A 60,948-nucleotide genomic window follows, 5' to 3' on the forward strand; every position below is an offset into this window, starting at 1 on the left:
CGAGTCCGAGTCGGAGTCCGAGTCCGAGATAGGTCCTAAGATTGAGTCTAAGGAGTCGGTGTGTTGAAAATACCCCTCCCCTAGCTTTCCCTTCCTATGCACCTTTTCCTAATGGTGGTATTCCGGCCTGTCCCGAATACCCTATCTCGCCACCGAGTTCGATCGGTTGGCTCAAATGTTAGCGCATTTCGCGCAATTTCAAATCAATAATAATATGAACCAGTTTGCTTACGACTTGTCTTACTTACATTGCAATTCAATTTTTGAAAATGATTGTTTTAATAATGACATTGAGACTGAGGTCGAGGATGAACAGTTGGTCGAAGAAGAAGAAGAAGAAGAAATGGAACCACCTCTACAGTTGATAAAAGGGTTGGAAGAGTACGAACAGAAAACCTCGGTCATCGAAGATACCGAAACCATCAATGTAGGTACAACCTTAGCACCACAGGAGCTTAAAATAGGAACTACTTTAAGTCCCACCGAAAGGCAGGGGTTCATTGATTTGTTGCATGAGTTCAAAGATGTTTTCGCATGGTCCTACAAAGACATGCCGGGCATTGATAGGGAAATTGCAGAGCACAGATCCCAATCAAGCCGGGGTATAAGCCGATCAAGCGAAGCTACGCAAAATGCACACAGATTGGTCTTTGAAGGTCAAAGAAGAAATCGACAAGCAACTCAAAGTGGGTTCATCAAAGTGTCGAATACTCGACCGGGTGGCTAACGCTCGTTCCAGTACCTAAGAAAGATGGTAAAGTTCGGGTTTGTGTTGACTTCCAGGATTTAAACAAGGCAAGTCCGAAGGACGATTTCCCATTACCTCACATCGACATCCTGGTGGACAACACGGAAAAACACGCGTTACTATCCTTTATGGATGGATACGCCGGTTATAATCGAGATCAAGATGGCGGTAGAAGATATGCATAAGATCATGCGTTCGAACGCAATGGGGAACCTATTGCTACACAAAGAATGCCTTTTGGGTTGATAAACGCAGGGGCTACATACCAGAGGACCGCGACAACATTGTTACATGATTTGATGCACAAGGAAGTCGAGGTTTATGTCGACGACATGATTGTCAAGTCAAAGGAGCGTGATGGCCACCTTGGTACGTTACGCAAATTCTTCGAGCGATTGCGCAAGTATAACATGAGGTTGAATCCACAAAAATGCGCATTCGAGTCACATCCGCAAGCAAAACTGTTGGGTCACATCGTTAGCCACCGTGGCATCGAGGTGGACCCATCAAAAATAAAGGCTATAATGGAAATGCCTCACTCGAAAACCGAGAAGGAAATTCGAGGCTTCCTGGGAAGAATCCAATATATAAGTCGGTTCGTGGCAAGGCTAACTATGATATGCGAACCAATTTTCAAGAAATTGAAGGTCGGGAACACGTCGTATGGGATGATCACCACAAGCTGCGTTCGATAAGATCAAAGAAATACTATCTTCCCCTCCGTGCTCACCCACCAACGGCCGGGTTACCACTTTTGTTGTATCTTACGATTCTGGATACGCAATGGGGGCAATCTTTGGCAGCAGATAGTCGATAAAGAGGAAAGAGCGATTTACTACATTAGTAAAAAGTTCTTGGAGTATGAAATCAAGTATACTCAACTCGAAAAGACATGTTTGGCTTTAGTATGGGCGACGAAGAAGTTACGGCACTACATGCTCGGTCATAGTGTCTCGCATCCACTCGAAGATGGACCCGATCAAATACTTGTTTGAAAAACCAGCTTTCGAGCAGGTGTCAAGATGGACTTTGATGCTTTCCGAGTTCGACCTGAAATACGTACCGCTAAAAGTGATAAAGGGAAGGGCGGTTTCAGACTTCCTGGCGGATAACCCGATAGAAGAAACTGAGGTTGTGGATACATGGTCGTTTCCCGACGAAGATATCGTTCACATAGACAATGATACGTGGGACCTCTATTTCGATGGAGCATCGAACTATAGGGGATACGGGATAGGAGTTCTACTCATTTCGCCAGAAGGTGAACATGTTCCTATTTCGATCAAGTTGGACTTTAACGTCACTAATAACGCGGCTGAATATGAAGCATGCCTACTCGGTTTGCACAGTGCTCTCGAGTTAGGCATCAAAAAGCTTGTAGTGCATGGGGACTCGTCACTAGTGATCAATCAAGTGGCCGGGACGTGGAAAACCCGAAGTGATAGCTTGGCTCCGTACCAAGCAAAAATCGAAGAACTAGAAAAGTTGTTCACCGAGGTCAAGTATGTGCACCTCCCCGAGATGAAAACCAGTTTCTTTGATGCACTATCAAAGCTAGCCGCTTCCGATCAACATACCGATCATATGGATACTATGCCGATATGTGTCGAACGAAGATTATCACCTGCTTATGTTAATGTAATCGGAGACACAGAAGAAACCGAGGCCGAACCTTGGTATCATGCTATTTTGAAATTTAAAGAATCAGGAGAGTATCCACCCGACATGGATAACCGCGGAAAGCGCTATTCGAATGCTAGCCGCTCAATTCGTTAGAACCAATGACGGACAATTGTACAAGAAGACTCGCGCAACATCCTTCGCGATGCATAGACTCACCAATCACGAAAAGAGTCATGGAAGAAGTCCATGACGGAGAGTGTGGCCCACACATGAACGCCCATATCTTTGGTCCGTAAAATCATGAGATTAGGGTATTATTGGACCACGATGGAGACAGATTGTCGCCAATATGTCAAACATTGCCATAATTGCCAAATCTTCGCAAACATACAAAGATGTGCCACCGTCATCGTTATATACTCGACATCACCATGGCCTTTCTCAACATGGGGAATCGACATTATCGGAAAGGTCAACCCATCTGGAACAATGGGGGCATTGCTTCATGTTAGTCGCCATCGATTACTTCACGAAGTGGGTGGAAGTGAAATCGTACAAGATTCTACAAGCAAAGCAGGTAGCAAAGTTCATTCAGAATGAAATCATTTGCAGATATGGGGTGCCGCATGAGCTCATTAGCGATCATGGCACTCACTTCCAGTGCTGAAACTCGCCGTAATACTTGAAAAGTATAAAATCAAACACCACAAGTCGTCACCGTATCGACCTCAAACAAATGGTGCAAAGGGAAGCCGCCAACAAGACAATCACCGTGATCCTCGGAAAGATGATCGACAATTATCGCGAATGGCCGAAAAAGATACCATTCGCACTATGGGGGTATTGAACGTCTATTCGCACACGACCACGGAGCAACTCCGTTCTATTTAACATATGGGATAGAAGCAGTCCACCTATCGAATTAGAGGTACCTTCTTTAAGGATCCTGTTAGAAAGTCGTCCTCTGAAGTGATCGGCTGCAAGCCGTATGATTCCTTGGTTATGCTCGACGAGCGACGGTTAAATGCATTACACCATGTTCAACTCTATCAGAAAAGGATACAAAGGGCATTTAACAAAAAGGTGAAACCTCGAGGAATAAAAGATGGAGATTTAGTCCTAAAGTCCGTTCGCGCTTTACTACCAATTGACCCGGGGGAAAATTCAAGCCGAATCTGGGCCGGTCCTTACAGTAAAGAAGATATTATCGGGAGGCGCAATCGATCGACGATCTAGATGGAAATGACTTTGCGAATCCGACGAATTTGGATCAACTGAAGAAATACTATCCGTAGAACTCATTCTCAATGTCGTAAAATAAAAATTTTGAATTGCAGTGCTCGTGAGCGAGTCTAGGCCGCGGCACTTTTGCTTCGCTGCTTTTTTTGTGCGTTATAAATCGATGATTGTAGCGCGTCTGTGGAACTACGAGCTCGGTTTGATTCTGTTGATAACAGATACGTAGGCAGCTCTTTAAAAGAGTACAACCGACCCTTCCTTGAATAAAATGAAATTTTATGTAGAAACTGGAATTTTTAATAGATAGTAAGTCTTATTAAAGATCGGGCGATGCCCATTACATCTTTCAAAAGAAAAAAAAAGAAAAACAGCTAGCAAGAAATAATAAGTAGTAGTATCAAATAATATATTTGGAGTCGAAGGCTCCTACATCTTCGTTTTCCCTTTGCCTTTTGGGTCACGTGACCGAGGCTCCGGAGGGGGAGGGGTAGTTGTGTTCTGTCTAGCACGCTTCTTAGGAGGGATCGTCATTTCCTCCCGAGGGCCCAGCCTATCTTTTACACTCAAGCGAGGACCAAGCCTCCCTTCTAAGGCTGAGCCCGAGTGTGCCTTTGAACCCAACCGTTTCCACACACCTGTCGCCTGTGAGTCAGTCTTAGGAGTCTTCTCAGTCTTAGCACTCGACGTAAGCTAGGACGAGGATATAGGTTCAGATGAGTAGTGTCAAGTCTCGAAATGAGCTTTATCTAACGGTTTAGGCAAAGATGCCGAGTCATATAGATGTAGGTTTGTGTTGGGAACATAAAATATGAAAAACCCGCTGAAAAGAAAGAAGGCGTGGAAGAAAAATAGTAAAAACCCGCTGAAAAGAAAGAAGGCGTGGAAGAAAAATAGTAAAAGCCCGCTGAAAAGAAAGAAGGCGGTGGCAAGAAATGATGAATACTCGCTGAAAAGAAAGGAGGCGAGGAGAAGAGTGACAGAATGTTCCCAACAAGAGTGACACGTGATGTCTAAGTGTTCTCATAAAATTAACCTGTGTTTAGTGTCTGGGCAAAGCCAACGTTGTTCCTCTGTGAGTTTAATCCACCTTGTCAATGCCAAGTGATCTTGATTCCCATGTGCCCTCGGGAGCACGCCCATGCCATACGATATCTCCGTCCCAAGTTCGACGACCTTGTGATTCCCATTTGCCATATTTTGGCGCCGGAGCGGCCGATTTACATTTTCTACCCTCGACAAGTCCATATTTGAATTAAAGCCCGTGCACACTTACGGTTTTATTTTCTTTTTTGTTTTTGCGGTAGCGGGCTACGCCCACGTTGTTTACCGGTCGTATAGAATGTCTGAGTTGCATTTCATGCTCACCCATCAAGGTTCAAACTTTCAAAATTTCAAAAAACTTTTTGGGTCGACGACCCAGCATCCAAGTGTTTCATTTCAAATTCAAAATTTGGGTCGATGACCCAGTCTTTCAAATTCAATTTTCGGGTCGATGACCCAATCACTCAAAATTTTCAAATTCAATTTTCGGGTCGATGGCCCAATTATTCAAAATTATCAAATTCAACTTTCGGTCGATGACCCAAAGATTTCAAAATGATCCAATTTCAAGATCGATGATCCAAATGTGCTTATGTGATGATTATTGCTCGTACATTTTCTATGTTTCAATATAGCAGGATATGCTTCAACTGGGGGCTCTAAAGTCTTCGACTTTAGAGCCATTGCAAACTGGGGGCTCTGAAGCCGTTGGCTTCAGAGACCATTATCAAGATGAAAGGGATGACATCCGCCCAAAATCCAATTCAATACAAGAGTATGAAATGGAAGAATTCCGCAGCTGAAAGCAAATGATGAAAGTGGCGGCAACCTCCTCGGAAAGTCCCGTCCCATTTTGGCACTGCCAAATGATGATAAATTTTGGGCAAGTGTCGTGCAGATGATGAATTTTGGACAAATGCCAGCAGATGATAAACTTTGGGCATGTGTCGCGATTGCTTTAACTACGACGCGGTTTGATTCCGTCAAAAACGGATACGTAGGCGCCTAAGGATAAGGCTCAACCCACCATTTATGCAACTTATGGGTCGATGACCAACGAAGATAATTCGACGCAATGAAGGAAGAGTTAATCCCCGACGAAGTTTCGGTATGATCTCTTCTTATGGTCAAGAGCTTATATACGCAAGTCTAATGGACTATAAACGACCCGAGAATCCTCGGTCGAAAGGGACCTGGGGTATACTTTGACTTTCGCCTTGTCCAAGCCTCGGTCAAAGTGGGGGCTCAGAGATACCCGTATCCGTCGATATTGGAATTTATAGAGAACCCGACAAACACCCGATGATGATAGGACACATGTATTCTTTAGTTGTCATTGTCATTATTTGGAGCTCGTTTTACGAGTAGAATGGGCGTCGTCGATGAAGTATTTTATTAATTTAAATGATATTTAAATTAATGTTTTTTTAAAGGGAATTCATTTTATTATTTTAAATGATATTTAATTTAATGTTTTTTAGTGAGTTCTTTTTGTTAATTTGAATGATATTTAAATTATGGTTTTTTAGGTAAATTCAATTTATTTTATTTTGAATTTATTTCCCCAAGTTTATTTTATTGAAAATAAAATAAATAAGTGATTTGAAAAATCATTTTATGAGTATATTTGATTTGAAAAGTCATTTATTTTAATTTATTAATTGATTTGAAAAATCGATTTTAAAAGCGAAGAACTCGTTTTTAACCGTGTGTTTTGAGCTCGATTTTAGCTCGGTTTTTAAGCCCGTTTCCTTTGCGAATTGGCACGAATCTCGAGTACATTAACCCACCTAGACCAATACCCATCCACCCATGTTCGAACCCCCTCACAAGCAGCCCAAATTCTCATCCCAAACAGGCCGCAAGCAGCCCGCAAAACACCAATGCAGTCCCCTGTTTTTGCGTGTCAATTCGCGAGCCCAAACCCGCTCCAAACACTACCAAGACCCGTACCCATTAACCCTAACCCATACCCTAGTATCCTACCCATATTATCCTAGCTTAATCACCAAGAAAACCCCCCTCAAACCCTCACAAAAACCGATGGACAGCAGCCATACGGGATTGAGCCCGACTGCCTCCTCCTCTCTTTTAACCTACTTTAACTCCCTATAAATACCACCCCTTCACCATACATTCATTCCTCTAAGTTCTACATACATCCAACCATCACCCACAAGCTTTAAACCTCAGAAACAAACCCTAAACATCCTTCAAAAACCCTAAACAAAACCGACACACAAACTGAAACTGTTTGTGTGTCCTCTTCGAAAACCCATTCGTTCCTCCATCAAAACTCCATAAAAATTCGAGTTTCTTGTTCCTAATTAACTACATAACATCCATCTACACATTAGACAAAGATTTACGAGCCAAATTGCCCTTGAGAGTACACGAGATCCCTCGAAAAACAGAGTGAAATAACACTCTGTTTTCGCGGTTTACTCTTGTCTGTCCAGTTCTGTTTGTGCTCGTTTTTCGTGCCCAATAACCCAAAACGAGCAGAGGTTGCTTTAAGATCCTTGTTCTCCTCTCTTTCTAGTTTCCAAAACATCTTTCGGATCGAATTTTCGTCGTGAAACGAGGGAGATATCACTGTTTTAAAATCGCTGTCCAGAAACTTTCCAAAACGCGTGTTTGCTTTATTCTTCGTCGACGACGGCCTCTCGAGATAAAATCTACCATCGATTACGACCCAAGACGGTGTCAACGATACATGTAGGTTGAGGGTGCATCAAATCCCCTTTTCTCTCCTTTTTTTATTTCGTTTTTTTTTATGCTTTTTTATAGTTTGTTTTTTGTTTGTTTTCGTTTTGTTTATCGCTTGTTTTAATTAACTACGAAACTAGTTAGTCCGAGTATGAGTTAAAGTACCACTATGAACACCCGCGTTGACTTGAGATGGGAAAAGAAACCGCTACATCTGTCGGTCGTACACCCCCGTCTCATTTACATATCCTCGTGTTCAAAGTAGGGCATAAATAAAACAATTATCTAACTTTGTTCTTCGTTTTCGACCCCCTTTTGTTTCGGCCAAATCGATAGACCCTAGGACCCGTTTCATGTTAGTTTAACCTCTGGTTGTTAACCTATGACGTATTTAGATGACTTTAATTTAATTTAATAACCTAATTAGACACGATAGGTGGCTTCGACGTAAGTTATAAAATCAATCGACGATTCTGTAAATAATTGAATGCATCTCTCTCTTTCACCTAATTTCTCGCTAGTATAAGAGTGCGTGATTAGCACCTTCTTATTGACACTCGATGAGTTAAATTAATTAGCGAATTTGACCTAATTAGACCCTTTAGGCCGTGTAGAATGCACCCTTGCGCGACAATCAATCAACATCGTTTTTTAACTCGTTTTCTAACTTGTTTCCTATCCCTTTTCGCAATCATTCGATCTAACCAATGAATCTAACTTAGGAACTAGGTTGGCTTTATCTTGGCCGTTGGCTTGGGCCGTGGGGTGGCCGTTTTATTTACCCTTCTCGTTTTGTTTTTATACCGTTTGTTTCCTCGTTGTTTCATTGTTTGTAATTTATCGTTTGTTATCGAGTTGTATTTTCTTTCAAGTTAGCTTTCTTTTATTGAGTCAAAACCTCTTCAAAAACCTTGGTCTTGTTTGGTTAGACGGTTGTTCCCCAATGCTTGTAGGAGCGTAGTAAACCGCATGTTGTCTAAAGCAACATGGCCCGGTTTATGCTAATGCATGCTTTGGTGCGTAGCCTTATGTCTAATTCGATGAGATTAAGCGCGAGCACGCATTACGAGGAGTGACCCAAGGACCGTGGGTCATGTGAGCCGTGGGCCACCCCCATGTGCACGGTTTTCAAGGCCCAATGGCCGTGTGTTTTGTGTCGTGTTTTGAGTTGTATGTAGCAATTGTAATTAGATCGAGTTGTAATTTATTTATCGTTGCGTCGGCATGAAATGCCTGGTTTGTAATAGGTAGATCCCAACGGCTCCCCCATTCCTCCTTAAGCCTTGTTTGCTTTGTTTTGTATGTTGCTAGATCAATCAACCCACATGCTAAATTACAACTTTGACAAGTTAGTTTAAGTTGCATCTAAAACGACATAGAAATTGTTGTCACATGATAGGGTTAAAACAACGTTTGCATATCATACATCGTAGTAGCTATGACCTTGTTTGAAATCCGACACTTGACTTAGTAGAGGCCGTTATTGACGGGCGGGGTTGGGTGTCCTTATGGGCTTCCCAACACGTACCCTCACCCCTTACTCAAGATCTATGGTTTGCGGATCCGTCTAAATACCATTGGATTACGAGAGTCATTCAAATCGAGTGATATAGGGTACAAGTCTTTATCTTTAATCACTCGTAGTCGATTGGCTTTATGCTTTTCGATGAAAGGTGTAAAGTTGACTTGAACGGTTCCAAGTTCCCAAAAAACTTGGTGGCGACTCTAATATGTCTTAATTCGATTCGAAAGAACCTCGAGTCGATTATGCCTGGTGTGGATCCCGCGGACGCAGTTCCCGAGGGCCTTGTCCACAGTGCTCTTACCTTTTTCTGCCACCACTACCGCCACCAGAGTCGCCTATGAACGTCGACAAATGCCCCTAGCTCTTCCCTGCTGTGCCGTCAACAACCACACTCTCTCTCTCTCTCTCTCTCGAATTGCGTGAAAAAGGTGATGGTGTGTTGTTCGATGTAGGCGGGTGAAGGGGGACGGGTAGGGTTTACAAGCTAGGTTAGAATTAGGTTAAACTAAAATGGGTTTGTGGGTTAATTGGGTTAGCACGGTTAAAACATGGGTAAACGTAATTGGGTAAAAGGGTGATACGCTTCTTGACCCAATAGACAAAATGTGGTATAGCCCAACTCAACATATATGATATAAACCCAACTTAATAACATTCACGATATTACGATGCAACCAACATAAAATGTATAATAACTAATATATAATAATATCCGTTTAATCGATTATATAAAATACGGGGTATTACAGTCTTCCCCCCTTAAAATGAACTTCGTCCCGAAGTTCGCTCCCGTACTCAAACATCAGAAGGGGTATTGTATATCATACATTCGGACGTCACGCATTTCTAACACAGTTAACACACACTTTTGACACATCAATTAAACATAACAGACACGAAATGTTACATTCTACCCTCCTAAAAATAAACTTCGTCCCGAAGTTTAACTCATCTTCCCTTAACCCAACTAACTACAACCAATAACTACCTGAGAACACAAATGTATAACAACTAAATAATCACCTGAGAACACCGTCATCTTCCATCTAAATTTCGATCTCAAACTCAAGTAACTCAATAACCATGGTCACATTAGACCGTGAACATAACTCCCGTAAACATAACTCGGCTCATAGGCCCCATAACTCATAACTCAATACCAGTAGTTTAAGCACACTCCCTTTTACACATTAACCAACTAACAGAAGTAGGAACAAAACATATAGAACTCATTTACATAGGTACCCCACAACGAAACATCAACTTGATCAAGACTACAATCTACAAACAAGTGCAACATAAACCTTAAGATTTTACAATCCTACCCAACTAGAAACATGGTTACGTCCTCGTAACCTCTTTTCAACCTTCATATACATATGCAACAAAATCACTGTCAACCACATGTAACAGGAAAGAACACATGATAAGAGATTGCGCATTAACATTAAAGTCGAAAACAAGGTTTTATTTATGGAATTAATTGATTGTCACAAGTAACACTTATTACTTAGCTCATGCTTAACTTAAAAACACAACATCAAACTAAAAGAACAACAAGAAGGGAGCCAAAGGTTTACACGGTTTCACAACAGACCGATCATGGTGTTACTAGCTCTACCCTAACAGTCCTAGGTCGCGCTTACTCTGATTCTGGTGACTTCTATGTCATTCCCTTCCTGGTTCACCTCTTCCCCAAAGTCTGGTTTGGGTGGTTCAGTCGTACTTTCGGCATCAGGTACATACCGATCCCCGGTAGACATTCCCTAATAAACCGGACTGTTACCATCTCGGTTTCCCGAGGTAGTGAATAACAAATTAAACTCCAAGGCAAATTACATTGTTTCTTTAACTTAACCTTTTTACAAAACCTCATTTACATCAAATTACAAAGAACTAACATAAATAAAAGTGAAAGTCTTCTAAACAACGATCTAGCTACTAAGTCTTCTGATCCAGTGTCTCACGCCCATCAAGCTCCCATCCTATCTCATAAACCTGTCAAGTCTGCTCCCCAATATTTGGATCGTCACAGGTGTTCACGAATACACAGGGTCAACCACGAGGTTGAGTAGGGAATACAATGAAACAATCAAAATATGATATGCATGCTCCTCCGTCACCTCCACCTCCATCTCAACTCATATCTCATAACCCGGAACGCCCAGCCATACCGATCCCCGGTAGACTATATATCGACCGTAGCCGATCTGCCAGCTCGCAGCTGAGGACACCAGGTCAAGTCCTGCAGAACCCGCCTGGGCCTTATCACAACATCATCATCACCACACCACATCACCACCACATCCTCCATCGCCAATGCATATGAATGCTCAAAAGAAATTAATGCAACACAATATGTATATCATTGAACTGATAAATCATAAAATCATGTCGGTTACCAAATGTTGTGATAATATACTCAATACGATCAATTCAGTCAATCACATTCCAGTATATGAATCATAACATAAATCAACAACCACGAATCAAGTCCACGTTCACAGTTCGGTCATATGAAACATAAACAAGTCAACACGATTCAACAACAACGATAAGAAGTCAAGTGTATTTCCCTACCTCAGTACCGCAGTCAAATAGTTGGGTGCTCAGTAATATTCCACAACAATTCGCCCTCTGAAAGATAAATAAACGATAAACAATTACTTAAACCATTCCCGTTCCCAAAATAGAAAGTTACTAAAAATAGAACTTCTTAAAATGAAACTTTCCCGATATAGCAACTTTTTCATTTTAACAAACCCGTCTCTAATTATTTTAAAAGACTCGGGAATTAAATTAGCTAATTAAGAACACGATAATTAAAAGATAGAACGAGTTATATGATCAAGAGAATCGAAACAACATTGAATAATCCTATCAACCCGACTCTTACAACCCGCGCCTTCACTCTCGCCCACACCCCTCACGCGCCGCCTGAACCACCACGACAACCACCAGGCCTGCTCCCCTCTTCGACCCCACCACCAACAACCGACCCCAACCTGGTCGACTGCCGCCGGCGAGTCGAACCAGGGCCGTCATTTGGCCTGGTTCACTACCGTGCCTCACCAAACGCCCCCTGTCCTCGACTCACAACCACCGCAGCCATCACCTAACCCCTGCCAAACCACCACAGCCCTGCTCGCCGTCAGACCACGCACCCAGACGCCGTGGCACCGCCGTTTCGACCTCCCCCGAGTCCACGGTGGTGCCACCCAAACCTAACCATCTAAAATCTGCCTGAAACCCGTAACCAAACCCGTTTTGCCCCTCTTAATCGATACTGCCTGCCTCTGCCACCCTAACCACCTACAACCACCTCAACAACCACCACGTCACTCGTCACACACCATACTACTCATATACCCCGTCAACAACCAACAGTAACGCCTCCCTAAGACACGCAACCACCAACCAAACTGACAGAGATGCGAAAACAGAGGAGGAGGGTTGTGCTCTTACCTTTTTCTGCCACCACTACCGCCACCAGAGTCGCCTATGAACGTCGACAAACGCCCCTAGCTCTTCCCTGCTGTGCCGTCAACAACCACACACACTCTCTCTCTCTCGAATTGCGTGAAAAAGGTGATGGTGTGTTGTTCGATGTAGGCGGGTGAAGGGGGACGGGTAGGGTTTACAAGCTAGGTTAGAATTAGGTTAAACTAAAATGGGTTTGTGGGTTAATTGGGTTAGCACGGTTAAAACATGGGTAAACGTAATTGGGTAAAAGGGTGATACGCTTCTTGACCCAACAGACAAAAGGTGGTATAGCCCAACTCAACATATATGATATAAACCCAACTTAATAACATTCACGATATTACGATGCAACCAACATAAAATGTATAATAACTAATATATAATAATATCCGTTTAATCGATTATATAAAGTACGGGGTATTGCAGTCTTCCCTCCTTAAAATGAACTTCGTCCCGAAGTTCGCTCCCGTACTCAAACATCAGAAGGGGTATTGTATATCATACATTCGGACGTCACGCATTTCTAACACAGTTAACACACACTTTTGACACATCAATTAAACATAACAGACACGAAATGTTACATTGTAGATACCTCATTTCTGCACCTCTCGCAAACCACCCGGTGATGATTGGGCCGCATGTTTGATACGCGGAACGATTTGTGACAGTTCGTAAGTTTGTCGTCAAGTGATTGCTCAAACACTGATGTCTACCTCTTAGTTGTCATCTACGTGCCGATACGGTCGTTTTGACAGTAATTAGAGTACATTTGGAGCCCGAGCCTAAAACCGTCTTCATTTTCTGATAACCGTTAAATCCCGAGTCAGAATGTTCTGGAATGTTCCGGATATTTCTAATCCATATTTTATAAATATTTCACAATCTTTAATCTTTGGTAAACAATTTCCCGTAATATTCATACAAAATATTAAGGAAAACCAAATTATCCCGTTATTCCATAACTTAAACGCGGAAATCTTTCTTCCGCAAGAGGAAATCACTTGGGAACAGACGCAGCAGGTGCTGCGCCTCTTCTAAGAGACGCAGTGACTGCTGCGCCTCTTCCCAGGTCCTTTTCTGCGTGTTTTTCATATCTTTTTCATATCTTTCCGAGATTCACTTCCAAAGTCTCTCCGAAAACCCTATTCCTTCACGTGATTAGTATAAATAGGAGCCTTCGCTCCTCATATTTCTCACGCGAGTGTCCGCCCTTCTCTTCTCCCTTTGCATTCTAGACCTTTGTTCTTACTTTTTGGTGTCTACGTGCTTGAACATTCGACCACGTAAGCTCGGATCCTTCTGAGTACCAGCCTCGTTTGCATGACCGACCAATTTGACCAACTCCACATCAATCAACTTAATTAATCTAATCGTTTTCCTCTTACGAGGGCACTTTCGTCTACATTCGAGTCGAGCATCACTAATCGTAAACTTTGTTCATCTCGTTTCGTCAAACATGTAAGTCTGAGGGTGTGAATCTCTCTCTTTATTATTGTTATTTACCTTTTTGTATCATTAATGTAAGGTTTATGTCGAAAACACCTCTTAAAACCGATTTATAAACCGTGCTTTAAAACTCTTTTTTACGGATTTCCAGAAGACAAACCGCCGAGAAAGGACGCAGCAACTGCTACGCCTCTTCGAAGGAGCGCAGTACCTGCTGCGCCTCTTCGTGAGGCTGCCGCAGTTCCTGCTTCCTTTCTTCTTCCTTCGTCCTCGGTAATTCGTTCGTTTTTATTTTTTTCGTTTGTTTCTTGTTAATTCTTTGATATGATAACATATTAATTTCACATGTATATTATTCATCATTAACACGTATTAATTCATCGTTAACTCCGACTTAAATCCCTTATAATCTCATATTTGCGGGTTTTCGTCATTAAAATCAATCCGGGTTGTAGAAATTCGATTCTTTCATAATGAGTTTCTGGAATTCGACCTTTGATATATTTCCATCTGTCTATTATGACATTCGTCATTAATTTGTCATTAATTCGTCATGTTTAACCTATTTTGTTCACTTATGTCACTAATCAATCATTCATCCATGTAATTAATTTGTTTGCATCCGTCTCATCCATGTTTTATTGCTTTTATGACCATCAATCACATGTAAATAATCTGATAATCACTTCCATCCGAGTAAATATATTAATCAATCCTTAAATTCACCAATTAACGTTAACGATTTGCAGTTCCGGCTTCACAGCCAGAACTCACCCTTGGAACAGACGCAGCAACTGCTGCGCCTCTTCCAAAGGGCGCAGTCCTGCTGCGCCTGTTCCTGGCTGAGTTCTGTCTCTGAACTTCCATTTTGCCTTGACCTAGTTTATTAGCTTACGTATAATTGGCTATTATTCGTATTATCACCTACTGACCGTTCGTTAATCCTTCTTTTATTCTTTTTCTCAAATTATCCGTTTTAAAGGTATTTTCGACATAAATCGCTAAATCCCATTGTAATTATTGTAATTTTCGTTATTGTAATTTTGTTTATTGTATTTTGTATCATTAGTATGTTTTCACATGTAATTGAATCTAAATTCCTACTTCGACCTTAATTGTATGCTAAATTACATGTTAACCGACTTAGTCTAATCTTCACATGTTAGGATTAAAACTTGGATGTTGCATTGCATGCATATAATCGACGATATATCGAGTATAAATGATGTCCCTAATCATTAGTAGAGGCCGCTATCGAGGCGGGCGGGATTAGGTGTTCGATCAAAAGAGCTTCCTAATACGTACCCTCACCCCTTACTCCAGATCTCTGTGAACATCCGTGTTCATTGGCATCCACGAGAGTCATTCTAGACATAGAATGCTAAGGGTAATGTTTGCTTGGTGTTCATGTCTCTACTTTGTGTCTTGACATGGCACGAGGTATTCGAACGGTTCCAATTTCCCATAAAAATTGGTGGCGACTCCACAAAATGCAAACGCTTGTTCTCTCTCCCAAGCGCCCCCGTGAGCCCATTGTCCACACTCGTAACAACATCTTCTTTGGTATTCTCTTTCAGCTTACCTCCTTTTCCAGTTGAAGAAATGGTAGTTGGTATGAACTCACTAGAAGTACCATTTCCTTCAAAGAATTTTGCGTCAGCGAAGAAAGAGTCAGCCTTAGTGAAAGGTTTGGCGTCTCCATTTATTTTCCTTTCACCGCCGCGATAATACTTCAAGCATTGATGAAGGGTTGATGCAACGAGCCCATTTTCATGTTTCCATGGTTGACCTAATAATAACTTGAATGATGTCTTGGCCTCGATGACATGGAAGAGTGTTTCAGATGACAAGCCGCCCATGCTAAGGTTTACACGAATCATGCCAATATCCCGCTCTCCATTTAAGTTGAAACCGTGAATAACTGTTCGACTGCTGGAAAGTTCATCAACCGTGATGCCTAGCTCTTTCATAGTTGCTTTTGATATGAGGTTTACTCCTGAGCCTCCATCTATTAAGATTCTATTGACTTTTTGTCCTCGAATGTAGCCTGACACATAAAGCGGCCTATTGTGAGGCTTGGAACCAAGAAGAAGATCTTCATCTGAAAAGGTCAAGGCTGCATTGCAGGAGACACATTGTGTTGACTACTCTGCAAACTCTCCTACATCTTTCATCTTGCCAGCGTATAGTTCTGGTTTATCAAGTCCTTGGAGTATTTTCTGACGCTTCTCTTTTGGCAGGTGAAAGATTTGCCTCCACCCCATATTTGCAGGAAGGGCGTTGAGAGCCTTTACAACTTCATTTTCCTTTTGAGGGTAAGATTGCAATTGTTGTGATGGTACCGCATCATCTGCTTCGTTTTCCTTTACTTTTTCTTTATCATCATGGCCTACTGCAGAAATGGTACATACGGTAACATTGTTCAAGAAATCTCTTGGAAGGAATTCTTCTAGAGCAATATGACTCAACGATTTTTGCTTAGGCGTATTGATAGGCAAGACACGTGGTTTGACCACTGTTTCAGACTTCTTATCCCTATCAGACATGCAGGACTTCATCTTCTTTGATTGCTTTCGTCGATGATGGACATGTTCGACTGCTTGCCATACTTGTTTCTTTGTCTTCTTGCGAGTGACTAAGGTCCACCCTTCGTCATCATCATCTACATTCTTTTCATCTTGAGGACCTAATCCTGCTTTGGAGGATATCGATGAAGATGGCTTTTGAAACCATATAGCAACAGGTTCAAGGCTCCCGAATTGCAACATGCATACATCCCACCCTTGATGCATCGTTGGCTCCTCATGTTCCTCATGCTGCTCCAATACTGTAGTAGTTTGATTTGTAGCTACTGTTTCATCCAAGTCAAGGATAATTTTTTCGTCTCTGGAGAGCTGCATAATTTTCTCTTTTAGTGTTATACACTTTTCAAGGGGATGACTTACCAGTCTGTGATAGCGACAATAGTTGGGATCACTTGTCTTGTTAGCCTGATCAGGTCTCTTGAACTCTGGCAGTTGTATAACCTTTTTCTCCAGAAGGTCATCTAGCATTCCGGATAGGTCAGAGTCTGGGAAAGGGTACTTCTTAGCTTGTAACTCTTTTAACGTGGGCTTATCCCGCTGATAGTAAGTATATGAGTCCTTCTTCTTTTCATACTTAGGCTTTGATGAGATTTTAACGGGTGAGCCGCTGGTTTCGACGACCATTGCCTCCTTTCCTATCGACTTGAAGCCTTTATCTGTCTTTCTGAACTCCTTCTTTTCACTTGGCATCTTAAAAGAGGTTGATCGAGCATTGCCACGCCCTTTGATTGTAATTTCCATATCGTGAGCGAGGGTTGCCAATTCTGGAAAACTTTTTGGCTTGATTCCTTTCATTATATAAAGAATATCCCAGATCATCCCGTTAATGCACATTTCCACTGCTGAGGATTCACTCAAGCGATCTTTGCATTGCAGACTCAATGCACTCCATCGATCGATGTAGTCGACGACAGGTTCATCCTCCCACTGTGCTGTGTTTGTTAGTTCACTCATGCTGACAATACGCCTAGTGTTGTAGAACCTGTTAAGAAATTCGTCTTCCATGCGACCCCAACTGTCAATTGACTCTGAGTCCAAGTCTGTGTACCAATAAAAAGCAATTCCTTTAAGAGAACGTACGAACTGCTTGACTAGACGATCACCATTAGTTCCAGCATTGTTTCATGTCTCGACGAAGTGGGCGATGTGTTGTTTTGGATTTCCCTTTCCATCGAACTGTTGAAACTTTGGAGGCTGATAACCAAGAGGCATGCGCAGACTGTCAATCCTCTTAGTATAAGGCTTGATGTAGCGTCCACTTCTTGTCGAACTTTCACCTAGCTGACTTTTAATTATCTTAGCTATCAACTCTTGAAGCTTCTCTTCAGTGAAAGCGCCAATTTCATTGCCAGAAGTCTTTCCAGTATCATCTTTGTCATCGTCCTTATCAGTATCATCATCCTTGTCAGAATCAGTGTGCTCACTTGAGATCTTTTTCTCGCGAAGCTCCACCACTTCCTTTTGAAGTTCATCAATCTTCTTGTTCTTTTCTTCATTCTCCTTCATCATCTTTTCAAGGAGCTTGTTCATGCTTTGGATTTGCTCCTCAAGTGTAGAACCAGCAATCACCATGACTAAAGCGCTGATAGGAGTGGAGGCATCCTTCTTTTTTGGTGATGCCCGAGGTTTGCAAGGGGAAGAGTTTTTGTCGACCTTAGAAGTTCGAGTCTCTTCACGCGAAGGAGTAGAGGCAGCAAGGATAGCTGTAGCAGCAGCAGCTATGGAGGCAACAAAGATCTTGCGTGGCCTGGTAGGGACATGTGCAGAGCGTAGGCTAGTAGCAGCAACGTTGATAGCAGCTTTCTTTGCCATTCCTCTAGTGCAGATGCCAACTGATTGCGTGGCTGGGGAGGAAGCAGCGGCAAGAGTATCCTGCAGGATAGCTGCTGTTTTAGCAGGATTTTCCCTGAAAGGATCCGGCTTGATTATAGAGTAATTAGGGTATCTAGTTCTATAAGTTTGGAATAATATGACGAGTAAATAAGGAAGGACTAAGTATAAAGAATATCACTTGTATTATTTTGATAAGCTGAGTACAAACTCGTGTATATAATTGAATATTCAGGAAATAGTGAGAGATAAATTATAAATAACTTGTAACACCCCGTAATTTCGGACCGTTAATATATTTCGGAAGTAATTTATTAATCAAGTAAAATTTGATATTAATGTATTTAAAGTGAAAATAATTCAAAGAAATATAATTTTATTATATTTTGAAGAAAAGTATTTATTTTGATAGTTTCAAAATGTTTAAAAATAGTAAACCGTGTAAAAACTTTTTATTTCGAAATAAGGGCATATCGGGGGGAAAATGACAATTCTATTGAAAATTGGGCAAACGATTTTGGAAATGGGTCGTATGAGTATTCAATTTTCTTGTAATCTCGTGTTTAAGAACTTTGGTCTTGTCGGAATTTGCATTTGACAAGCGGTTCTAATTATTATCGAAACGAGCCAAAACCGACTCGTAAAATCCCGACTAAAACCCGCACCTTCCTCCTTTCCTCTCCCTTTCCCGCGGCACCCTCCCCCCTTCCTTCCTTTTTCTGATTTTTCTTTTCTATCTTCATCTTCTTTGGTGTTCTAAAGCCTTCCAAAACCAAAAACACCATAAAACTAAGCTTTTTAAGCTAAATTCACCATAACTTTCTCATTTCTAGTCGGATTTTCACATAATTTATATTTCCGGAATCCTCTCGTCGAGATCTACAACCTAGTTTGTTTTAATTTCAGTTTTCTTGAAGTTGTTTTAAGACGATTTTGGGCAAATTTCGGTATTTTGTACTTATTATTGTGTTTTTATTGTTTATTTAGGTGAAGGTTTGGAGGACGAGTTTGGGGACTCGTATATTGTCGAAGATAGTGGCTAGTTGCTTGTTAGGGTTTGGTTTTCAAGGTGCTAATTGCTCATTTTCTAGCTTAAGGTAACATATTTCGAGTTACTCGACGAATAATCGTCACATTCTTTGTTTTTGTATGTTTTTGTGATTTTTGTTTGAGTAGTAAATTTTCACATGATAAAATTGGTTGCATGCATGTCTAATGCTTGTCTTTTGTTAGTTTAAGTTAGCATATTAGTTTAGGAACGATTAAGTAATGTTTAAAACGGAGTTTAAATGAACAAAAACGGAAAAAATGGAGGTGTAGGGGTGGCGGCAAGAGTTCCCGGCAGCCCACGGCTGGCCCGGTCGATCCGTTGCTTGTTTCGCGGTTTTTCATGCAATATTTGTCATTTCGGGTTTATTAATGTCATAGTTAGTATGAGTTACATATGAGTACACTTTTGAATTAAATCATATTAGTAGTAAAAATTATGTTAAAGGTAAAAATTATGTTTAAATTGGAAGTTGCACATGTTAGTATAGGTTAGAAAATGAAATTGTAAAGAATAGGCTCAGAATGAATTATATAGCGATAATTGTAATGTTGGATGATTATGCTAAAAATGAGCCTTGGTTCCTTTGACGATTCGATGTCGACCAATTGTGTGATTGGTCACCCGAATTTAACCCGCACTGTCGCAGGGTCAGGGTTGCGGGTAAAAATTCGGTTGGATGAAGTTTTATATGAATTGGATAATCAGCCTTTTTCTTGTTTTAGGCCATTTAACAAGTTTTTAGTTCACATGTATAGTTGGTTGAATTTAATAGTTTCTTATATTGTAGAAACGGCTGTAGATTCCCTGAAGCCTTTAATATTGTTAATATTGCTAGAATTGGTATTGAATACTTCTTGCAGGTTGTTGTGTTTGTCATAGATAGGCCTTTATAGTCTTTGACGAGTATATGTTCACTGCTTAGTAGCCTTTGTGTTCCTGACTTGGTGGGTTTATATCCAAGTTGGGGCATGACCTCGTTACTTATTTTGATAGTAAGTGGTCAGCTTAAGTACTAGCCAACCCTTTGGTGGACTCCTTAGGGTACTCACTTTGTTTTAGAAAAATTGTGGGTCTTGGGTGCGGTGGTGTGTATCCGCATGTCTAGGTCTCAAGTGATTTTAGGCTAGGGTTGTGTTGTGTCTTGGCCATGTTTTATTAATATTAACCGCTGAGCCAAGATACCGGTTCGATTACCTTCCCTACCTCGTGGTATAGACTCGAGTTACAGAGTGACTATTGACGGTGCTAAGAACTTATGCCTGTCTTTGTTATATTGCCCTTTCTTGTATGGTGATTTTATGAATTGTAATAGGTGAGATGTAAGCCGGTTACAATTGATAAAGTTTGGATTACTATTTGTTATATGTTTCACATGATAGTTTAAATTGGTCAGTTTAGAGTTCACATGTTAGAATACTTGATAAGTAAATGGTTTATCAAATTGTTTACATGTTACATTAAATGTGACGTTTCGTGGTTGGGAAGACTCGAAGTTACTCCCCACTGAATTGTGGCTTTCGTGTTTGTATAAAATGCGATTGACAGGTTGATGATGCTTAGTTGGGGTTCACGGACGAGCTAGTGAGCAAGAGAACCTTGGACTTAGTTTGGTTTTTATTTTGTAGAAACCTTTAACTTTTGGTTTTGTATATATTTTGAAGGGACATATGTCTCCCTCTTCTATTTTGGTTTGTATCATTATATCCCCGTGTCTTTAGCGTGGTTATGTAAATAAGTTTATTAGCTTTTGCAGGTTTTTGGCACTCTTATGTTGGAGATGTTTGTGAATGGTTTAGGAAAATTTTAAAAATTACAGGTTTTGTTGAGTTGAACCAATTACAAACATATCCTGTCAGTTTTTCCGTAGAATTCACGCCTTTATTTAAGGCTAAAATTGAGGGTGTCACAGTTGGTATCAGAGCTTATTTGCTCCCGACGCACGTTTGTGCACCCCACCTAAAATCACTTGACCTTTAAATAATAAACTTGAGAGATGGGTAGGATGGGTAGAGTTAGGATTTTATGTGGTAGTCTGTTTGTGATTGCTAATTGTTAGGTTTGTTGATTGTTAGTTATTAATTTCGGTGCCGTTAAAGATTGGTTATGCCAAATGAAGAATGCTTCCACTTTCTCGATGTTTCTTTCCGTATTCAGTGTATCTTACCTTAATCTTCCAATTTCGTTGTTCATTCGTCTTTCAAATTCCTCTTATCTCGCCTTGGTAACTACTCTTCAATTCTTTCTCCTGATTCATCCTTGGTTCGTTTTCTCCTTATAACAAAAGTCCATGTGGACACCTTCCTTTTATTCCGCAGGATAGTCCCCTTGTTCAAGAGAACCCGATTTTGAGAGAATGTAACTTTGGAGGGCGTGAACGAGTTGAGAAATTGATTGTTTAAGGTTTGAGTTGTATAGGAGAATATAACTTGGGATCCTTTGGTTAGTCTTGTTAGTTGTGCTTGATATGGGAGCCTAGTGAGTTGAGAAACACCTTGGGATTTATGACTATTGAGAGCTTGTTTGTTATAGATGATTGAGCATGGGTACTACCTTAGTACATAAGATGGAATGAACCTGAGCTACTTCATTTGAGAGTCTTGATGTTTCTTGTGGAAAATTTAAGGAATGATAGTTAGCGCTAATCCTTGTAGGCCTTGAAAGGAATACAATAGGACATGGTCGTTGCTTAATGGATTGGTATCGTACTTTGGAATTAGTTAGTTTGTTAAACCTTTTGAGTTGACCAAATCTAGTATAGAGTAGCCTTGTTGACCTTTCGAAATTTGAGAACACGTGGTTGACCTTTTTAATCATATCTGAATTTGGGAATTTTGGTGGAATGTTGTTCAATGTAGTTCGTGAGTTCAAAGATGTGATTCTAATTTATGGTATCGGAGACTAGAAGTATTAAGTCGTGAGATGAGGGAGTAAACAAGCCATGGTACTTGGGGATGACATAGTAAGTGAAGTTCGATGATGAGAATGGTAAAGGAGATACTTTGGGACATGGATGGTAACAAATGAATTTGTGTGGTGAATTGATTTTGGCTCTTAGAACCAATTGAGTTGAGGAATACCTACCATTGTGGAGTCCTTGTTAGTCCTATGATTTGGTAGACTTTTGAGGCTTTGTTGAGCACCTTAGTGATGTAACCTTATCATATCGATCATAAGCTTTGATGAGTGTTTGGTAATCGGTAACCCTTTCATTATGCCGCTTCTGTTCTCCTTCCCTTCTCTTTAACGTTTGTTGAACCCTGTTTTTATGCCAAAGTTTACGTATCTTCTTCTTGCCCTAGATATCTTCTTAACTCGAATACCTCTTATTTTTGTCAACCGTTATCTTTACGGTCTGACTCCTTAGTTTCCTAACTTGTCAGGTTCATGCACCCTTTGAAAATATTTTACCGTTTCTCTATCCCGTTATCACTCCTTATCTCCTTAGTATAGTTGGTACCCTGTTGACCATGTTTACAGAGTTAGTGAGATGCGATTTGAGGATATAGGATTGACTAAGTAGCCGAGTTTGGGTTTGGCTTCCATAATCACTTTGGATATGAGGGTTTGATAATGTATATGTTATCGTGTGGGAAATGTTAAATGTGGGATTATTTGTTGGTTTTAGTGAGTGATATTGATTACTACTTGAAGTATGTTATGAAAGTGAGAGTAAGCTACATTGTTGGGAAGTCTTAGCACTTGTTTTGGTAACTAGAAAGGGTAATGGTTTGGTTGACACCAATTGTTAGGTTAAAGAACATAGTTTCACTTATGGTTTTAGGAACTTTGAGGTGATAAAGTGTTGTTACAATTAAGACCTTGTTCCTTGGGAATTTGATGGTAAGTAAGTTTTAGGATGTCGAATTTGAAAGAATATTCCTTGAGATGTTGATGACCATAATGGTTTGGTGATGTGATTTGGTATTTTAGTTGACTCTTGAGAGTTCTTGAGTTGAGAGAGACTTAGTGTTGAGAAGAATTTGTTAACCCTATAGATTTATAGACCTTGAGGTCGCATTGAGTACTTGAGATGATGGGATGATGTTGTAGCTGAGTGTAGATCCGCTTTTGGCAATCCTTAATAAGCAAAAGGATAGAAAACTTGAGATCCTATTGATTTTTCAGAGTTTGGGGTTGGTATGTTACTACCTTGTTTTGAAATGAGAATCTTGTGGAATATTTGAGGAACTTTCTCTTGGAGTTTATAGCTTGGTATTGGGATTCTTGATTGAAGGTTTACTATTTGAGGAAACCATAGTAGACACTAGTTGGATACGAATATAGCTTTGTTGGAAGCTTTGACCTTAGGCTTGTGGAAGTTGTTTCTGGATGTTTGAGGATTTGGAACGATGAGATCACGCTTATAGTGGAATACCTTGTTTCAGGGAATAGATTAGGATGAGGTAACATAAGCAATTGAGGAAACCCTTGGGAATGATGTGGTTATGAGTTTTGTTGTTAGGAAGTTTTTGGAACCGTTTTGGGTGTTGTTGTAGTTTGTGATAAAAGTGTCTGGCATTTCCTTGTTGTCTAATTTTCCTTCTTCTTTGATCATGAGCGTTACTGCTCATACCTCTTTTCCTTACTTCATCATACTCCTCTTATAAGTTTGATGTTGGTAACCTATGAAACTCCATATTTGACACCCATTTAGGTTCGACTTCAATTCTTACCTCATGAAATTCATACACCTCTTTTGATTATTATTCTTATTATAGATCTTTAAACTAAAATTTTGAAAATGCTTTTATGATTTTTAATGGTTTTAACATTAATGAGTGTTAAATCTCGTTGTTAGAGACGTCCCAATAATGGGTTTTCTCATTTATTGGTGTAGAAATATTTTTTTTTATATCTTGATATGAATGTGGATGTTCTTGTCTGATCAACAAGAGTATCACCGTTTCATTGAAAAGATACCTATATTTTTCTTATGATTATATTATTAAGATGTTGTATATTATAATTTCTCCTTCTAAGTTTCGAGGACGAAACTTTTTAAAAGGAGGGGTGATTGTAACACCCCGTAATTTCGGACCGTTAATATATTTCGGAAGTAATTTATTAATCAAGTAAAATTTGATATTAATGTATTTAAAGTGAAAATAATTCAAAGAAATATAATTTTATTATATTTTGAAGAAAAGTATTTATTTTGATAGTTTCGAAATGTTTAAAAATAGTAAACCGTGTAAAAACTTTTTATTTCGAAATAAGGGCATATCGGGGGGAAAATGACAATTCTATTGAAAATTGGGCAAACGATTTTGGAAATGGGTCGTATGAGTATTCAATTTTCTTGTAATCTCGTGTTTAAGAACTTTGGTCTTGTCGGAATTTGCGTTTGACAAGCGGTTCTAATTATTATCGAAACGAGCCAAAACCGACTCGTAAAATCCCGACTAAAACCCGCACCTTCCTCCTTTCCTCTCCCTTTCCCGCGGCACCCTCCCCCCTTCCTTCCTTTTTCTGATTTTTCTTTTCTATCTTCATCTTCTTTGGTGTTCTAAAGCCTTCCAAAACCAAAAACACCATAAAACTAAGCTTTTTAAGCTAAATTCACCATAACTTTCTCATTTCTAGTCGGATTTTCACATAATTTATATTTCCGGAATCCTCTCGTCGAGATCTACAACCTAGTATGTTTTAATTTCAGTTTTCTTGAAGTTGTTTTAAGACGATTTTGGGCAAATTTCGGTATTTTGTACTTATTATTGTGTTTTTATTGTTTATTTAGGTGAAGGTTTGGAGGACGAGTTTGGGGACTCGTATATTGTCGAAGATAGTGGCTAGTTGCTTGTTAGGGTTTGGTTTTCAAGGTGCTAATTGCTCATTTTCTAGCTTAAGGTAACATATTTCGAGTTAACTCGACGAATAATCGTCACATTCTTTGTTTTTGTATGTTTTTGTGATTTTTGTTTGAGTAGTAAATTTTCACATGATAAAATTGGTTGCATGCATGTCTAATGCTTGTCTTTGTTAGTTTAAGTTAGCATATTAGTTTAGGAACGATTAAGTAATGTTTAAAACGGAGTTTAAATGAACAAAAACGGAAAAAATGATGGTGTAGGGGTGGCGGCAGCAGGCCCGGCAGGCCCACGGCTGGCCCGGGTCAGTCCGTTGCTTGTTTCGCGGTTTTTCATGCAATATTTATCATTTCGGGTTTATTAATGTCATAGTTAGTATGAGTTACATATGAGTACACTTTTGAATTAAATCATATTAGTAGTAAAAATTATGTTAAAGGTAAAAATTATGTTTAAATTGGAAGTTGCACATGTTAGTATAGGTTAGAAAATGAAATTGTAAAGAATAGGCTCAGAATGAATTATATAGCGATAATTGTAATGTTGGATGATTATGCCGAAAACTGAGCCTTGGTCCCTTTGACTGATTCGATGTCAGTCAATTGTGTGATTGGTCAGCCGCAATTTAACCCGTACCTGTCGCAGGGCTGGGGTTGCGGGTAAAAATTCGGTTGGATGAAGTTTTATATGAATTGGATAATCAGCCTTTTTCTTGTTTTAGGCCATTTAACAAGTTTTTAGTTCACATGTATAGTTGGTTGAATTTAATAGTTTCTTATATTGTAGAAACGGCCCTAGATTCCCTGAAGCCTTTAATATTGTTAATATTGCTAGAATTGGTATTGAATACTTCTTGCAGGTTGTTGTGTTTGTCATAGATAGGCCTTTATAGTCTTTGACGAGTATATGTTCACTGCTTAGTAGCCTTTGTGTTCCTGACTTGGTGGGTTTATATCCAAGTTGGGGCATGACCTCGTTACTTATTTTGATAGTAAGTGGTCAGCTTAAGTACTAGCCAACCCTTTGGTGGACTCCTTAGGGTACTCACTTTGTTTTAGAAAAATTGTAGGTCTTGGGTGCGGTGGTGTGTATCCGCATGTCTAGGTCTGCGCAGATTTTAGGCTAGGGTTGTGTTGTGTCTTGGCCATGTTTTATTAATATTAACCGCTGAGCCAAGATACCGGTTCGATTACCTTCCCTACCTCGTGGTATAGACTCGAGTTACAGAGTGACTATTGACGGTGCTAAGAACTTATGCCTGTCTTTGTTATATTGCCCTTTCTTATATGGTGATTTTATGAATTGTAATAGGTGAGATGTAAGCCGGTTACAATTGATAAAGTTTGGATTACTATTTGTTATATGTTTCACATGATAGTTTAAATTGGTCAGTTTAGAGTTCACATGTTAGAATACTTGATAAGTAAATGGTTTATCAAATTGTTTACATGTTACATTAAATATGACGTTTCGTGGCTGGGAGGACTCGAAGTTACTCCCCACTGAATTGTGGCTTTCGTGTTTGTATAAAATGCGATTGACAGGTTGATGATGCTTAGTTGGGGTTCACGGACGAGCTAGTGAGCAAGAGAACCTTGGACTTAGTTTGGTTTTTATTTTGTAGAAACCTTTAACTTTTGGTTTTGTATATATTTTGAAGGGACATATGTCTCCCTCTTCTATTTTGGTTTGTATCATTATATCCCCGTGTCTTTAGCGTGGTTATGTAAATAAGTTTATTAGCTTTTGCAGGTTTTTGGCACTCTTAAGTTGGAGATGTTTGTGAATGGTTTAGGAAAATTTTAAAAATTACAGGTTTTGTTGAGTTGAACCAATTACAAACATATCCTGTCAGTTTTTCCGTAGAATTCACGTCTTTATTTAAGGCTAAAATTGAGGGTGTCACATAACTAATCAATAATGAATGTCTTTACAAATGCTAGATCATACTATTTATAGTTCTACAAATATTAACGTTGTATTCAATCTCAACGTTCTTCTCAATTGTCGGAGCTGTTACCTGATTAATATGGCACATTCCCTATTAATCCGGTTGACTCGTTATTCTCTAACTATTCTTTAGCTTTTCTCCTTTTGCACGTCTTGATTCATGGGAATGATGTAGTCTTATAGTTAGACTTGGTCTTCCTTGAGAATAGGATGTGAGCATTTATCTTTATATAACCGTCTTGTTGCTTTTCAACTTGATCCAGCCTGCTTAAGTATCCTGCCAGGCTATTCCGCACTTACCATCAGGCTTTTCTTCTAGGATTTAGTAGCTTGCTTATTTTGTGGTTCCCCTCGTCTGCCAAGTAGTAGTTGGATTTGTCCGGTTCTCGGTTGCCTCATTCAGCCTAACAGGATCAGGCTAAATTATAGTCAGACCAGGCTAATTTGGGCCTAACAATTGCCCCTTGACATTTTACCCGTGCTGGATCAGGCCAGGGGTGAGATGTCAATTTACCGGGCTAAACAATAAAAAGAATCACATTTATTCAAGGACTCTTAGACTTCTAGTGACCGTTAAACACCGCAACGGCTAATCGCATGATGTCATGCTTTGTGCTTTTGCGTTTTCTAGGGTTTTTGCACCGTTACTCCTCTTCTATAAATACGGTATTTGTGATGAGTTTATCTTTCACCAAATTTCTTCCACTTTCCTTGCTAAATTTTCTCTAAAATTCTCCCCTATTTCCCAGGAACTCCAGTTTGCTAACTTATAATTTCTCATTAAATAAAATTCATCATTATAAACAAAACAACGAAGGATATGGGAGCCAAAAAGCGTCCTGCTTCCCAGAAAGCTGCTGCTGAGCCTGAACCCAAAGACGTCCATGAGGAGGAGGTGGTTGAAATTGATCCTCCTGCTCGTGCTATAGCTTTTAAATATCAAGATTCTATTTTTTCTCGCTCTTTCAATCTCTCGGATCCTTATTTCCCTGAAGAAAACTTATTGAAAACGAACTATGATAGGGTTTTAAGGGAGAAAAAATTAATTCCTGATTCGACTGAGGTTTGGATTCCTGAGTCTTGTCCAGTCAGAGGTAATTGGGTGTCACCTGGTTGGTTCTGTATTTACGAATGGGCGTTCAAGGCAGGTTGTAAGTTACCTTTTACTCCTTTAATGATTGATACTATTCGTGTTATGCAAGTATCACCTTTCCAAATCATGCCAATGGTTTGGAAACTTATCCACTCTATTGAAAATTTATGTGCCAAGCATAAACTTGTAATTACCATTAATGATATAAAGGCAGTATATCATATGAAGAATCCTTCTACTGGTCGTTTCAATTTGAGAATTAAGTCGAAAATGTCTCCATTAATCACTAACCTGGACTCTGGAGATGATAAAAGCTGGGCAAAGACTTTCCTGTTTATCCGGACTGAAAGTCTGGGGTCAGGCTTTGACTATTTGAGATATCCTCCTTTGGAGAGTGGTAGGTTTCCTGTACTCTTAATTTGCAATTTATATTATACGAAATTAGGATATTTAAGTTTTACCTGTGCATTTTTGGTAATATTTGTAGCTCCTGATTGGAACTTCGACCCTCTTGACGAGGAGGTCAAGTTTCAAGGATAGAGGCTTTTCTTTCTATTCCTGAGGAAGAGAGGGCTTGGCCTGCTAGTCTGGGCAGGGATTTATTGCCCCGATATATGAAGACTAAGCTGAGTGTGGTTAAAGTACCCAAAGGCAAGCCTAGCTCCACTGCTCTTTCCTGTATGTCTTCTATATGTCTCTATGTCGATTGTTGTCTTCTTATCGCTTCTCTTCTGATATTTATGTATATTCTTTATATATTCAGTATTCAGGTCTTCTGATAGGTTGGCCAGCTTTACTGCCAAAGACTTGAAAGCTGGGGTTGCTAGGATTGCTGAATAGTCCAAGAGCCAGGAGGCTAGTGGGAGTGACAAGACGCTTGATGTTTTGGTTTCTGATGTCCAGCCTCCCCAGGAACCGCCCAGGCTAGTATCACCATAGGTCTTTCAGGCTTCCAAAAGGAGGAGGGAAGCTGTCATTCCTGAAGAAGAAGAAGAGAAAGAGCCTATTCAGGCTCAGCCAATCAGAAGTGTGTCTGCTCGTATTGACGATATGGATGCTGCCCAGGCGCAGATAAATGATTTCTCTCATTGGTATGAGCAACCAGCTTTTATCTGATAATGAGTCTTCTACTAAAGTGGTTTCTATCTTGTCTTCTCTTGTGACAAAGGCTGCTGCCCTTGCTTCTCAAGCTAAGAAGGTTAGTTGCAAAGGGACTTTTCAATTATTATGTGTTCTTTGTGTTGCTTTGTGTTTGGCTGATTGACTTTCTTTTGTTTTTCTGTAGGGATTGGATGCTGGGTTGGTCACTGCTTATCAGCTCAGGGATGCCCAGGCTAGGATTTCTGGCTTGGAAGAGAAATTAGATAAACTTAACCGTGAGCTGCACACATCCAGGGGTAATGAGGTAGTACTTCAATCTCAGCTGGGGTCAGCTAGAGAGGCATCCAGGGCTGCTTTGGTTTGCGAGGTGGCTGCGAAAAACGCTGAGAAAGTTGTCAGGCAAGAGTTGGAGGCTTCAAGGAAGAGTCAAGACTCGCCAAGAAGAGCGATCGCGAGAAGCGTGGCAATGCGGATCGATTGAGGACAAATGAAGAGCTTGGTGCTGAAAAGGAGCTAGTGGAGGGGCGGCTTGCTGATGCTACTCAGTACTTCTTTGGGAAAGGCCGGGTTGATGCTATGAGGGATCCGGAATCTGACCGGGCTAATTGGGATCCGGATCGGGATGAGACAGCTCTGGACACCCAGTATCCTGATTTGGCCAATATGGGTCAAGAAGAAGAAGTGGATTTTCCTCCTTTCAAGGAGAAATCTGGTGATCAGGAAATGGTGGATGGTTGTGAGTCGGCTACAGGTTCGAAGCCTGTTTAGATTCGTGTTTTTTCTTTTCGTTTTGGCCCGTCCAGGGATGTTCCTGGAATGAATATTTACTAGGTATGTTTTGGCCCATCCAGGGGGGATGTTCCTGGAATGGATAATTATTAGGTATGTGGTAAGGCCGGCTTTTTTGGATGAATAAATATTTGGTCTTTGTTGGTTTCTTTTTGTGTTTTGATAAGGTACATTTGTAGTGTTGAATGTGTACTGAATTTCGCCAGTTATTCGACTGGATCGGGCCAGGTTTTTGCGCTGGATCTGGTCAGTTCATTGTGTTATGGGTGGGGTTATTGCCTGTTTGGAGGGCTTATGTCCCCTTCCTGTCTGGAGGGCTTATGACCCATCTATGTTATACAAGCCAGGAAAAGGTTTTCCAGATTTGTATATTAAATTGAGCTCAATATTTTAAGGCCTGTTTTTGCAACTGAAAGTTGGGTATCAGTTGGATATCAGTGGGGTGGCCCCCAATCTTTAAAATTTGTTTTAAGTAAAGTGCAGTATGTAAAACAAATATTGAAGATTCTACTCGGTAAAAGGAAATATGAGAATATTGACAAGTACTTGGGCACATAATGGAAGAAATTATATAAGGCATTTATTCATATAATGGCGAATATCATACATTTAGTTTCATATCAGGTCAGGCAAGAAATGTTAAGATGAAAATTATACCTGGACTGGGAGATATATTTTATATGTGAAATAGTTTTAAGTGTGCAATATTCCAAGCTCTTGGGATCATTTCGCCGTCCAGGGTTTGTAATCTATAAGCTCCCTGGCCGACTATTGAGTCAATCGGTAGGGACCTTCCCAGGTTGGGGCCAATTTGCCAGCATTCTTCTCTTTTGTGTTTTGAAAAACTTTTCTGAGAACAAGGTCTCCTACCCTGAATACTCTAGCTTTGACAGCCTTGTTGTAGCTTTTTGCAACTCTTTGCTGATATGCTGCCAATCTAATGCTGGCTACATCTCTTAGCTCTTCCGTTAAGTCCCGGTTGTCCTCCATTAGAGGTATATTGCTCGTTATTGTGTTCAGGCTGGATCTGGCTGATGGAATATCGACCTCAGCTAGGATTACTGCTTCACATCCATAGACCAAGGAGTAGGGGGTTTGGCCTGTGGATGTTTTAGGCGTGGTTCTGTCAGCCCAAAGGACCAAGGGGAGCTCTTCAGCCCATCTTCCTTTCCTTCTTTCTAGCTTCTTCTTTATACAGCTGATTATTACTTTGTTACTGGATTCTGCCTGGCCGTTAGCTTTTGGATATCCTGGCGTGGAGGTTACCAGGTTGATGTTCCATTGAGCACAGAAGGTTGCTGTTCTTTTTCCCACGAATTGCGTGCCATTGTCGCATACTATTTCAGAGGGGATGCCATATCTACATATGATGTTGTGTTTGATGAATGCTATGACATCCTTTTCTTTGACTTGCATGTATGAATCAGCTTCTATCCACTTGGAGAAGTAGTCAGTCATTGCTAGCATGAAAACTTTTTGTCCGGGTGCTTGAGGTAGTTTCCCAACTATATCCATACCCCACTTCATAAATGGCCAGGGTGCGGATATGGAATGTAGTTCCTCAGATGGCTGATAGATATATGGTCCATGAATCTGGCAAGCTTCGCATTTAGAGCTGAATTCCAGGCAATCGGCCCTCAAAGTGGGCCAATAATAACCTGTTATGAGTACCTTGCTTTCCAGGCTCCTTCCGCCTTTATGATTTCCACAGTATCCTCCATGGATTTCTGATAATATCTGTTCAGCTTCTTGTGGTTCCAGGCATCTGAGGTATGGCCCTGCCTGCGATTTCTTAAAAAGCACGTTGTTAATAATAGTATATGAAGCAGCTTTGATTTTGAGTGCTCTAGCATCTTGCTTATTCAGGGGAAGGATTTCTTGTTGTAGCCAATCAAAGTAAGGTTTCGTCCATGAATTGGCAATATATATTGGGAAACTTTCATCTTGTTTGTTTATTGCAGGTTCTAATAAGTGTACGATAGGTATTTTATCAAAGTCAAGGGGACTGAAGTTGGATCCTAGGCCGGCTAAGGCATCGGCCTGGGTATTCAAGTCCCTAGGAATTTGGTCAATATTAAAATTGCGGAATTTTGATTTTAAATTTTGGACAACTTCAAAATAAAGCATCATTTTTGAGTCTTTTGCAGTATATACTCCATTTACTTGGTTTGAAATAAGAAGGGAATCAGTACGTACCTTTAGGTTTTGTACACTAAGGTCAATACATACCTTTAATCCAGCTATTAGGGCTTCATATTCTGCTTCATTGTTGGTAGCTTCAAATGCACAACTTATAGCTTGTACTATCTTATCCCCCTGTGGCGATTTTAGTACTACCCCCAGGCCTGTGCCCCTCATGTTGGCTGCACCATCGACAAATAGAGTCCATTCTAGGTCTGTTTGGTCGTTGGTCAGTCTATTTACTTCTTTTATTAGGTCGGGTTCTAGGGCTGGACTAAAATCTGCCACAAAGTCTGCTAGTGCTTGTGACTTAATTGCTGTCCTTGGTTCAAATGTTATGTTGTATGTGCTTAGTTTGGATGACCATTTGCACATTCGTCCAGGACAATTCGGTTTCCTAAGTACAGACTTGATAGGAAGATTGGTTCTGACTATTATAGGGTGGCTTTCAAAGTATGGTGTTAATTTTGTGCAACTCATAATTAAAGCTAAAACGTATTTTTCAAGCAGGCCATACCTGATCTCTGCATCCAGTAGACTTTTACTTACGTAATAGACAGGGTGTTGTTGTCCGTCTGCTTCTTTGACCAGGACTGCACTGACAGCAGTTTCCGTGATCGACAATATACTTTGTCGGGGTTCATCTTTGACTGGTTTTGCCAGAAGGGAGGAGAGGATAGATATGTTTTCAGGTCTTCAAAGGCGGCTGATGATCGGGGTCCATTGAAAGTCTTTGTTTTTCCTTAGCAGATTATAGAATGATTTGCACCTCTCGACGATCTTGAAATGAACTCCGTTCAGGGGCCGCTATTCTTCCTTCGGCTTTTGTATGTCTTTGACTGTCTTTGGTGGTTCTAGCTCCAGGATGGCTTTGATCTGTTCAGGGCTGGCTTCTATTCCTCTTTTTGTCACCATATAGCCCAAGAATTTGCCTCCGAGACTCCAAAATGGCATTTCGTGGATTGAGCTTCATATTGAATTTCTCCGGATTTGGAAGGCTACTTCCCGGTCTCTTTGACGTGGTCTTCTGCCTTTTTTTACTTGACTACCATGTCGTCTATGTAGACTTCCAAGGTATCTCCTATTTGATCTTTGAACATCATGTTGACTAACCTTTGATAGGTTGCACCGCATTTTTAATCCAAAGGGCATAGCAAAGATAACAAGATATTCCTCTTTCAGTGATGAAAGCCGTACTTTCCTGATCTGCAGGGTGCATCTTTATTTGGTTGAATCCACCGGAGGCATCCATGAATGTTAACATCTCGTGGCCTGCAGGTGGCATCCACCATTGCATCGATGTGTGGCGGTGAAATGGATCTTTGGGGCAAGCCTTGTTTAGGTCGGTGTAGTCTACACAGACTCTCCATTTGCCGTTTTTCTTTTGGACGACTACTACATTTGCAAGCCGTCGGGTACATTACTTCCCTGATCATTCCCATGTCCAATAGCTTGTCAACTTCTTGTTTGATGATTTCATGCCTCTCTGCAAACAAATTTTCTTCTTTTTTGCTGTACAGGCTTAAAGGATTTGTCAATATTTAACTTATGGGTTATAATATCAGCATCTATACCAGTCATATCAAAATGTGACCAAGCAAAACAAAACATTTTAGTTTTGAGAAAGCTGACCAGATTGGGTCTGACCGAGTCCGTGCATCCGACCCTACAAGTACCTTCCTGTCGGGAATTCCAGGTCCGAATGACCTCTCTGTTTCCATCTGTGATTGTGCAATATATTCTTTCCCGACAGGTGACTTTAATTGCTATGCAAGGGACTTACCTGACTTTGAGGGTTTCAAAGCCTGGGTGTAGCATTCCTGAGCCGTCCTTTGTTCTCCCCTGATGGTGGTTATCCCCCATTCGGTTGGTATTTTCACACATAGATGGTATGTTGATGGGATTGCTTTGACGTTGTGGATCCATGGTCTGCCCAGGATTACGTTATATGAGGATAGACAATCCATTACCCCGAACCTTTCATATGAAGCCACGCCTTCCACATAGGTTGGCAGGCTAATTTCTCCCAGGGTGTTCTTTGTTTCTCCGCTGAACCCAACCAGGACGCTGGATTTTTTGATGATTTTCTCTTCATCTATCTTCATTGCTTTGAGGACGTCAAGCATCACCAAATTGATTGAACTGGCCCCGTCTATCAGGATTCTTGATACCTTAGCTGTGCAAATTTACATGGTAATTACCAAGCTGTCATGGTGTAGATCTGATATTCCCTGCAAGTCTGAGTCATCAAAAGTAATAGCAGGTAATGACTTAGATCTAAGAGGGGGTTGAAGTCTAGACTCCCTGGATATTCTTTTGGCAGCCGAGCTGGTCAGACCACAGATTTCTGATCCTCCATTTATGAACTTGACTTCATAGATGGGGGGAGAAGGAGGAGGATCTCTGCCGTTCCCTGAATCTCTCTTATTTTGTCCTTCATCTTTATTCTTTGGCTGCTGGATTAAGTCTTTCAGATAACCTTTCTTTAGGAGGTATGCCACTTGTTTCCTGAGTTGGATGCATTTTTCTGTGGTGTGCTCGATGTCCTGGTGGAAGTCACACCATCTCGTTGGATCTTTCCTGGGGTTGTCGGATTTTTTGGGCCATCTGACCGTGTCCCCCAAGCTCTCCAGGCGTTTGATTAATCCTGCAGTATTTATAGAGAAGTTATATTCAGGAATAGTTGGTAGGCTAGAAAGGTTACCTTTGTGTTCTTGTGCCATGTTGACTTCAGATCGTTCAGGCCTGGAATAGGGTGCTGATCTGGGGTTGCCTCCTTTCTGGTAGGAGCTTTTCCTGTTAGTGTGTCCATAGCCTTGCTTTCCTCCGGACGAGTTTGTTCTGAAGTTGAGATCTTCCTCCAATCTGACATGTTCTAAGGCGATGGATTGAACAGTGGCAAAGGTTGGGCAGGCTTTTTTGGTTAAGTCTGCATAGATGTCACTGTCAAGCAGGACTCCTTGCCTGAAGGCTTCTACCGCTGTCTCTTCGTCACACCTGGGAATGGCTACCTTCTCTTTGACAAATCTTGCCAGGAATTCTTTGAGAGATTCTTCAGGAAGTTGCTTTACCCTGAACAGGTTACTGGGTCTCTTGGCCATGTCTCTGCTGCTTGCGAATTGTTGATTGAAGGCATTGATCAGTTCTGCAAAATTCTTGATACTTCCATTTGGGAGATTGATGAACCATTGTAATGCTGCTCCAGTCAGGGTTGTACCAAAGCCTTTACACATGCAGACCTGCCTGAGTTCACTGGGTATTGAGGCAGCCAACATCTTCTGTTTGAATATGGCAACGTGATTTTGTGAATCAGACGTTCCATCATAAGTTCTCATGGATGGGACGGTAAATTTCTTGGGGAGATCAATTTTTGCAATTTCATCTGCAAAGGGTGAATCAGCGAAGCTGTCAACTTCTACTTCAGCCACAGGGTCTGGCACTCCAGGTATATTTTCTATTTTGTTGTGGAGTTTTTGAATTTCCTGAAGCATAGCCATCATTATTGCTGCTTCAGTTTTGTTTGTTTCATCATTGGGAATAATTTGAGTGCCGGATGGGGTATCCTTCTCCGGAGTTCCAAAATTGGAAAAGTCAATGTTTTTGACGATGGATGAGAATGGGATTCCTGGTTCGAATATGGTCTAGGAGCCTGAAGCCTGATTTTCCAATTTTTTCTTCAGGTTAGACTCATATTCCTTCAGTTTACTGATTTCAGCTTCTGCTTGGGCTGCCTTTTCTTGGATTGTCTCCAACTCTTTGATTTTAGCCAAGGCAGCCGCCAATTGTTGTTCTGGGGTGAGTTCTACCATTTTTGTATGTGAGTATTAAATGAAGAATGGCAAAAGGAATTTTTTGATTAATGAACTAGATGCCCCACGGTGGGCGCCAATTGTTTTAGCAGGATTTTCCCTGAAAGGATCCGGCTTGATTATAGAGTAATTAGGGTATCTAGTTCTATAAGTTTGGAATAATATGATGAGTAAATAAGGAAGGACTAAGTATAAACAATATCACTTGTATTATTTTGATAAGCTGAGTACAAACTCGTGTATATAATTGAATATTCAGGAAATAGTGAGAGATAAATTATAAATAACTAATCAATAATGAATGTCTTTACAAATGCTAGATCATGCTATTTATAGTTCTACAAATACTAACGTTGTATTCAATCTCAACATTTTTCTCAATTGTCGGAGCTGTTACCTGATTAATAGGGCACATTCCCTATTAATCCGGTTGACTCGTTCTTCTCTAACTATTCTTTAGCTTTTCTCCTTTTGCACGTCTTGATTCATGGGAATGATGTAGTCTTATAGTTAGACTTGGTCTTCCTTGAGAATAGGATGTGAGCATTTATCTTTATATAGCCGTCTTGTTGTTTTTCAACTTGATCCAGCCTGCTTAAGTATCCTGCCAGGCTATTCCGCAGTTACCATCAGGCTTTTCTTCTAGGATTTAGTAGCTTGCTTATTTTGTGGTTCCCTTCGTCTGCCAAGTAGTAGTTGGATTTGTCCGGTCCTCGGTTGCCTCATTCAGCCTAACAGGATCAGGCTAAATTATAGTCAGACCAGGCTAATTTGGGCGTAACAGCTGCGTAGGTCTTCTTGGGGGTGCTGGAAGAGGTGTCTTGCTTAGTAGACATCTTCTTGTAGCGGTAGACTTAATTTGTAAAGTAGTAGAGATGAGAGGTAGAGATGTTCACGTCGGGTTCACCAAATTTGTAACGACAAATTTTGTATTGCGATAACTGAAATACAAAACAAGGAAACAAAATGAGTTTTTATTAATATCATAAAAGTTTGTGTACAATCTCTAATAATCCTCTGATTCTAACTAAACAAATAGGATACGCGTGTACGATCCACGTGACGGGTGCGCGTGCGTTTTGCAGGGGGTGCACGTGTAGAGGGTGTATGCACTCTACGCGTGACGTTGACTTGTATTCTTAAGAGGGTCGAACGACTTGAGTCTCTCTTGAATGTTTGAATGTTTGAATATTCGAGTTTGAATGTTTGAATATTCGAGTTTAAATGTTTGAGTTTTCTTGCGCAGGCGGCACGAATTTGTTGTGCTTGTTGACTGTTTACGTTGAATTTCACGGGATTTTCAGAGAGAATTCCAGAGCTTTTCTTTTCTTCGAGTTTTGCTATATTCTGAAATGAATTAAATTCTCTATATTTATAGAGAAACGGTTGGGCTTTCTCCAGCTTAGGGTTGCGGGCTCATTTCTCGGCCCGTTTGCAATTTTAGCCCAATTTGACTTCTGTTTGGACCCGAATAACTCAGAATGACCCAAATTTGATTTAAAAGGGACAAAATAATTAAATTGATTTAAAATATTCATTATTAACTCAAATTAATTCGTTTATTTAATTTTCGACACTTAAATAAATTTTTAGTGCCTACAACGACAAATCCCCGACCATGAATAAGATGCATTTGAAACCAAAGACCTATCCCTATGATATTCTGAAGTCCAAAACCTTGCGAGTAAAGTAGTTGGTTGAAAAGTAATGCGCCAGAAGTTCTTGAGTAGTAAGGATTGACCTAACAAGAAAGTATTCTTAATGCCAAGACCGCCATATTCCTTGGGAGCATGTAAGATATCACGCCTAGGCCAGTGTATCGTATTTTTGTTCCAATCATTCCGCCACCAGAAAGCCGCAATCAGAGCATCAATTTTGCGGCAGACACCGTGTGGGATAGGGACACAGGACAGAATATGATTTAAAGAAGGTAGCAGGATAGCTGAGATAATAATAAGTTTACTCGGTTGGCTTAGATGAAGTGCAGTCCATGACGCAATGCGAGTAAATGACCAATTCTAAAAGGCATAGCCTCTAGCTAACTTCTCTTGAGAGTAAATGACCTCCTGGTCCATGGGTCAATTGTGTCGTGTGCAGGTCATGTCAGCTCGAACAAGTCATTTCGGCCTTTCGGGTTTCCAATAATTTGGGTCAAATCGAGTAGAATTTGCTCAGTTTAGATTTGGCTTCTTTCCATATCTATTTTATCAAATTATTTAGGTATAATGGTTAGTTTACAGGAATAAATATTTCAATTAGCTCATATTTGGATAAGTCACTTTGTTTTATGGGTCAAGGTCGAGCCCTCGGCTTAGAAGTCGGATTGGATACGGTTACGGTTATGCACGCTGGGTCAATTTTGTATCGATTTACAAGATTCAGATAATAAACATGAACCAAGATAAGCTAATCCATTTCAAATAACATTATTATAAGGGTTTATTGATAACGGCTACCTTTGTAATACACTGTTTTAAGAACTACTACCAAAATAATTTCCGTTTAAAAACTACTGCCACTAAGATCGATTTTTTTTAAAAACATTACCAAATTTCATCCAAATTCAATAAAACACAATCTTAGCCATTTATTTTTGAATTTTCATTTAAGTGGTAAATTTTATCTGTTTAACCAGTTACTTTGGTGAAGTTTAAGCAAGTTTTTACCTTAGATAAGTGTATTAGATGCACCTAGGTTAAAGTGATTTTGCCCCCAAAATGATTGCCAAACAGTAGTGTTGGTTGTGTTAAAGGGATAAAAGTTACAACTTAAGCTCAAAATTCAAAAATAAATGGCTGGAATTGTGTTTTATTGAGGTTTGGATGAGGCTTGGTAGTATTTTTAAAAAACATCAAACTTGGTGGTAGTAGTTTTTAAATGAAAATTATTGTGGTAGTAGTTCTTAAAACAGTGTATTATAAATGTAGTAGTTATCAAAAAAACCCTTATTATAATTTGGTCGAACTTGTAAGCAACTCTTTTATGAGGTCTACTTAATTAAAATTCGATATGGAGTATCATTCACAAGACATTACATCTCAACAATATAATGTTGCAAGCACGATTGAAGTTGCACCTTATCTTCATCCTCTCACATTTTCTTTCATCAACATCAAATCCTGTTGCGCCAGCCTTATACATCTTTGGAGATTCATTGGTAGACAATGGCAATAACAACTGGCTGCCCACCATGGCTCGGGCCGACTACACTCCTTACGGTCTCAACTTTCCTGGTCCGGTTATGCTTGGAAGATTTACCAACGGTAGAACTATCGCTGACTTTATGGGTATGAGTAGAAATTTGAGAAGTTTAGAATATGTTATATGTAGAATGCTAGTTTCTGTATGAAATTTGAGTTGACTTAATTTTGTGTCACATACGTATATGCAGCGGAATACTTAGGTCTGCCTTATCCTCCACCATACGCAAGCCTTTTCGGTCTGAATAATCCGGGCCTCTTGGATCCAATACCAAACCCCCCTCAATTCAAACCCGATTCAGTGGGAGGTTACAATTACGCTTCTGCAGCATGTGGTATTTTGCCAGAAACTGGAATCAATCTGGTAAGTCAAGTGCGATACCATCATACATTCATACCGACTATGTAAAACTAATACTCCGTACAGGGACGAAGCTAGGTTCAAAATTTACCTACCGCCAAAACATGAATTTAACCTTTATTTCTAAGTTTTAACGATAGAGAAAATTTTCAAAAAAAAAAAATAATTGGTGTATATTATACTCCGTATTTTTTCCAAAAAACTCGCCCGGGCCATGGTCTATTATTCAGTCTGTACTTAACTTTCTTGTTTGTGATGTATAATTCTGCAGGGAAAATGTTACACATTTGATCAACAAATAGAAATGTTCGAACAGACGGTGCAATCACAATTATACCCAACATTCCAAGATGAAACACAAGGAATATTGTCAAAGTCTATATTTCTTGTTTGTGTTGGCACCAATGATTATCTTAACAATTACTTTATGCCTTTTTCTCCTTCAAGTCAACAGTACGATCCCCCGCATTTTGCTCAGCTACTCATTTATAGATTGTCATTACAATTGAAGGTAAGTGTTGGGTAAATTAATCCAACACAAGTTACAAAGTTAAGTTTAATGCTAACATAGTTAAATGAATATGAATTCATTTGCGTAAGAATGTGCACAAACTTATGAATAATTTTCAATTCATTTGGGAATAACGTGTGAGGTGATTTATGATGTTAAATTATAACGTCATTTCACAATGCTATATAAAGGATTGAAATCCTTTGGAAAATATATCTCACAACAAAATATCAAACAAGGTGACTTAGCTTGGTAAATAGCAAGTCGGGTTTGAGGGTGAGAGGCAGTATAACGGGTGTTTTTATACAATAATTTAGGAGGTTACTCTAGGGGTGATATTAGCGGTATTGACTAATATTACTAGAGGGCTAGAGGTTGTTATCTTATATTATTGTGGGTTTCGAATTGGTATTTAATTCGAGACGGTTACGTTGTATTGGTACTATATTATTATAGTGGATTCTAGTCCATTTGACTAGTGGGTTTTACTTCCGGTTTGGAAGGTTTTGCCATGAGTTTGACCCTAAAATATCGTCTCATCTTAGTATTGCTTACATTTATTTACTTTTACTGTTTAATTGTCGATTGGTTGCTTCCGTTGCGTGTGGGAGATTGGCGCTAATTTCCCAACAGTGGTATCAGAGCCACTAGGCTCGGTCTTGTGGCTGGTATAATTGGCAAGGATGTCAAATATGGGGTCTCAATTTGCAGTACCAAAATTTGATGGTAAAAGTAGTTTCACCCTTTGGCAAAGAAGGATGAAGGATCTCCTGGTACATCTTGGCTTGGCTAGAGCGTTGAAAGGAGATGATGGTAAGCCGGAGAAGATGAGTGATGACAACTGGGAAGAGGTTTGCACCAAGTGTGCAAGTACTATTAGGTTGTGCATCTCGGATTCAGTCATCAATTGTGTTCTTGATGACGACTCTCCATCAGTGATATGGGAAAAGTTGGAGAAGCTCTATATGGCGAAGAGTTTGACCAACAAGTTGCTTTTGAAGCGACGGTTGTATCGGTTAAGGATGGAGGAGGATGAAAATTTAATTGGGCACGTAAATGTGTTCAATGGACTGTTAGACGAGTTAAAGAAGATCGAGGTGAAGCTTGAGGAGGAAGATAAGGCGTTACTACTCCTCAATTCTCTCCCGGACACAAATGAGACTTATGTGGATACTATTCTGTGCGGGAAAGACACCATCACGATGGAGCAAGCACAGACAGCTTTATTGTCCTTTGATGCGAGGAAGAAGGATAAGGCTGGAATACGGAGCGACAGTACGGGTACAATTGCAGTTGCTCGGGATGGGAGAGGTCGATCGTTTAACAGGGAGGATGGATCGAAGCATGGCAGGTCTCGGTCCAGGAACGCTTCTAGGAATAATGATGTGAAGTGTTTCAAGTGTGGTGACCTTGGGCATATTAGGCGGTTCTGTCCTAACAAATGCGGGAATGAAGAAAACAAGGGCGACACCAACTTGTTTGCCGGTGAAGGAAGTAGTGGTTGTTTCCTTACCGATGGTAGTGACATATTTGCGGTCACGGATGTAAACGACGTGTGTTCCAAGGAAGAATGGATATTAGATTCTGGTTGTGTCAACCACATTTGCACCCGAAAGGATAGTTTTGAGGAGCTCTAAGAAGGCGTGGCTAGGAAATTGAGTTTGACTGATAACTCAATAGTTGATGTCATAGGTATTGGGGTGGTGAAAATCAAAATGTCAAATGGGGTGGTTCACACTTTGGACAAGGTTGCTTATGTTCCAAAGTTGCGGCAGAATTTAATTTCACTTAGTCAACTAGACTCCGAGGGTTATGGGTGTAAAGCTCATGGGGGAGTAATGAAAGTGACTAAGGGTTCTATGGTCCTCATGAAGGGGGAGCTACGTCATGGTTTATACCTTCTGGATGCATATGCAGTAAAAACCTCACAGGATGGCTGGAAACGGAAAAGTCGTGCACGTGTTTCGTTTGTGGAAGAGGCGACGAAGGTAGATTGTTTTCAGGTTGCAGACGGGCGCAAAGGTAAAATTCCTGTTGGTAGAAAGGTGGAGAGTAAGAGGTTTCTCTCTGGAGTCAAGTAACGTCATTGACTGGGTTAAGGCTGTACACGGTGCATTGGCCGTGATAATGAGTTAAGGTGAGGACCGGATATTAACTCGGGTGTGCAGCTGGTGATTTCAAAAGGCCAATGGTTGATTCCTCGGTGGTTGTCATTTGTGTTGGAGGGGGAGATTTGTTGGGTAAATTAATCCAACACAAGTTACAAAGTTAAGTTTAATGCTAAATGTTACCATGCAAATGTAACATGTTAGAGTTAAATGAATATGAATTCATTTGCGTAAGAATGTGCACAAACTTATGAATAGTTTTCAATTCATTTGGGAATAACGTGTGAGGTGATTTATGATGTTAAATTATAACGTCATTTCACAATGCTATATAAAGGATTGAAATCCTTTGGAAAATATATCTCACAACAAAATATCAAACAAGGTGACTTAGCTTGGTAAATAGCAAGTCGGGTTTGAGGGTGAGAGGCAGTATAACGGGTGTTTTTATACAATAATTTAGGAGGTTACTCTAGGGGTGATATTAGCGGTATTGACTAATATTACTGGAGGGCTAGAGGTTGTTATCTTATATTATTGTGGGTTTCAAATTGGTATTTAATTCGAGACGGTTACGTTGTACTGGTACTATATTATTATAGTGGATTCTAGTCCATTTGACTAGTGGGTTTTACTTCCGGTTTGGAAGGTTTTGCCCTGGGTTTGGCCCTAAAATATCGTCTCATCTTAATATTGCTTACATTTATTTACTTTTACTGTTTAATTGTCGATTGGTTGCTTCCGTTGCGTGTGGGAGATTGGCGCTAATTTCCCAACAGTAAGCCATCAGCTTCAAAATTTAATTTAGATAAGTAATCGAAGTACTACGTCGATCATTTTTCAATAATTTGAGTGTTATTAACCCACTCGATTATGATGTTTTGTTTTGTTTTTTTTTTTTTTTTGCTTAGAGATTATACAATTTGGGAGCTAGAAAGGTAATGGTGATGGAGGTGGGTCCACTTGGATGCACCCCAACAGGTGTAGAGCCAACAAAATGGATTATGCATAAGATAGAGTGTGATGAAAACGCTAATAATATTTTGTCAATGTTCAACAAGGAGTTACCGTTCTTGCTAAGTTATTTGACGTCTACTCTTCCGGGTTCTCGCTTCGTCCTCGTACATACGTATTCTTTTTCTTACGACGCCATTACAAATCCTTGGAAATATGGTAAGACCACTATTTTTACGATATTGTTATTTTTGAAGTTAAGATCAAACTCGGATTTGTTATTTTGGTGTAACTATTATCATTTTTCCCGATCTCATATGTGAACTAAATTAAATGTGCAGGATTAAGCGACAGTAGCAACTCGTGTTGCAAGACATGGTTAAATGGAGGCTTCCAATGCATTCCGAAGCAAACACCGTGTCCTAACCCTAATGAACACTTCTTTTGGGATGGCCATCATCCTACCGAAGCTGCTTATTCTCGCTTCTCTAGAGAAGTTATTTATGGATCTTCTGGTTCTTCTCCCATCAATCTTATGCAACTTGTCGAACTCTAAATTACTTTATGGTCAAACAAAGGACTTGAAAATTACTTTATGAACCGATTAATATGATAGAGTAATTATCAATCAAATATCCAATGTTGTAATTTTCTTTCTTGGGAGAAGATGTGACTCTTAGAGTCGTCATGATACTCAAGTTGAACTCCACTCGACTCGACTCGACTCAATATGTCCTACTTAGAACAAAGTAGTGATTAACATGCCGAAATACTTTAATTGACAAGGAGATACAAATCAACGATTCAACGAATAGCAACATATGAAGTACGCCGAATCCAAAACTTGACGATTATAATCTCTACCAAATTACTGTCTAATTGACTCGGTTACCCATCCGTCATCCATGAGTAGTCATGGCTTCCCCTAAAATATTATTCTTGGAGTTACGGTTAGTAAATTCTCGAGTTTCAATCGCAGCTGTATGGACCGTGTTAAAGGTCACAACATTAGCCTTCCAAAAAGACATGAAACTACTCGCCCGTCACAGTCATTTGTTTACCTTTAATTAAAATATCACTCATAACAAATATTAAATGTAAACAAATGAATGTGACGGAGAAAGTAGTACTTTATAAGAAAAAACTAACTTTAACTCATTTATATAATCATTAGTAAATTTATCAACTTCTATCCATATCGTCTCATAACATAGATTAGCTATATCACAAATTCGCATTTGTGACGGACGCTATTCGTCACAAGATAGGGACAGAGCGAATAGTAACATTTTGTAACAATATGGGCCGGATCTTATTTGAGCAATGTCTATTGTTTATTGTTTGTGTGAATGTAGGGTGTACATGTAATAGCTTAATATTATATTATGTAGGGTAAGAGACAATTACGCATTAGAAACACCACCACATCACAAGCTTTCAGTCCTTTTTTATGTGCCATCATCTCTTTCCCTACATGCATCCATGCTCCAAAATTCAAACACAATTTTACCTCCCAAATCTTCATATTTTTTTTTTTTGTAAAATCTTCATCTAAAATTGAAGAAACAACAACACCGACGCCAAATCCCTTCCAAATTTTCATCTAAATCCAAAAAAAAAAAACATGGTAGAAGAGGTATATAATTTAGCGTACAAGATGAAAATATTAATGTTGAGAACGAGGACGATGTTGTATTGGTTGATGGTAATGACAGTGATTTTGTGACGATGTTGATGAGTAAAGGTTTGTTCTTTCTTCCTCAAGTTGTTGTCTTTTTTGATGAGATTTTAGGGCAATATTTTAGATGGACATTTGGAGCATGGTGTTGTTGTTGATTCAATTTTAGATAAAGATTATTGATGAATATGAAGATTAACATAAAATGACGAATATAAGATGCAAATTTAGTTTGAAAAGTTTATAAAGTCAGTCATATTATGTTACCATTTTAGCGTACAGTGTTACCATTTTAATCGAAGCTGCAAATTTGGTTGCTCTTGTCATAAGTACTGATCGATCTTTCAGGGTATTTACTTGGAATAAAATCTGCGAAATGGTGCCACTATAACATTCTTTCCAATCCTGCATAGTATCTTTTCATAAACATGGTCACATATTTGTTTGTTTTCAAAATTTTATCACCTGAAAATGCATAAAAATGAGAATATGTCACAATGTTACCATCTTTGTGTGTAACAACATAAGCTAACGTGGTTACATAGTCACCTATTGTGTTATGTCACCGCGTTCATGCATAAATGTTGCAACTATAACATTCCTTCAAATCCTGCATAACATCTTTTAGAGTGGTCACATTTCTCCTTATTGTTGACATTTTTAAGACCAGTTAAGAATTGTTATTATGGTTACATTTCAGCCTAAGATGATATCATTTTATTTTTATTAACATATATGATATCCTCTCTCATATATGTTCCCACCTTAGTCTGAATTGTCACCATATCATCTTAGTCAGAATTGTAACCATAATAGTCATCCTTTGTTTTGGAAATGAATGAATCTTATAATGATAACATATTTGCATAAACATGGTCGCATATTTATTTGTGTTCAAAATGTTATCACCTGAAAATGCATACAAAGTAGAATGTGTCACAATGTTACCATCTTAGTGTGTAACAACATGAATTAACATGGTTACAATGTGACATATTGTCTTATGTCACCACGTTCGTGCATAAATGTTGCCACTATAACATTCTTTCAAATCCTGCATAATATCTTCTAGAGTAGTCACATTTATCACTTAATTATTGACATTTTTAAGACCAATTAAGGATTGTTATTATGGTTGCATTTCAGCCTAAGATGATATCATTTTATTTTTATTAACATATATGATATCCTCTCCCATATAAGTTCCCATCTAAGTTCATAAATTTCTCATTTTAAGACTCTTCAAATGTGATCATTTTTAGCATATGTTTTAATGCTAATAATGGTAAAACGCTGACAGGTTTATCCAGCAACGAGACATCGTCTATGTCAGTGGTACATTCAACAAAACTTCATATCTCAATTTAGGAAATTAAAGGGTGATCGGCCGTTCCAAAACTTATTCAAGAAATGCATCAACGTATATGTGTAAACATTGTGACATACGTAATAATTTTGAATATGTGACCATTTTACCCGAGAAATGGTCCAGTGTTGGATTTTTTTGAAGATTATAAAAATGTTTGTTTTGGTAACATAAATGAGTAAACATGATGACATATACATTAGTGTTGAAAATGTGTGTAATACTACGGTTTTATGAGTCTCTGGGTACTCTATCGAGTAGGCCTTACTCTGTCGAGTAAGGGTGTGTTGCGTTTTAAATTAGTTTCTGACCTGTTGGGTACTCGATCGAGTAACCTTGATACTCGATCGAGTAAGGGGGCACTCGATCGAGTACCTCAGCTACTCGATCGAGTAGCTCGGTTAGCGGGTGATAATTCGACGGGTTTTGTTAATAACACGGATTAATATATAAATCTTTCCGTCACTTTCATAATACACCTTTACAAACCTAATAACATTAAAAGGGAGATTCAAGTTACGTTCTTCGCATTCATCCGTGTTGTTGACAAATCCCGGAGCTTGAGAGGTCGGATTCCATCGTTCTTTATACCTTTGTGATCCTTGCGTCGAGGGTAAAATCTACATACCAATTCTATAGTATTTCGTTAAGTTTCGTTAAACCCTAATTTTGGGATTGGGGGTTTTTGTTATGTTTCTTGATTGGTAGCAATTGCATGATTATATGTTAGGAGGAGGATTCGTAGGAGAGGAATTTTGATACAGCTGTTGAGACCATCTGATTGTGTTGCTGTTCCAGGTAGGGTTTCCCTACTCAGTATTACTTACATAATGTGTGGTGATTGTGCTGTAATTAGTGTGATTGATTGATTCAGACGGTTGTGCTTATACATTGATGATTGATTCAGACGATTGTTGATATTGTGATTGTGATTGTTTGTTTGTGGTTCTCGAGATGCGTTCTCGGCTGAGTGGAGTCACTTGCGGGAGTGGCTTCACGCCCTAGTTCCGCCCTTCGTGGAACCCGCCACGGAAGGGGATGTGCACATTAATGGGACAGGGTTATCGCTCGGTATGATGAGCGGGGCTTAGGTGGGAACGGCAGCGGTCCCCCACTCGGCGGCTGGTCCAGTGGACGATCGGTGACGGAGATGGAGTGGAGTGCCCGATTGTGTATGATTGCTTGAGCCGTGTTGGTTGTCTTTCTCGTTGATATATAACTTGTGTAAATAGTACTCACCCGTTTAAATGTTTTAAAAACTGTGGTGATCCATTCGGGGGTGGTGAGCAGTTATTGAGCAGGTATGATATGATGCGTACGGGATAGCTGGGATGAGTCCTCACGTTGCAGTTAGAAGTCTTCCGCTGTGTCAGACGATGTCTAGTAGCTTGATAGTTTTATCAGTAGACAGATTGAGTACTTTGTAATTCCTTTGACAGTTTTGGTTTGAGATATGTAATCACTTAAATTATATTTACTATTTAAATGTTGTTTCTTCATTGTTTATTTGATTATCATTGCCTCGGGTAACCGAGATAGTAACGTCCTTATACCTGGGTGGTCCTGGTAAGGCACTTGGAGTATGGGGGTGTTACAAAATGGTATCAGAGCGACGATCCTGAAATCTGTAACCAATGAACCCAATAAACATAGGGAGTCAAATAAAATGAACCCGGGGTAAAAGTTGTAGGAGCTAATGCAAAGACTTGGGAGACGTCCTAAAGTCGCGAACTCGCCCTACAATTTTGAACCGGTCACTATGGGATATGAGTCGGGATCGCTATGTGTTTACCTTGTGTATTGTGTACCTATGTAGTGATGTGTGGCATGAATCAGTGGATGTATGTATGTTGAGAATGGGGAATGTATAGAAAAGATGGTGATGATGTGATTTCGTAAGTTATTGATTGAAAGTATGATAGTCGTTTTACGATGTGGCATTATAGAAATACGGAAAGAAAATTTGTTTGATTGGAGTTATACATAGAGTTATGTATACATATATGTTGTTGGTAGTGTTGTACGAGTTTATATAGCTGAAAGTTGAGTAAGAGCATGAACAATTGGTGAAAAAAGATGATAATTGTTGCATGATAATATGATTTTTTTTTTTATATATAACGCATGTTGTATGATGGAAGAGATTTTATAAGGTTGTTATGCTAGTAACATGTGAATATGATACTTGATGTCATATAATTGTGATTTTGTTTACGTAAAGTTATATAATAAAAACATGTGGGTAATATGTGATTGGTAAGTTGAATGATATATGTGCATCGAGTTATTTATTGCTTGGCTTTTGAAGTTAGTAACATGTGGTTAGGGATACTGGTTTTATGAGCTTCGAGTTGTTTTTGTTTACCATGTTGTCGTTTAAGTTGTTGGGAAGTAAAATCAAGTAGTTGTGTTTTCGATTATAGGGAGGTTGTCTTTAAACTGTTATAATTTGAGATGCGTAAATGATTTTAATGTTATTCCAATTGGAGGTGATAGCTTGTCCTTTTACGATTCTAACGATAGGTCACACGCCCAAAACGACCAAGAAATGAGTGAGTTATGACTGTTTTACGAAAACTGGACAGTGCTGAGAAATGCATAGGTACTCGATCGAGTAGCCTTGGTACTCGATCGAGTAGGGGGGACTCGATCGAGTACGTCAGTTACTCGATCGAGTAGCTCTGGTAATTTGTTTTTCGTGCTTCTGATCTTCACCTACTCGATCGAGTAAGTCACTTACTCGATCGAGTGTCCTTTACTCGATCTAGTGACCCCTGTTTTGGGTCATATGCTTATCTTTTGAATTCGTTGCATATTATGTTTAATTTAAAGTTGTTATTTTGCTTCTTTATGCATTGTTTTACATAAACGTTGGTCTTGACGCGTAAGTTACCCAATCTTGTGGTGTAGTGAGTGGCACCTGTGGTGAGTATGAGTTCGGTGGGAGGACATGAGTTATACGTGGTTGTGATAGATAGTGGAAAAAGAAAAGGAAGATCGTTATGGTTTATTGAGACATAGAGCATGTTTTGTGAGATGAGATGAGCGATATGTTTGTACGTTGAGTAATGCAAAAGTAATTAAATGTGGGCAAGGGATGATGTGAGTTTATGGAACGTGAGAATGAAAAGATTGAAATGAGGGACGCAAATGGTGGCATCTTGAGATGTGTAAAGAATCATGGAGGGGGATGGTTAGGAGTCGTGTGGGTTAGGAATATACATAGAGAAAGTTCGTTTTAAAAGGGTTGAGAAGAGTAGTATATAGTGAACTTTGTGGAGACATGTCGCGAGGTGGATTTGTTGACAGTGAATGAGTTTGGGAGATTTGGTTTATTAAGAGATGAAACTACTGTGTGATTTCCTTGGGCAATTAGCGATATGAAAGGAATTTTGATTTCTAGAGATGTAATTGTTGAACAGTAAACGTTGATTCTATGGATGGATTAGTGGCAAGGGTGATTGATGACATAATAAGAGAATATTTGTGGTAAGAAAGAGTGAGATGATATCGATATGAAATAATTAGATGTGAGTTTTGGAGCAGTGAGAAAGTAACCGGAACACTAAAGAGTTAGGTAGAAGTGATAAGGTGTTGAATGGTTAATTGATTTTGTAGAGTGTAAAAGAAAAGAATGAGGGGAATAAAACTAAGAAAATGTTGACCGGAGTTATGTAATATGGAGGTAAGGAGTCGTCGAGATGTGTGCTACCAACCATGAGGATGTTAGTTAATGGTTATAGAGGAGTTTCAGGACAACATGATTAGTCTTGAGTTTTGAGGAATTCAGGAAAGTAAGAAGTTGGTAGAATATCTGCATGATATGAGATTTTGGTGGAGATTTAGATGATAATACAGTTAAGAATGGTATTGGGAAGAATGTTGAAGTAATTTTGTTGATGGATTTGATGTTCGTTATTTGGGATGTTAACCAAAGATAGAAAAGAAATCGTGAGATTTAGAGATGAGTGTAAGGATTTGATGTCCGGACAGTGGTAGTGTTATGGTTTGTGACTAGTGATTAAGGGTGATGGTATATTAGAAAGGTAACAATTCTGAAGCGGTTGATTTTGCAGAGACCAGGTTGATATGTATGGTTGTGAGAGGGTATAAGATGTGGTTAGATGAGGCGGATGCTAATAGTTGAATAGTAATAGTATGGTTATACTTGGCAGGAAGTGATGGTTGTGCGAATGGGGAAAAAGGTTATGAGGGGCATATGAGTTAAGCTCGGGCGGCAGGTAACTTATGTTGAGTGGTAACTTACGTGATCAGGATTGACTGGTTGGATGTGATTACGGGTTTGTGATATATATAAATGTTTGTGTGAGGTTTTGACCTCACAAGTCGTGATATGGTGTGATTGTCATAAAGTTGTTATTTGAATGTTCGGTAATACATGTTGGGTACGCTAATCTAATTGAATGATGATTAAAAAGGTAATAATTTGAGTGATCTGGCATGACTGGTTATGCTTGTATGTATTCATGATACATGTTAATCTGTGATATGGTAAGGGGATGATATTCATGAGGTTATCTGTTTAATTCATATAATATGCTGCGATGTGATTTAGTAAAGTGGATTTGAAAAAGTTTTTCTTGTCTGAGAAGTTATTTTGAGTCAGTGTTTGTGGGAATTATATGTGGTTGTGATGTTTATCGATGTGGTTGTGGTGCCTCGGGTGGTGATCCGGGCACGGTATTTAGTATTGTGATGTGGGTATTTTCGCACTGTGGTGTGGCTGTTGGTGGCGGTGTCGCGATGACTTCACCGGTTGTGGTGGAGTAGGCGGGATGATTATAATACGAGTTTTCAAAAGTACATACCAGTCATACATAGATTGTTGTTTTGGTTGATGTTGCTTCCTGTGAGTTTCAGTTTGTACAGATAGACAGTTGTTTTGTTTATTGATGTTTCTTACCGGTTAAGTTTTGGTATGAGGGTAGAGTATGATATGAAAGAGAGTTGTATATGTTTTCGTTGTTGTCATGGTATAGTGACATTCTGTTAATGGGACACGGTTGTGAGAGGTTGTTACAATAATTATGATCTTGTTCTAGTTAAGGTTTCAGTAGACATGGTAATGGCAAGTGAGTCGTAGAACATGTGTGGTAATGACCCGAAAGATGCAGGTGGTTCATAATCCTTCGTTGAAGACAGTGAGTGTAGGGTGTTGGGAATTAGTGTCATGTTAAGTTTAGTATGAGTTTTGCGGTAATAAAGAAAAGAACTTGAGGATCTAGTGTGAGTGTACATAACGAGTGTAGATCGCGAGTTATGCTTTTGGGGAGATAGGTGCTTTACATAGAGAGGTATGTTGTCTTGCAGTAAGAATGGAGAGTTAGTATGGTGATTTTTACTATGAGTTTTATGGTATAGGTTAGGTGGTGTACCGTGAGTTGAGGTATGAGAAATGTTTAAGTAAGAGAGCCTTGGATATATGCATGGCGATGTTTAGAGTATAGGTGGTTATTTATGACATGCGGTGGTGATGAGGATAATGAGAAGATATAGCTAGGATTTAGTATTAGTGAATTACGAGGACGTAACATTTGTTTTAAGAGGAGTAGGATGCGATCAAAGAGATTTTGATGGTTGTGCATATGGTAATATATTTGGAAGTTTGAGTCTTCATGTAGAATAAAAGATTGATTCGTATCGTGGGTGATTTTATTAAAGGTCATGACCGTGCTTGTAGTAGCGTGATATTTAGGAGTGTGAGAATATTTCACTAGTGTTGACAGTTGGGTGATGAGGTTATGAGTGTGAGTAAACTTCGAGGACGAAGTTCCTTTTAAGGGTGGTAGAATGTAACTTTCCGTTTGATGTTTATGAAGTTGGTTATGTATGGAGTTAGTGTCGGGAGAGTTTATGATGTAGTTGATACGACATCGTGAGCGAGGTGTGGAGGTAGGAACAGTTGGTAGAGTTGGTGTTAAGAGTTCATGGTTTCATGTTTTAGAAGTTGGGGTTTTGTTTTGAGTTATTAGTAGCTTTGTTGCGTCTTGACCGAGTTAGTATGTTTGTTTTTATGTATGGGTTGAACTTCGTGGGTTGAACTTCGGGGACGAAGTTCTTTTTAAGGAGGGAAGACTGTAATACTACGGTTTTATGAGTCTCTGGGTACTCTATCGAGTAGGTCTTACTCTGTCGAGTAAGGGTGTGTTGCGTTTTAAATTAGTTTCTGACCTGTTGGGTACTCGATCGAGTAACCTTGATACTCGATCGAGTAAGGGGGCACTCGATCGAGTACCTCAGCTACTCGATCGAGTAGCTCGGTTAGCGCGTGATAATTCGACGGGTTTTGTTAATAACACGGATTAATATATAAATCTTTCCGTCACTTTCATAATACACCTTTACAAACCTAATAACATTAAAAGGGAGATTCAAGTTACGTTCTTCGCATTCATCCGTGTTGTTGACAAATCCCGGAGCTTGAGAGGTCGGATTCCATCGTTCTTTATACCTTTGTAATCCTTGCGTCGAGGGTAAGATCTACATACCAATTCTATAGTATTTCGTTAAGTTTTGTTAAACCCTAATTTTGGGATTGGGGGTTTTTGTTATGTTTCTTGATTGGTAGCAATTGCATGATTATATGTTAGGAGGAGGATTCGTAGGAGAGGAATTTTGATACAAATTTGTTGAGACCGTCGATTGTGTTCTTGTTCCGGTAGGGTTTCCTACTCGGATTACTTACATAATGTGTGGTGATTGTGCTGTAATTAGTGTGATTGATTGATTCAGACGGTTGTGCTTATACATTGATGATTGATTCAGACGATTGTTGATATTGTGATTGTGATTGTTTGTCTGTGGTTCTCGAGATGCGTTCTCGGCTGAGTGGAGTCACTTGCGGGAGTGGCTTCACGCCCTAGTTTCGCCCTTCGTGGAACCCGCCACGGAAGGGGATGTGCACATTAATGGGACAGGGTTATCGCTCGGTATGATGAGCGGGGCTTAGGTGGGAACGGCTGCGGTCCCCCACTGGCAGGGTTGGTCCAGTGGACAGTCGGTGACAGAGATGGAGTGGAGTGCCTGATTGTGTATGATTGCTTGAGCTGTGTTGGTTGTTGTACTGTTGATATATAACTTGTGTAAATAGTACTGACCCCGTTTAAATGTTTTAAAACTGTGGTGATCCATTCGGGAGTGGTGAGCAGTTATTGAGCATGTATGATATGATGCGTACGGGATAGCTGGGATGAGTCCTCACGTTGCAGTTAGAAGTCTTCCGCTGTGTCAGACGATGTCTAGTAGCTTGATAGTTTTATCGATAGACGGATTGAGTACTTTGTAATTCCTTTGACAGTTTTGGTTTGAGATATGTAATCACTTAAATTATATTTACTATTTAAATGTTGTTTCTTCATTGTTTATTTGATTATCATTGCCTCGGGTAACCGAGATGGTAACGTCCTTATACCTGGGTGGTTCTGGTAAGGCACTTGGAGTATGGGGGTGTTACAATGTGACAACCTTAGTTGAGATATACCAATTTATGTTTTAAATTATTCTTAACATATTAACATAATAGACTAAATATGATGACATATATATGATTATTGAAAATGTGATCACCTTATCAAAAATATGTATTTATGTTTGAGGAACGTACCAATGTCGTATTTTTTGGTGTTCAAAATGATTCTTAACATGTTAACATAATAGACTAAATATGGTGACATAAATGTGATTCTTGAAAAATGTGAACTTCTTGTAGAGATATGTACATATGTTTGAGTGTTGTGACCCGAACTTAACATGATAACGTCTATACTTGATAACATGGTGATATATGTTAACATATTTAAAATGTGACCACTTTGGTCGGGAAATGTAACTACTTGACTACTAATAATGTGACCATAATGGTGTACATATGTCACAACATTCATGTGAATACTTAAAATTGTTCAGAAGAAAAAAGTCCAACTTTCATCATAAGATGGTTACAAAACATAGAGTGTTTCATATCCCTAACATCACGAGGGACTAAAAAATGTGATCTAAAAGAACACATCACTAATCAAACCACCAAGTACTAAGTCTTTATTATTACAAACCGACGATTACATCAACGGACCATGCCCCTTCTTCATTTCTTCTTGGGAGGCTTCGGAGGACGAGAAACAGTACTGACATTATTATAAACGGGACCTCCTACTAGACGGTCTCCTAGCACGGGCGTACCTCAATTGATAAGAGTCGCCTGTTCTACGTTCACCCCTTTGCACATGAATCTTCTCCACTTATAGCGGCTCTGGTTGCACATGAATCTCTACGGGATCAGTATGAAAATGTTAGACATATGTTCAAATTTCAGATTAAGATTATAACATTGTTATACAAAAACAGTCATGTCACCATTTATACCATAATTGTTACCATTTTTAGATGCTATCACATATAATCAACCACATCCTAAGATAACTACATTGTTTTGTCCAACCTCTAATTTCCTTGTTGTTTGCACCTCCAACTGATTTGAGGTTTGTTCAATGTCGATCGGACTTTGTTTTGTCCATTATAACATTCATTCACACATTCTAACTAATATGACAACATTTCAAAGATGGTTACATTTTGAGACCAAGGTGGTAACATTTTTAAAACAAATCATATGTCACCATGTTTATTCATTATGACATTCATTCACACATTCTAACTAATATGACAATATTTAAAACATGTTTACATTACGTGAGTAAGGTGGTTACATTTTTAACACAAACCATATGTCACCATGTTTTGATGCAGGAGCATTGATGGGAAATGAAAATGAAGTGCTACTTAGTCGAAATGCAACTCATTTAGTCGAAGGCTTCAAGATTGGGTCAAGTTATTTGATGATGCTCACTTGGGTGGACAAAGGCATTTAGACGTTGAATACATAGTTAATCCAACCGTGTAGATGTGCTAGCTGGTTCGTATTATTTAGCTAATTAATTTATTACGAATAAAATTAGGAAAGTTTATAATTTCCTTAGCTAAACTATCATATATCATATATTTCTTTAATGCAATAGTCAATCCTGCTGACATGGCATCTCACATTTTAGTCTTGGTCTAATGTGTCAGCATATTAGACATCTCACATTTTAGTCTTGGTCGAATGTGTCAGCATATTAGAGTAACTACAAAATAATCTTAATTTTGATTTAATGGAAATGGAAAAGAAAAAAAAAAGACAGAATATGCTATATGAAATATGAATATATGAAATATTCTATTTCTCATATTATTCTTTAATACTAAAAATCTAAAATTACGGAGATTCTTTCCAAATAAAACTAATCCTGGATTCCTTAGTGCTTTTTTACAGGAAAATGTTAAAATCATGGAGATATAAGCGAGATTTTCATTTTCATATTATAAATTAGTAAATTTACTAACACAAATTCTTAAGAGATATCATCACTCTCATAATATGTAATTATAATTTAATTTAATTTTTATCTTTTTCTTTTTAATTATTTTCTATGGGATATGGCAACACAATTTTCTTTTTTATTTCCATATCCGTATAAAAATTTGCCCTATAATAATAAGCGAGATTTCCGCCCTAAAATACCGCCCAATTAGTTCTCAATAAACCGGCTATAAAAAACAATAAAATTCCTATGTCACATACAGCTCCAATCATGTCCGTCGTTCACAACTAACAAAAAAAAAACCAAACTAAACTCTTAATATGGAGTTTTTAATATAATATTCAGTGATTAAGTCTGGATCACGCTAGCGGGCACAATATTTAATAGCCCATATTATAGTTAACAATTTAAACTTAATTAAAAATTATTTTATCTTAATAATAATTAGCTACATTGATTTAAAATTCAAAAAACAGACCCGTGAATTTCACGGGTTTAAAACTAGTTAGTTTTTATTTCAGTTTATTTGTTTCCTAATTAGTTAAGGAAGCTAGTTTGCTTGTTGCCCGGGTAAGATTAGGTTTTAGACTACTATAAATTAAGGCATGTAACCTAATTACTTTCAGATTACAGAATACAATAAAACTTCCAGTTTTGTGCTTTATTCGTCATTCTTGCGAGATACACGAACCCTACCTTGCGAGGTTGCCTTGAGTGCTTCGAGTGATTGCCTTGCGAGGTATTGATCAAGATTCACCTATCTATCTTGTTCTCTTGTCAATTGAACCATTTTACATACTGTTTAGTTCGTTGTTTTGAGTAAATATCACAATCAGATTCTACAAATTCCGCTGCACAACTTCTAGCCTATAGAATTCGCTTAAAACATACTGATTCTATATCAAAGTGTTACTAGAGCAAGGTTTTGAGTTACTGCTTAATAAATCAGTCTTGGGAGAAGATGGTTAATGGAGAAGGAGGTAAACCATGAGTTAAGCAAGTCTAACGTACTTTTATTTTCTAGAAAATAAAATTTGACGATAAATAGAGGTAGTTCGGGCGAAACTGGACACCAAACCTAGTAGGTATAGATGCTGAAGATGTGTGAGCGGTTTAGGTTTAATTACATTTTAAAACCTTAATAATTGACTTTGTAGCCCAAAAAACTTGAAAATAAGGATCAACTAGTTATATATATAGTAACTAGGCCTTCAAATTAGTTTCCACTTAAGGGCTCTGAAATTCTTGATACGACCTATGTAATTAATGACTAAAAAATGTACTATGAAAACCACAAGATTCGCAATTCATGTTTTTAAATGACAAGGGAAACAAATTGAGTGTAAATGATCAAATTGTTCATCAAGTTTATTCTTAAAATAGAAAGGACAACAATTCACTAAGACACCTCAATATGAAAAAGGACAACAAATGTCCGGGACAGAGAGGGTAGTATTTTCTTCAATCTGATCCATATCATTTTACCTATTTACTTTTATAGGTGGAACCTTATAAACCTTCACTATAATTTGATCTTGCACATTTATTATGGTTCAGTTATCATCTTCTAACAACCACTATAAATGATCCCTTCTCATTTTCTTGATCTTTGTGCCGAAAACAAAAGTTAATAAATAACCGGAAAAACGGAGTTCATTTATTATTCATCTTTCGTTATTATTTAATGTTCATAAATAGTTTGAAAAATGAAGAGAGCGCGTAATACCAAGCCTCAATAATAATCTTGAGTATGTGGCTAAAACAAGTATGGCTACAACAGCACCCGGTAAATTGATTAAGTACAGCGGTTTCTCACTAAGTTATTGAGAGACTATTTTGAGGTATCTCCTTTATATAATTTTTGTACCTCTTTTATCATTTATTGTGATTTAATATGTCTTTTTTATTGGGTACGTATTTTCATAGTTATACCTATTTTATCATATATTGTACTCGTTTTTATCGGTACATTTTATATTATACATACCCCTTTTAACAATTTTTGTACCATTTTTCGATCGCTTTGTAATCAGTTTTCCAATAAATTTATTGAAAGACAGTCTCTTAGAAGACCTACTCCGATCGATTATTGGAATGAATCCTTTAAATAGGGGCTACCTATCAATCACATTGGTATTCAGAATCCAATATCATTACAACTTCTTTCAACACAATATATCATTTCATCTTATATTATATTGAAGGTAATGGATTTTCCTGGAAATCTAGAAATTTTCTTAACTTTCATTATTGTTTTCTTTGTCTTCACATACTACGTGAACAGAAAAAAAATGTGGCCTAATTCGTCTTACATCACTGATTCATTGCCATGGATTTTAATTAACGTTAATCGGTTTCACGATATGTCGTTAGGCTTCTTACGACGCAATAACGGGACCTTCTTTCGTAGCGGGAAGTGGTTCGGAACCAGTGAGTTTCTGGTCACAACGGATCCGGCTAATGTCCACTACATAGCTACATCTAATTTCTCAAATTACCCGAAAGGGGAAGTCTATCGCAAGACATTTGACGTGATGGGGTACGCCGTGTTCAACAGTGACGATGACGACTGGAAGCAGTATAGGCGACTTATTCACTCCCCTACCAAGAGCCCAAAATTCTTAAATTATTCAATCAAGACGGCCCATGCTAATCTGAATCAAATTCTAGTTCCACTATTGAAGCATGCGTCCGAACACAGTGACCGTGTCTTGGACTTGCAAGATGTATTCCAAAGGTTCACCTTGGACGTTACGTGCAAGTCCTTGACCGGTCACGACCCAAAGTCTCTTGCCATCGACATGCCAAAGATACCTTTCTTGAGTGCTATGGCTGATTTCGAAAGAGGCATCATTTATCGCACTGCCTTTCCTGAGTTATTATGGAAATTACAACTGTTGTTACGTGTTGGCCCCGAGTATAGATTAAACCTTGCTCGTAAAGTCATCAACAGTTACATTAGCAACATCGTGTTCAAGAAACGACACGATGTGCTAACCGAGAAATGTAACGAGGACGAGGTCGAGGTCGATAGTGTTGATTTCTTGGAATTACTCATGAAAGATGTCATGAAAGACGGTCATACCCAAATTACACATATTAATGATGACACATTTTTTAAAGACATAACCCTACAACAACTTATGGCAGGTCGAGACACTATCAGCTCCGCCATGACATGGTTCTCCTGGCTAATAACGACACACCCTAAAGTCGAAGAGAAAATAAGGGATGAAATAAGGGATACAATTTCAGAAGCGAAAACCAAAGGATGGCGAGTCTTTAACTCTGAGGAGACTATTAACCTGGTTTACCTCCACGCGGCGCTTCTTGAATCCATGAGGCTATATCCACCCGCTCCATTCCAATACAAGAAACCCCGCCAACCCGACACTCTACCTACTGGGCACCCGGTGTTTCCAAAGACGAAGATAATAATCTCGTTATACGCGATGGCGAGGATGGAGTCGCTATGGGGTGATAATTGCTGTGAGTTTAAGCCGGAAAGATGGATTTCGGATCGAGGTACGATTAAACATGAGCCATCAAGTAAATACTTGATTTTCTATACGGGTCCGAGAAGTTGCTTGGGGAAAGATGGGGCTATGACCCAAATGAAGATGGTTGCAGCCACATTGATCCATAATTTCCGGTTCGACCTCGTTAAAGGTCAGAAAATCCAACCGGATGTGTCAATGATTTTGCACGTCAACCATGGATTGAAGGTCAAAGTTCATAATCGATGGGCATGAGAAAAACACATTTCAAAGTTTCTGATTATCGATCAATGCAGGCCATGCTTTTATCAATATTCACGTAATTATGTGTCTTCGTCATTCATGCATCCATCCTTGACTAATGAGATAATAATATGAGTAAAATTTGCATATGTTTTAAATAGAAAATTTACGACATTTAAAATACATATATTTGACTAATGAGATAATAATGAATAAAATAAATTTGGCCCACCTATAAAAGCTGCGGTGTTTGATAATATACTTTGACACATAAAGACCATATATTAGGTCCAATACATATTTAGATAAAGCTGAGCCCAATTTCTAGCTAAAAGCATTTAGGCGGGAAAATTTTCGATTTTCTTATTCTTTTAGTTTAAGGGGGAAGGGGGATGAGCTACGGCTGTACGTTTCATAGATGAAAATCTACATGCTTGAGTTGAGTAATCAGATGATCACTAACATGGTTTCAAGATTAACATGGTTTTTTTCCCAAAATTTGTATGGAGAGAAGTTTATTTAATCGTGTAAAATTTCCATATGAATTGTGTTTCCCTCATTTTGATCCTTTTAACAGTAATTTTAGATGTACGATAACTTTATTTTAGAAAAAGTTATAAAAATAGTAGTTTTACAGTAATATTAGATACTGATACTTTTAACATTTACAATTAATAGAGCTTCAAATAGGCCCGTGTGAGCATTAAATTTAGTCTATGTTATTAAACGGAACATTTTTCAAACGATTACAGAAATTATCTTTTACGAACTACTAAATAATAATCATAAAATTATTTAATTAATTTAATTTATGTACACGTTTTTGAATTAGGGATGGTTTCATGTTTCAGTTCGAATAGGGATATCTAAGATAAAACTTTTTAATAATGGATAGATTTGTAAATGTTTTAAATTTAACTACAATTGCTACCGCTTCTAATATAAATATAGCTTTTTTAGGCTCGGTTTGGGAAACCTAACTGAAAAGGTAGCTGGAACCTGAAAATATAGCTAAAAGCTGAAAAGCTAACTGAAACCTGTAAAGGCAACTGATAAGTTAGCTGAAAATTAGAGCTGATAAGCTGACTGATTATATAAAAAATGTTTGGTAACTAACTGAAAAGATAACTGATTTTGGTAAAATAACGTAAAAAGATATAATAATTATTTAATATTACAGATTTAAGGGTAAGAAGCGAAAATCAAATCGAATCATGTACCTAAAATCTCAAATGCTACTCTAGTTAGCATTTCATTTCAGAAAGGTTATTTGGTTAAACAAACAACTTGCCAAACGCTTACAAAAAAATAAAGTACCTGAAATTTTGGTCAAATAAGCTACTTTGACCAAATAAAGTATCGGAAATGAATTATCAAACAAAGCCTTAGACTACTCCTACCAATTAGTATTGATTTTAATTTTTACATTTTTTTGCTTTGATCGTGTAGTTTTGTTTGTCTTCCACATTATAGTTGTTTCTACTATTTAGTTAATAACACTGTAACTAGTTTTTATACCCGTGCATTTGCACAGGCTTGAATTGGATTTTTCGCTTGTGTATACGTTATCAATTATTATTTTTATAATTAATATAGATATTTTTTATATTACGGGAAAATGAGTGTTAATCTACCTA

General features: G+C 38.9%; 1 protein-coding gene across 1 annotated transcript; it reads left to right on the forward strand.

Annotated features, from left to right (window-relative positions):
• The first annotated feature begins 39,062 nt into the window (after positions 1-39,062).
• LOC141607203 (GDSL esterase/lipase 7-like) lies at positions 39,063-43,703 on the forward strand. Its single transcript, XM_074426562.1, has 6 exons — positions 39,063-39,300; positions 39,405-39,452; positions 39,522-39,577; positions 39,846-40,085; positions 43,105-43,366; positions 43,489-43,703. Exons 1-6 carry the CDS (start codon positions 39,063-39,065, stop codon positions 43,701-43,703), a joined length of 1,059 nt encoding a protein of 352 aa, XP_074282663.1.
• Positions 43,704-60,948: the final 17,245 nt, after the last annotated feature.

The sequence above is a fragment of the Silene latifolia genome, chromosome 10 (genome assembly GCF_048544455.1).
Source record: "Silene latifolia isolate original U9 population chromosome 10, ASM4854445v1, whole genome shotgun sequence".
Taxonomy (NCBI): Eukaryota; Viridiplantae; Streptophyta; class Magnoliopsida; order Caryophyllales; family Caryophyllaceae; genus Silene; species Silene latifolia.

What these genes read in the sequence shown, in the direction of transcription:
- LOC141607203 (XM_074426562.1), top strand. Translation starts at nt 39,063, where the DNA reads ATGTTGCAAGCACGATTGAAGTTGCACCTTATCTTCATCCTCTCACAT. An exon ending in AACTATCGCTGACTTTATGG is followed by an intron (nt 39,301 to 39,404) that starts GTATGAGTAGAA and finishes ACGTATATGCAG; the next exon opens with CGGAATACTTAGGTCTGCCT. An exon ending in TACAAATCCTTGGAAATATG is followed by an intron (nt 43,367 to 43,488) that starts GTAAGACCACTA and finishes TTAAATGTGCAG; the next exon opens with GATTAAGCGACAGTAGCAAC.